Source organism: Apium graveolens, chromosome 1 (genome assembly GCF_009905375.1).
Source record: "Apium graveolens cultivar Ventura chromosome 1, ASM990537v1, whole genome shotgun sequence".
NCBI lineage: Eukaryota > Viridiplantae > Streptophyta > Magnoliopsida > Apiales > Apiaceae > Apium > Apium graveolens.
Genome location: NC_133647.1, coordinates 176,536,694 through 176,608,782, shown reverse-complemented (window position 1 = coordinate 176,608,782; position 72,089 = coordinate 176,536,694). Strand labels below are relative to the sequence as shown.

The window sequence follows — 72,089 nt, the reverse complement described above, 5'->3', positions numbered from 1 at the left end:
ATGAATACAGACTGAAGTTGTTATCAGAAGTTAAAGACTGGTAAAGCTTTAAGGACTGTAAGTTGTAGTTATCCAGTCTAATTCTCATGCATTTGTACTTAATGTTTTTGACATCATCAAATATCTGTTAAACTTGTATATTATGTTAATTTACAAGTTGGGGGAGATTGTTAGATATATTTGATAATGTCATGGCTAATATGATTTATGTTTAGTTTTCAGATCTTATTTAAACAGGATAAATCAGTACTTACTGGAAGTCAGGACTTAAGGATATCAGTACTTATATTATCAGGAGATAATCATCAGAAGATGGATATCAGAACTTTAAGTACTGAAGGACGTTCAGATAAGGACAGCAGCTGATTAAAGGAAAGAAGATCGAGACAAACATAAGAAGAGATATGCATGAAGAAGGAATTCTATGAAGAATAGAATACTTGGAAGAAAAGATATCTGATTGATATATTTTAGGAAGCAGAATTATATTCCATATCAATTAGCGATTATCTTGTAACTGTGTAGTATATAAACACAAACATAGGGTTTACACTAGAAGTGTTATCATATTCGAGAAGTTTATTCATTATAACCCTAGCAGCTCTCGTGATATTTGTTCATCACTGAGAGGTAACAGTTCTATACTGTAACAGAGTTTATTATTTCAATAAAGTTTATTTTCTGTTACTTGAGTTATTAAAGTTCGATTTGATTGTACTATACACTGTATTCACCCCCTTTACAGTGTGTGTGTGACCTAACATACTATCTTCTAAATATTTCCCATCCAGATTTGCTTATATTTTCTTTAAGGCATTATTTAGACCAGCTGAATTAGATAGTACTACTGCTGAAATATATATGATAATCACCAATACTGACATGAGAGGAAGAGTGAAAGAGATTATTACTCTGCTCTCTGACATGTACGGTAACATTGCTGGAAATGATGTTCTGCTACCAGCAAACAAATTATGTCCAAATGAAAGGAGTGCTAAACCGTTCCACCTGGAAGATGGACCTCCGTTTGAGATAGACTTGTGGAATTCACTTTGCACTAGAGCTGTCCAAGGAAACTATCAGGAAGAAGGCGACTTATGGCCAGAGGATTTGAAGATGGCGCATATTTGGAACTCAAAATGTCACAAATGCACTCTTCGACTGATGCTTTTCAAGATTTTACTTTATGCTATGAATTATTAAATTTAAGTAATGTATTTGTGTAAACTTCAATTGTTCTTATGTAACTCGAATTTAAATCCATGAATCTACATGCGCCATCTTCTATAACCTTATTTTGATTACAAGATTCTTGATGTGTTGTGCATTCATAGCTTATAGTTGAGTTTTGGAGTTAATACATCTTTCACAAATGTGTCAAATTATGACAATGCTATCAATGTCTGCATTGTTTAAAATTATAGGTTACAAAGGTTGATTTGGTTTTTCCTGAAAGGTGTCTTAAAAAGGCACTTAATTGACAGTTATCCTCAAAACTAACTTTAGAAGGTGCTTTCAATTAAGAAGCTCTCTTAATTTAGGTTGTAAAAGGTGAAGAAACAAATTCAGATTTGTAGTCATTTTCCATGGAATTCGACCTATGCCATACCCTATGTCTAACACATTTTCAGATGAACCGAATATAAGAGTTTTATTTGGTTTTAATTTTTCCCAATAATGTTTTTCAGTCGCATAACTGTTTTTATTCGTTTCTGTGTCTTGCAGGTGAATGTGTTTGACTCATGAAGAGGTTTACTAACTAATTCTAATTAACTAGCCTCAATTGACATAGTGAAGCAGTATGGTGTTGGTAAGAAATTTACTTTCGAGTACAAGGCGTGGTTAGAACTTAAACCGATGGTGCACATGGTAAACTAACAGCACTACAGTGTCGTTGTAACATGTTGCATAGATTTTGAAACCACATATCTGAACTATGAGCCGCGACATCAGTTATAATGTAAGTTTATTTTGAACATTGCCATTATTTTGCTTGAATTCATTACTTTGATATTTATATATAGTTTTCTGAATTTACATATTTTTTTATCACAATTTACAATCACATAAACAACTGCATGTTCCAAATTTTGATAAATAAAGTTTGTGCTAAACTAATTATTTACTTTGTATTGAAGAAAGTTATTTAATTCCTGAAAAAGAAATTTAATCATAATTACTAATTCATAAACTATTAAAACAGGTTTTGTTTTATTTCTAATAAAAACAACTAATTGATAAACTTTTAGTAGTACTAATAATAGATATTATTCTATTAAGCTTTTAATAGAAAAGTTTCAATGTAACTGTATATGTATCTGAATTTACCTTAGCTTTCATCATATATAGTTGAAATTTACATAATATAATCTTCTACAATATATAATTTTACATTGCCTATGAACAATGTATTTTAGAATTGTTTTTCTAATGGAATATTAAACGTTCAATTGATTAGATCATGTATGAAGAAAATATTGTTATTTCTATAATTTTTTCAACATAATAATTATCTTTAGGACACATAATTATGATGACTATTGCGATCTAAACTTTTCCAATAAATTTAGTTATTTTAAATCCCACAACTTTTTGGAATAGACAAATCTCCTCAACTCTTCTATCCTTTTTTTAGATAAGTAAAACTCTTCAACTATTTGGAGCAGACACATCTATTGAATTCTTTTCTTTATATACTTCCAACAATCATTTAATAATATCTCATTTAATCAAATTAAACCCATAAACAGTTAACTTTTGTTTTATACATTTAGGTAGAATGGAACATGTTGAGCGTGTATGGCAATTTCCTCCTAATGGTTGGGTGAATATCAATGTCCATAGTGAGTATATCCAGAATGCTCCTGAAGGCGATAATAGAAATGGTATTGGCGTTGTTGTAAGAGATGCAGGAGGTCATCTTCTCAGACTTATGGCACAATTCCAGGACTCACAAATTTGAATAGTGCATTATGGGCTATTTTATTAGGTATGCGTCGTGCATTCCAGGATTCTTACGAACGGGTTGTCATTGAAACCGACAATATACAAGCATACCGAGAATGCAAATATTACAAAGAAGAAGGGATTACACCACATTCCAGATAGACACACACTTACAGGTTATCCCGTACAACATCATATAGATACTCACACCTTTATGACCTCACACTTATACACACACACACACACTTACAGGTTATTGTCTTGGAAACGAACAATTCATATATAGAGTTATTATATCCACAGAGTGATAATTATTACAGACCAAAATTAATTAAGTCTTACCATGGGTGTAACCTTTATTTAAGGTTAGACCGACGGCCAAATATACGTTTCTTCATTATTACCTTACATAAGTCATACTTGTATATAAGCCGGACTAAGAACAACCGAAAACCAATCCAGCTTATACGGTCAACCTGGGGTACTATACCGAACATCCTACGGAACAGCTGGTCATTTCCTACCCATTTCCTGGCCGTGAGTTTCATGATAGGCATCTTCATTCACTGTTGTGTTGTGTCATTTTAAGAAAACAAGTGTGAGTTATAATGCCCGACACAATAAAGTACAGTATGAAAAGACTGTATAAGAAATTCATATATGATTTCGTATATGATATATATATGTGTTTATTTAATATAGTTTTTTTCAGTGATACAAACCACTTTTCAAAATAATTCTTTTATTGACTTATTAGCCTGCAAATACTTTAATGGTAAACCCAGCACCTAGGTTTGGGTTACGGTATTGCATCTCAATTCCAACGGGAAGAATAGCACATTCACCTGAGCTCCCGAAATACGATGATTAGTCGTATAACGGTAATTTTTTTATTCTCTACATGTAGAAGAATGACTTCTTACTTCCGGTTATCACCCTTTTTGAAGGGTTTCGAGCACATAAATGCAACGGAAACAGTAATTAAAAACGTGAAAAATCAGAATTTTCGAAACCCACCGCAGGATCCATGCGAAAAATAGATATTTAATTAATGAATCAGATTGTTTACCTTAAGAAGCTTTACAAATTGGTTGACTAATGGAGATCCAAAGCTTGTTCAATCACCACGCATCCCGCTCTCGCGATCTACGCTCAATCGGTATCCACACGAATGCTTGAACGTAAGGATTAAATGTGTACTAACACAAACTCGTTTTTTCTTGCTCTCTCCATCTTCTCCCTTGGTGGCTAGGATTTTAGTAAAAGTCTTTTGCATCCAAAATCAGCCACACAAGAGATATTATATAGAGAGTATAATAAGAATTATAACTCTTAACTAATTAGGAGTTATTATTAATTCGAAATTCCTATTTGTATAATAATTAAGTCACACTTAATTATTTAACAAATGAATTTCATAATTAATATTAGTAAATTCAAATATCAATATTTATCTAATTAATTAATTCATACTCAATTAATATTATAAATAATTTAAATTACTTTAATTTAATTTAAATCCAATTTAAATTAAATAATCCTTCAAGCATTCTTAGTGTGTGACCCTATAGGCTATTATTAACAAATTTTAAATCTAATTTAATATCGTAAACAATGAGCGGCATCTAGTAATACATCATTGCTACCCAAGTAATAATAATTGAATCGGTGATCGATTAAACCTTTCGTGAATAATGAACAATGTAATATAATCCCTTTAACAAAATATTATAGATTAAACTAAAGGCATGTAATATGTAATCCTCATCATATTTTAATCCAAGTTTTCTTGATCAATGAGTAGACTATCATATCAAATCAATATTTGAGCGTGGCCACACATTTCATAGTCTAGCTCACACAAGAGGCCAATAATATCACTCCTAAAATAGGAGGGTTAAATCCCATCTAGATCATTTATATTTCTCATACGATTCATAATATACCCAATGTCCACTTTTATCATTACCCGATCAAGGATAACTTTTAATGGAATCAATGTATATTAATTCTCTTATAGAAATATAATGACTTCAGGTCTAAGGACCATTACATCATTATCACTGTGAAAATTACTTATGACACAACTGACATGTAGAATCTCAAATTGGGTATGTCCAGCACCATGTACATATACATCTGCCTGTGTTTTTGACTTTAGTATCATCATAACTATGATCAATGAGCTGTGATCATCAGTTAACAAATACACCAGTCTTAATGCATTATTATTGTCCCTTAATAATAATACTCGACTATCGACCTTTAGGAATATTGATAACTTATTCTCATAATCTCATTTCTAAGTCACGTATTTAGAGATATAGAATTGCATATCATATTCCAAGGACATTTATTAATCTAACAGTTATATCGCAGTATATTAAGAATTAATAAATTATAAAGGGAATAATCGATAGAACATAAATATTAATAATCATAATGTCTTAAACTAAAATATCATAGTGATGACTCTAGGGCACAAACACTAACACTTTCCGTATTCGGGCATATTATGTGTGGCCCACAATCCAGGCTTTTCACATACTTCAAATGTTTACATGTGGCACACTAGTAGTCGCTCTAGTACATGAAATACTAGAGCCTACCCCTCCTTGTCCTTTGAATAAAAAAAAGAACTCGAATTATATTGAAGTTCCTCAAACGTTTTGTTTGTTGATAGAAATAACTCATCTCATATATGTATATATGTACTTTCGAGAATTTTCGGAGGAAGTACTAAGATAATGTGAGTTGACTGTTATCAAAAGAGAAATAAAATAGGGAGAGTTTCTTTTGACACTATGGTCAAAATATTTAAAATAAGTCGAGATAATATTTTCGACAATCCGAAAGGATTAGAACGATTTTATGAAACTCAGAAAATATTTAAAGTAGGTTTAATGAATTTTAAATTATATTAGATTATTTAATAAATAAATAATTATTAAATAATTAAACCTCGAATAATTGTGTTTTTAAAAGAATATTTGAAATAATATTCCTCAACTAATTTATGTTTAAGAAATTAACTTAATCTTTAATAATACTAAGTAATTAAATTTGAAATAAAATAATCGTCGGAGAATACTTCTCCTTTTCAGATGAATATCCGAAATAACATTCATTATTCGAGTAGTAAAATATAGTTGAGGGAATATGATCTTTGGAAATCGTTTTAAATAAATTCGAGGTATTTAATACGTCGCAAAAGGACATCGAGTCCCTTGAAATAAAATAAGTACGGACTTTTGATCATTCGAAACATCACCGAGATGGTTCCCAAGTTTTTACTTGTAAACTATGATCGACTCTCGATCTTATAATTTATGCATCACGCTTTATTGTAGCGTTAAAATACTCTACGATATACTCATCGTAAGTTCAATCGTTATTGATACGCAAAACTCGTATTTTACTATCATGGCAAACATGACATTTGTATGAAAGACAGTAAAACAATTTTCACAACACAACAGTATATGGAGTCGGGTTCGTAAACTTTTCTAGGTACTTTGAGGTGGAGGGTGCTCTAGGGTCCGCCCGAAAATCTATAATCATGAAAAATTATCGTTCCATTAGATTTCGTTCATATTTATCGTTACTTGTACATACGTGATACTTACTATTCATTTACGCGACTCACTTTACTCTCTGTTGTGCAAGACATGCCTGTACTTTAACAAGACTAAGTCAAATTGACAACCCTAAGTTAGTTGTATTGTAATCTTAGTCTGCATTTGTACTTGTAACATTTAAAGTCTGTAAAAATGTAAAAGAGCAGACTGGAGTCTTTTTGTTTAAACAGTATTAAGCCGAAGTATTCTATCTGGAAGAAGATCAAGAAGATCATGCCTCGGAAGAATTATGAAGAAGCTTGGAGTTGAATAAATCTGTTTGGATAAAAATATTCTAAGTCAAGATCTCTACAAGTCACAGATTTAGTGTTATAGAGAAGTCACTCGAGAACTCCAAATGACTTATCGAGAAGTCAGGAAAGCTACTAGAGAACTCACAGAGATATCGATAAGCCAAAATTCACTAGAGAACTCTGAGTTATCGACAAGTCAAATTCCACTAGAGAACTCAGAGATATCGATAAGCCAAAATTCACTATAGAACTCTGAGTTATCGACAAGTCAAATTTGACTAGAGAACTCTGAGTTATCGATAAGTCAATAAGCCACTAGAGAACCCAGAGATATCGATAAGTCAAAGTGAAGATATGAAGACTACAGATATCGACAAGCCAAATTCTCTTATAGAGAACTCAGAGACCTCTACAAGTCAAATTAACTATGGAGTATTAGAGATCTCGATAAGCCAATATACTTATCGAGATGTCAAGTTCTCTATAGACCAAAATGGAGATCTCGAGGTAAAATCTTAAAGTAAAAAATTGCAGACCAGTTCAATATCCAAGATTACAATCAACAAACAATCCAAACAGATGGATTGACAAGTCTACAAAAAGCAGCTTGAAGGATGTGCAAGATCAATGGTGAAGATTAACTGAAAAAGAAAGATCAAAGTAATCACAGGATGCTAAGCCAGAAGTGGAAGATACACTTTTCCTAAAATGGAAATGATAAGTGACAGTTTACTAAAGTTAATAGCATGTCTTATTGTACACTGTGTAAACCAACAGTTAACTAAATTATAAAGTTAACACTAGTCCTTTAGTCAGTTGTAACAATTTAGATAGAAAATCTTGTAATACTCTCAAGAAGAAGCTAAGCTCTTTATCAACAAAGAGCCTAGAAATTTTGTAGCAAAACATTCTTAATTTTAATACAAAATTAAGTGAGTTTTAAAAAGATCTATGTTCTTTATTATTGCATGTTTAATTTCTGCAGTAACACATTTCACTACAAGATTTAATTTACTTTGTTCAACCATAAAAAACTCAAGAAAAGCATAAAAACAGTAAAACACATTTACCCCTTCTATGTGTTATTCATTTCCTAACAAGTGGTATCAGAGCAAAATATGAAAGTAAACAGATTCAAGATCTTGGAAGAATGAATACACAGAAAACCAGTAGCATCAAAATTCCTACATTTGATAAAGCTAACTACACTCTTTGGAAAAAGAAAATGTTGTTGTTTATCAGGATGAATCCACTCTATATTTAAATTCTAAAAAATGGGTATTTCACTCCTATGGTTAGAGTTGAAGAATCAACAGATGGTGATATGGTCATTCCAACTAATTATGCTCCAAAAGACCCTTCTGAGTATACTGAGCCTGAGAAGGAGAAAGTTTCCCTGGATAGTGGCTTGCAATTGATATTGATAGAGTCACTTGACAATGTGATGTACAACAACATTGTCAACTGTGACACTGCCAAGCAAATCTGGGAAAAGATTGAAATACTATGTGAGGGAACTGAGGAATTTAGATTTAATCAAAGAAGGATACTGATTTCACAATATGAGGGTTTCATGGCCAAGCCAAAAGAAAGTATAACTGATATGTTTGAAAGGTTCAATAAGCTGATAAATGATTTGTAGCTCCATGACAAATACTATGAAGCTGAAGAAGTGAACTTGAAGTTCTTGCTTACTCTCCCTGATCATTTGGAACGGAAAATCTCAGCAATCAGGGAAGGGAGAGACTTGAGCAGAATAACTCTGGAAGTCCTATATGGAATCTTCAAAATATATGAACTAGAAATGATTCAAAGAAAATCATTAAGGTCTGGTCAAGGGCATGTTGTAGATGGTTTAAGTGCCCTAATTGTCGATGAAAGCCAGATCTCTAATGATGAGCAAAGATCCCAGACTCTAGCTACCTCAACAAGTGAGCAAAGACCAAATGATTCACAAGAACAAGTCATTCTGGAATTGAAAGAAGATGAATTCTACACCTTGGATGAACTTGATGAGCTTGATCAGTCAATGGCCTATCTGGTAAGAAAGTTCTCTAACATTAGAGTAAAGAAGCCAAGATTCTTCAAGGGTAAAGAACATTCTTTCAACAAATATAACAGCTGGAAAGGAAAAGGGAAGTACACATCTGATAGCAAAAATGGTTACAAAACTAGATCTGTATCTGTTAACAGATCAAAGATAAGGTGCTTTAACTATGATGAACTAGGCCATTTTGCTACAGAATGCAGGACACCCAAGAAAGCAAAGAAAGACAAATATTATCTTGAACTGGAAGCAAAGTATGAAGGTCTTCTAAACAAACAACAAAGCAAAGCTTATATTGCAGAGGGAAAAAGTTGGGATGATTCTGATAATGATAAATATGAGGAAGTTGGAAACTATGCTTTAATGGCCTTGGAGCAAGGAGAATCATCCTCATCAAAATCACAGGTACCAACTCTCACTACCATTGATTTAAATGTGGGTCAATATAAAGAAACTGTAGAAAAGATGAGCACGGAAATGTTTCACATTCATACAAGTATGGTTGCTGCTAATGAAGAAGTTAACAGATTGACAACGATAAATGAGAAGCTTGAAAGTGAGAAACAAGAAACTGAATTATTGTTGGTAGAGCTTGAAACTGTAAGACAAGAAAATGCATATCTGAAGAACAAGCTCAAGTGTGCAAGTGAAATTGAAGCAGTGCTAAGGGAGAAGCTGGAAAAGAATGAAGTTAAATTGAAATCCTTCAAGAATGCATCTGAGTTAATTGGACAGTACCATGAGAAAAACAAGCCATGTGCAAAAATTGCTATTGGTCTTGACTATGATGCCTTGAATAGCAAGAAGAAGAATATAGGTGACTAAGGGAAAACAACATAAACTGAAAAAGTTCCAACCATTCTGAAAAAGGTTGATTCACCTATGTTCAAGGCATGTGAGGTCAACTTCAGTGAAGAAGAGTTAATTATCAAGCAAAAATGATTAAGATAATGAGAAGAAAGATGAAGAAGCAGCTCAATCCTTCAAAACTGAAGAGAAGCTCATGGAAAATCAAAGCTCCAAAATACTTGTCAAAGAAATCAAGACTGAAGATGCAAGAAAGAAGAAGAAAAATAGAAATGGAAAAATTGGGATAAACAAAAGCAATAATTTTGCTTATGTTGCAGATGCTCCAAGAAAGAAGTGTGAAAAATATGGCTCTGTAAATCATCTAACTCACCTTTGTAAAAAGGTTGTTAGTAAGCCGATTGAAGGAGCCTGCAAATACAATGAAGCAGATGCAAATGATCCCTACTCATTCTGTGATAAGTTTGACTGTATCCCTTACAACTTGAAAGTGATGAATAGTTGCCACAAACTGAGAGTAGACCTTAAAGAAACAAAAATTGGGTCTACATTAGATAGGGAAAATGCACAACAGTCATTGAATTCTATTTTATCTAAAACAACTCATTCTACTTCTGCTAAATCAGTTAACAAGAAGAAAGTACCCAACACTGCTTGGGTTGCTAAACACACTTAAAACTCATTGTGTGCAGGGCAAAGTAAAGAAAAGTCATATGGATCATTGACAGTGGGTGTTCCAGACATATGATAGGTGATAAGGCCCTGCTATCACAGTTTGAGGAGAAGGCTGGCCCTTTGGTGACCTTTGGAGACAATAGCAAAGGATTCATAATGGGATATGGCAAGATTATTTCTGAAAATATTGTCATTGATGATGTAGCACTGGTAGCTGGTCTTGAAGTGAATCTTCTCAGTGTTAGCCAATTTGCAGACAAAGGTTTTGAAGTCTTATTCAACGAAGAAGAATGCACTTTTATTAGTAAGAAAACTGGTGAAGTTGCTCTGAAAGGAGCAAGAAAAGGAAGCTTGTTTGTTGCATACTTGGACTCAACAAATAAGGATGGAATTTGTTGCTTCTACACCAAGGCATCAGAAGAACAAAGCAAGCTATGGCATAAGAAGTTGTCCCACTTGAATTTCAAAGCAATTAACACCATGGTCAAAAAGGAGTTAGTGAAAGACATGCCTAAACTGGAGTTTGCTCAACTTAAAGTTTGTGAAGCTTGTCAGAAAGAAAAAATGAAAAGATCAAGTCACAAGTTAAAAACTGTGAATTCTATAAGTGCACCATTGCAACTTATTCACATGGACTTGTTTGGGCCAGTGAACGTCTTATCAATTTCAAGGAACAAATATGCACTTGTGATGATAGATGATTTCTCAAGATACACTTGTGTAGAGTTCATGCACTCTAAAGATGAAACTCCACACATCATAATTGAACACATTAAGAAGATAGAAAAACAGGTCGAAGATCACAATTGTGTAAAAAGATTGAGAAGTGATAATGGAACATAATTCAGAAATGCAACATTGAGTGAATTCTGTAAAAGCAAGGGCATTGTTCAAGAATTCTCAGTTGCTTGAACACCTCAACAAAATGGATTAGTTGAAAGAAAGAACAGAACATTAGTTGAAGCTGGTGGAACAATGCTGCAAGATGCTAAGTTGCCAACAAGTTTCTGGGAAGAGGCTGTTAACACTGCATGCTACACTCAGAACAGATTTCTCATAAACAAGGCACTTGGCAAATCACCATACTCAATCATGTCTAAAAGAAAGCCTACTGTAAAGCATCTTCATATGTTTGGAAGCAACTGTTACATTTTGAAAGAAAAATCTGAATATGTGGGAAAATTTGACTCAAAAGTCTTTGAAGCAATTTTTCTGGGATATTCATTGGAGAGAACTGCCTACAAGGTCTATGTGATAGATCAAAAGAAGATTATGGAAAGCACAGATATGACTTTTGATGATGACAAGTGTCCACGCTTGAAATGCCTTGATGAAACTAAAGCTGATGCCCTTGCATTTGAAAACCTCGACATTGATAGTGATTCTGATGGTGGAGATGAAGTCAATGCACAACAGATGTTGGATGAAGAGATTACTGAACAGGAAAATCATGGGAATGGAAGCTCATCTTGAATAAGTGAATTTGATAGCACAAACTCAGGGGGAGAAAGAGAAGAAGGATCCAGCAGTCATACCAATAATGAAGAGAATGATGAAGGCACGAGTCAACAAACTCATACGAGTAAGTGGGATAGAAGTCGCACTAGAGAAGCAATTATTGGTGATCCTACTTCTGGTGTGAGGACTAGAAGTGCAACTGCCAATGAGTGCCTACATGCATGCTTTCTGACTCAAATAGAACCCAAGAAAACTGAAGAAGCTCTAATGGACCCTGATTGGATATCTGCAATGCAAGTGGAGCTTAATCAGTTTGAAAGGAATAAAGTTTGGGAGTTAGTTCCTGCACAAAAGAATAGAAGCATAATTGGAACACAATGGGTGTTCAGGAACAAAATGGATGAAAATGTTATAGTTACCAGAAACAAAGCAAGGTTTGTTGCAAAAGGCTACTCACAAGAAGAAGGAATTGATTATGATGAAATTTTTGCTCCAGTTGCAAGCCTTGAAGTAATAAGGATTTTTCTATCATTTGCTGCACATTCAAATTTTAAAGTGTATCAAATGGATGTCAAGAGTGCCTTCCTAAATGGTGAGTTAGAAGAAGAATTTTATGTACAACAACCACCTGGCTTTGAAGATCCAGAATTTTCAAATTTTGTGTACAAATTACTCAAGGCTCTATATGGACTAAAACAGGCACCTAGAGCTTGGTATGATACATTGTCAGAATTGCTACTGAAGCATGGTTTTACTAGAGGTACTATAGACAAGACTCTCTTCTACAAGAAACATGGGGAAGATATGATCCTAGTTCAGATCTATGTGGATGATATCATCTTTGGTTCTACAAATGAAAAGCTTTGCCAAAGATTTTCTAAGCTTATGAAGAGTGAATATGAAATGAGTATGATGGGGGAATTAAGTTACTTTCTTGGACTACAAGTCAGTCAAAGAAGTGATGGGATCTTCATCAGCCAAACTAAGTATGACAAGGACTTATTAAAAAAGTTTGGTATGGTTGATTTTTCATCTGCTTCTACACATATGTCTACAGCAACAAAGTTAGATGAAAATAGAAAAGGCAAGAGTGTAGATATTTCAAGCTATAGAGGAATGATTGGATCATTGTTTTACTTAACTGCAAGTAGACTAGACATCATGTTTGCAACATGTCTATGTGCAAGATTTCAAGCCAATCCAAAAGAATCACATTTGATGGTTGTGAAGAGGATTTTCAGATATTTGAAGGGGACTCCAAACTTGGGATTATGGTATCCTAAGGTAAATGGTTTTGAAGCTGTTGGCTACACAGATGCAGATTTTGCTGGATGCAGGGTTGACAGAAAGAGTACTAGTGGAAGCTGTCAATTTCTTGGTCAAAGACTTGTATACTGGCATAACAAGAAACAACAATCTGTATCAACTTCTACAGCAGAGGCTGAATACATAGCTACAGGAAGTTGTTGTGCTCAAGTGCTTTGGATTAGAAATCAGCTAATGGATTATGGCCTAGTGTTACACAAAATTCCTATTATGTGTGAAAATACTAGTGCCATATCTATAGTGGCTAATCCAGTTAATCATTCTAGAACAAAACATATTGATGTAAGGTGCTATTTTATTAGAGAACATGCTACAAATGGTACCATTGAGCTCATTTTTGTGCCAACAGAAAAAAAATTAGCTGACATTTTTACTAAACCTTTGGATGAAGCAACTTTCACTAGACTTGTAGCTGAAATTGGAATGCTTAATTCTTCATCTTAAGGCAAGAACTCAGCTAATATTTTGCAGCAGATTAATTTCTAGTAAATCAAAATTAATTTGATTTAATTGGAAATTAACTGAAATATGAATTATAAATATTTCAGAAATCTCTGCATATTTATTTTTCAAATCAAAATCCTTAACTTGGAATTTTTCAAATTCTAAGAAAACTGCTCATTTGTTAATTTACATTCTTAATATGTGAAATTAACACAAGGAAGAATTAAAATATTCAAAAGTATATAGAGAACTGAGTTCTCGATAAGTCTAACTGACTTATCGACAAGTCATTTTAAGACTTCTTGAGCAGTGTTGTAAAAAGCGCAAATCGGACCTAAGCGGTGAGATCACCTTCTAGCGCTTAAGCGCTAAAGCGGACGCTTAAGCGCTAAAGCGGACGCTTAAGCGGTTTTAAAAGCGGGTCATTAATTGGATTATAAATAAATAAATATATGTATATTTATTAAAAATACTGGATATTTTTTTGAATAAAGAGATAACATCCACATATTATAATAAACCCGCAAAATGATCTTTCACAAAGTCATAAGTAACTAAAAAAATACAAGTAACATTTTAAAATATCAAATTACACCTCTTTAAAAAATAATATTTTTCCTTTTCTAAATATTTTTAATCCCCATTTAATTTGGTTAAACGGCTTGAACGGTCAAAATCCGCTTAATTCCGCTTAAACCCGCTTAAACCCGCTTAAACTTTACCAACGCTTAACTATCCGATTTTGCACTAATCCAAGCGCTTTTACCTTTGATTCCGCTTAAACGTTCGCTTAATACGCTTTTCACAACACTGTTCTCGAGTGAGTTCTCGATAAGTCAATTCACTGACTTCTCGAGTGACTTCTCGATAAGCTTTATTATGACTTATCGATAAGTCCTTATAGAGTTCTCTAGTAGTGTTGATTCACAGAGTTCTCTACAAGTATAATTTTAGACTTCTCAAAAACTCAGAACTGTAATAATTTAACTTAATAAATTATTTTGGTAAAATACTTTTGGCAAATTGTTATTCCTAGAGGACTAACAATGAGATTTACAGAAGGGGGGTTGAATGTAAATCTCAAAACTTTTTCAGTTTTTGAGAAGTTTATTTAAAGCAGTGTGTTCTAGATGAACAAGTGTATGAATTGCTTTGAGCTAATGCAGACAGATATATATTCAAACACAAAATGTAAAGAACACAACAAACTTTAAAAACTTTTCTGGTGGATTTGTTGTTCCACCAGAGATGGTATATTAGAAAATCTGTGTTCAACAATGTTGATCACAGCTGCATCCTAGTACAAACTAGATGAATTTTCTCTCAATGTTTTTCTAAACAGCTCTGGAAAATCCTCTCTAATTACTAGCTTCTACTTGGTTTATATACTACCAAGTGTACAAGTGAAGAACAATATAAAATACAATAAGATCTTCACTTGCTTCTTTTCCTGTTCACTCCAGTACTTTGTTGACTATTGCATCTTTGTACCAGAGAAGAACGGCTGCTTTTTCTGTTGTTCCTGAAATTCGGCTACCACATCTCAGTTGTCTCTATCAACCCATGTGCCTCTGTCTGTAGGTACAACTACCTCTTATCAACGGCTAATCATCAGAACATCCGTTGAAGCTTTCATCCGTTGATGCACTCATCCGTTGAAGGATGTTATCCGTTGAAGCTTTCATCCGTTGATGCACTCATCCGTTGAAGGATGTTATCCGTTGATGACTTTATCCGTTGAAGCTTTAGAGACATCCGTTGAAGCTTAGCTTCTCATCCGTTGAAGGCCTTTAAGTCATCCGTTGATACCACTTCACTTATACAAAATTACAAGGCATGAAGTATTTACAATTGGCCTTCCTATCTGCATATCATCTAGTAGTCAACATGACTCATAGTTTCTCTCAACTTCTAAGAATTACATTTTAAATACAGAGACTGAAATATGCTACAATACTAGACTTATTTCTAAGTAAAGCTACACCATCAACGGATAGCCAAAGTGGTCTTATCCGTTGAGGCTACAGACACTAAATTTCTACTTAAGTGTTTTGTTAAACATATCATCAAACTAATGCACATATATTCCTAACAATCTCCCCCTATTTATGTCTATAAGAATTGTAGGCATAAATTCAGGGTTAACTTGATGATAACAAAACACTTAACAAATATTTGAATTGAAACTAAGTAGAAATATAAAAGTGCTGCAAAAGTGTATGTACTAGGAGGTAATTGAAGATTTACAGTATTTCCAAGGGTGCTCCTCTAGCCTGAGCAAATCATCATTTTCTTCTTTGTTCCCTGGTTTTCTTTCCTAGCCCTTTGTCATTTTCCTCAAATTGGAGTTGGAGTTGTCTGAAGAATTCAGCTTCATCTTCATCACTGATATCCAACTTAGATTGCATTTCCTTGAGAGTTTCATTGCTGGCAATCTTGAGTTGGTCTTCAAGTCTGAAAAATCTTCTGACTCCTTTGTCATCTCTAAATTCCATCAACCAATGAGGTGATTTGTGAATTTTAGTTCCCCTTTCTTGTATGAGTAAGGTTCTGGGCAAAGCATTTGGTTCCCTCCAAGTCTTCCTTATGTTGGCAATCTTGTTGAGAATTTCAGTCTTGGCTGTTCTGGTAAAGCCAGAATCCTTTTTGATGGCTGAAAAGACTCTGATCAAGGTAGAGTAGCCTTCATTTAGAATCCTGTAGAGAGGCCATGTTCTTTCCCCAGCTCCCTTATATCTGAAAACCAATCTCTCTGGTAGCTGTCTGTAGGCAGCTATTCCCCTTACTTCCACCAGCTCATCCAGATAGAGATTAATGTCTGAAGCTTCTTTTATGTCACAGATGTGAACATAATCATCTTTAGAAATGGGTGGCTTAGGGTTAGGTTTTTGTTTTTGAGTGAATTTCTTAGAGGTTAGGGGAGGTGTAGATTTAGATTTTCTTTTCTGTTTCTTTGGTAGTGGTAGAGTGGTTAAAAAGGTAGGCAATGTGATGTTGTCCCAATCAATAGGTTCCTCTTTTGGAATGATTGGTTCACCATGGATATTTATAGAGGGATCAGCAACAAAAGGTTCAGGTATGGAAGGTAGTGGTTTAGATATAGATTTGGTATCTTCAGGGTTATCTTCACTCCTTCTGTGTGCCTTGGCTTTTCTTCTGTTTCCCTTCTGCCATTCCTCACTTTCCTCCATATTTTCACCAAATATGCTCCCAAGAACCTCATCTAAGTTAGCAATCTTTTCTTCACCCCTGACTTCAATTCCTTTCATTTCTTCAACTTGGCTTGACTTTAGCTGTTTTTCAAGCTTTGCTTGTGCTCTTTTGTCAGCCTTTAATTGCTTGTCTTCTTCCTTCTTGGCTATTGAGAATTTGGGATGTCCTTGCATCACACATATGCTCTTTCCCTCTCAAATGATAATAGCTCTATTTCTCCTTACAGCCTCATCCATGGACTTTTTGAGATAGGCAATACTCCTGCCTAAAATCTTGTTCTTATCATCTTTTGGAGGAGGAAAGTCCACTTCTTTTAAAGGATTCTTTGTTGAGTCCTTATTGGATCTTTCATTGGGCTTGAGGATTATAGCTTGTAGTTCTTTGGAAGAAGCTTCTCCATCCTTATGACTCCCTACTGGCATGAGCTCCATGTTGATTGGTTCAATTTTTGTGCTGTGTTTCACAGATGTTGATTTGTCTAGTGTAGAACCAAACAACAGTTGCAACCTTTCATCAATTCTCCTCCTTTGTTCTTTCACTTGAATTTCAGCTGCTGCTAGCTGAATCAAATCAATTCCATCAGATTTTCCCTTGATTTGAATGATTGGAGAGGTAGTGATGGAAGGAACTAGCACTTTAGATATCTGAATCTTTGTAGAGGGCTCTCCTTCCCCTTCCCTTTTATTCTCCCCCTTTTTGTTATCATCAAGGAGAGGGGTCAAGCCTTGTGCTTTTGCCAGCTGCATTAGGAGATTGGTTTGAGATTGTTGGTTGAGAAGAAGGGTGGCCACAGAATCTTCAATTCCTTGAACTCTGTCTTCCAACTTGGCCAGCCTTTGTTCAGTAACTGATTCCTTTTTCAATCTCGAAACCAAGTCCTGCAAAGTACCATAGGGCATGACTGAATCCAATTTTTCTGAAGTGAAGGATTTCAAGTCAGCAATATCTTTCCTGAGATCATCTAGACTCATATTTTGCTTTACTTTCTGCAACTTCATGAGATGCAGTGAGTCCAGGTGAGCTTGGAGGATAGCCTTGATATTTGCATTTGAAGTGTTCTGAATGGCCTGTTGAATAGTGATGATTTGTTTGACCAAGTGGACATTGAATTCACCTGTTCTATGCTCCTTAGTCAAGGCCCATTCAGGTAGATTTGGAATTGAACTAGGGCCTTCATCTCCCCCTAAGTTCATGCTTCCATCAAAAGAAATAGAGTCATCATCATCAGAATTTACTCCAAATTCCTCAGATGGCTCACCAGCTGTAGAAGGCATCCTGTTAATAGCAGCTTTATCCCTTTGAAGAGATTCTGTTGTGTGCACTAGATGTAGTGTCCTTTCTGCCTCCTCATTGCCCTGAGCAGCCAACATTTGATAGGCTGTCACAGGATGAGTAAAAGTGTCAGCATCCAAGGAAATGTTATCAATTACAGCTTTGTAATGTTGCTGTAACTGTCTTTCCTTTTCAGCATCATCCACAATCATTGACTCATGAGCAATGGCTGGTTTCACCCTTGTATCAACTGTACCTGCTTTTCTCTCTTTTTCTCTATGTTCTTGCATCAGGGGCTCCCCCTGGCTCACACATCTCACTCCCTCACCTTCACCTTCTAAGGTGGTACTCCACTCACTGACTTTTGCCATGCTGGAAGAAATAGCATGCATTTTTGTGCTCTCAATCTCTCCTTTTGCCTGGGAGCAACCCAGCCTCTCACTCAAATTTTCACTCCCTGCCCTCAATCCTAAAAGTGATTGCACAGTATTCATGTCTTCTACACTTGGAATCATCTCAGTTATATGTGTAGAGACTATCAACGGATGTGGAATATCCGTTGAAGTTGAAACTGTTGTTATCAACGGATAACTGCTGTTAAGCTTATCCGTTGAAGAGCAACCACTTGTCAACGGATGAGTGATATCCGTTGAAGAAGGAAAAGAAGTTGAAATTGAAAGTGATATAACTGTTGAATCTGTGTAGATTGATTTGATATGTGTTGATACAGATCCTTCAATTATATCTGAAAGAATTTGCGGGTGATCCAACAAATCATCTAAAAGATGATGATCACCTGTATTTGAGTGGGGCTCCTCCCTGAGTTGTAAAGAGGGAGAATCAGGAATTGATGGGAATAACATATCCACATCCAGAGATGGTGAAGAAGTATTTGGTGATTGATGTGTAGTTATTGTGAGAGAATGGGGCTGTGACTCCACATTTATTGGAGTCACATCAAACTGAGTTTGAGAAGGCACAGAGACAGATGGATGTATCTGTGCAGTGTGTGCACCCTGTGTAGAAGATTGGGTTCTAGCCTTCTTTCTTCTAATAAAAGCTTTTGTAGGTGAGTGTTTGGCTTTAGTGTCCCTCCCTCTTTTGTTCTGTGTTCCTGGTTGGGAACTCTTTTCAATAGTAACATCCTTTTGGGAGGATGCTACTAGGGATGTGCTAGAAACCTTTTCAACCACCACAGCTTTTTGAGAAACTGGGGCTTGGCTAGCTTGGGAAGCACTCAACTCTCCTTCCTTATCCTGGGGGTTTCTTTGATGTTCACCCCTCCCCTCACCACTCACACCCTGTTCACTCACCTCAGGGTTAATAGTTGGTGTTACAACTGTTGTCTTTTGAGAAACAACAGAGGCGGATTTCTTTGTCTTGGATTTTGAAAGTTTAGATTTGGTGACCTTGGTAGAAATCTGTTGGGGCATTGACACAGATTTCATGGCCACACTAGAAGATAAAGAAATAGAGGGGTTGGAAGAAGTAGGAGTTGTAGAAGCAATTACCTCACCTTCCTGGGGTGCATTCATGATTGGTAAATATACCAATTGCACACTGCTGTTGAGATCCATTCTCTTCAAGTCTGCAAGAACTCTTTTCTCTTGTGCCCAGCACTTGAGTTTATTATTCTCATTGATAATGACTAAACCTTCAGCAACATGGTTAGCCAATAACATAAAGAATCTAGCATAATAGATGTTATTAGGTCTATTAGCTTTGTTACCTAATCTAGTACCTAATTCTAGCATCACATAGTTGCTAAAGTTAAAGTACCTATCAGAAACAAGCATATAGAACATATTAACAAGAGATGAAGTTATGGCATCAAAATTACTAATTTTCCCAGAGAAAACCTTTATGAAGGCATCCCCAAGAAAACTCCATTCTTTCCTAAGGCCTTTTCTTCTAATACTCCCTAAATTAGCAGAGTTAAGAGAGTAACCTATGGAATCTAACATGCTGGATACATCACTGTCAGTGTGTGGTGTCATGGCATTGTTCTCAGGTAATTTAAAACATGCTTGTAAGTCATCACAGTTAATACAGTGATTTTTACCTTTGAGAGTGAAGGAGATAGTCATATCCATGGAGTTGAACTCAGCAGTTGTCCAAATCTCCTCAACTACTTCACAGAAAATCGTTGGGGCTTCCAGCATTGCATAGCTAAGTTTACAGTTTTTGATGAAGTCCATCATTTTGTGATAATCTGAGTGGGCTTCATTCTTTTCTACCAGAGCTATGAAATTGTTCTTCTCGTAGATGAACCCAGATTGAGACATAATCTTCATGACTGGTGCCATTTTTGTGAGTAGAAATTGCAGAGAATAACTTGAAGTTTTTGCAGAGAGAAAATGGTAAATGCTTGAAATTTTAAGAAAGCGTAAAGTAAAAATGAACAATCAGAAGGGCTTATATGCTTTCAAAGAAAAAGAAATAAATAAAGGATTAATCAATAAATAGGTGTTAGTGAATTTCAGCCGTTTAAGAATAAACTGTAAGTATTCTAATAACTACCTTTAAAACCAATACATACAGATGTATGTATGGTATCAACGGTTAAGAAAATAGAATCAACGGCTGTGAAACACCTCAAACGTCTGATGTGACATTTCAACGGATAATGTAAATTGTCATCCGTTGAAAGGTACTTCAGCTTTATCCGTTGACGGATAAAAGTTCCAGAGATATACTTGTCTTTCAACGGATACTGCATTGCCTCTATCAACGGATGCAGTATTTTGTGCATTATCCAGGGGCATGTTTTGAATCCCTTTTGAAGTGTCATCTCCATCAGTCTCCTCTTCACTATCATCACAATATATCTCAATGTTGTCAAATTTGAGTCTCTCATTATGTCCCTCATCTGTTAGTCCATCAATCTTTTTATCATCAAACACAACATGCACAGATTCCATAACAATGTTGGTTCTTAGATTGTAGACCCTATAAGATTTTCCAGCTGAGTAACCAACAAATATCCCTTCATCAGCCTTTGCATCAAACTTCCCTTTATGGTCAGATTGATTCCTCAGTATAAAGCATTTACATCCAAAGACATGAAGAAAGTTTAGAGTTGGTTTTCTTCTCTTGAACAACTGATAAGGAGTCATGCCTTTAGCTTGATTGATCAAAGAAATATTCTGAGTGAAGCAGGCACAATTAACAGCTTCAGCCCAGAAATATGTTGGTAACTTTGATTCTTCAAGCATTGTTCTGGCAGCTTCAATTAAAGATCTGTTCTTTCTTTCAACAACCCCATTTTGCTGAGGTGTTCTTGGAGCTGAGAACTCATGCATGATTCCATTTTCTTCACAGAACAGCCTTAATGTCAAATTCTTGAACTCAGTTCCATTGTCACTCCTGATATTTCTAACCTTCAAGTCAGGATGATTGTTGATTTGCCTGATGTGATTGATAATGATTTCACTTGCTTCATCCTTTGATCCAAGAAAATAGACCCATGAGAACTTTGAGAAATCATCTACAATCACTAAGCAATATCTTTTTCTTGCAATAGACAATACATTGACTGGTCCAAACAAATCCATATGTAGCAGCTGTAATGGTTCATCAATTGTTGTTTCAAGCTTCTTTTTGAATGATGCTTTCCTTTGTTTGCCTTTCTGACAAGCATCACACAAACCATCCCTTGAGAATTCAACTAGAGGGATTCCTCTAACTAAGTCCTTTTTGACTAGATCATTCATTGTCTTGAAATTCAAGTGAGATAGCTTCTTGTGCCATAGCCAACTTTCAACAGAGCTTGCTTTGCTGAAGAGACAAGTAATGGATTCTGCATCTGTAGAGTTGAAGTCAGCTATGTACACATTTCCTTTTCTAACTCCAGTTAGAACCACTTTGTTGTCTTTCTTACTAGTGACAACACAGGCTTCAGAATTGAAGGAAACTGTATTCCCTCTATCACATAGTTGACTGATGCTCAGTAAATTGTGCTTGAGACCATCAACTAATGCAACTTCATTAATGATGACATTCCTTGTTGAAATCAAGCCATATCCCATAGTAAACCCTTTGCTGTCATCTCCAAAGGTTATGCTAGGGCCAGCTCTCTCTTTAAACTCTGTGAGCAGGGAGAAATCTCCAGTCATGTGTCTTGAACAGCCACTGTCCAAGTACCATAGATTTCTTCTATTTTCCTGCACACCACAAAATCAATCAATTTGATTTTGGTACCCAAGTTTCCTTGGGTCCATTCTTGTTAGCCTTTCTCCTAGACTTCATTCCTCCTGCATCTTTAGACTTAGGTGAGTTTGAGTCAACCTTGGTCTTAGATGTAGTTGGTTGAGGTGTAGGGTTAGTCACAACATTATCCAGCACATTTATAGAATTATTAGGCATGGATTGTGCATACATGTTATTCCACATTGGCATATTGTATGGCAATTGAGGCATACTGAATGCAGTAAGATAAGGATTGTTAAAATATGGCATGTTTGCAAAATGTGCATAAGGATTTTGTTGAGACATAACAGGCATAGCAAGTAGAGGTGATACAGACATGTTAGGCATGGAAGAGGGTACAGTTATGGGAGATTTCTTAATAGATTTACAATTAGCAGATAGATGATTAACACTACTACAATGCACACAGCTTTTTCTAGGAGCATACTTATCAGGTGTGTAATTGTTATGTTTGTTAACTCCTACCTTCCCATTTCTGTTGGATTTCCTTTTGGATTCCTTTTTATCCTCAACCATCTTGAGCCTATTGTTTAACTGTTCTAAGGTCATGTGCCCTACATTCACCTTTCTGACATCTTTGGATGTGCTTGCTTCTTCTTTGACAAAGTTCTTTGAAGTTGAACCAAACTTTTTGTTGAGTTTCTTTAGATTTTCTCTTTTAGAAACATCTGCCTGTTTTAATTGAGGAACCTTCAACGGATGTTCCTTTTCTTCCTTCAACGGATAACTTTCATCATCCGTTGATTCCACATCCGTTGACAGTCCATCAATTAATTCCAGTTTCTTTTTAGTTTTATCCCAGGCAGTTTCACAGAATGATTCAATTCCTTGGACTTTGGCAATTTGAGCACTTACATCCCTAGATGTTTTCCAGGCTTTAATCACCTCTTGCTCTTTCTCTAATTGATTGGAAAGTATTTCTACTTTCTTAACAGATTCAGCTAGTTCATTCTCAACAGATATACAATGCAATTTGGTTTTCTCTAGGTCAATCAACTTATTTTCTAACACAGTATTTCTATTGCTTAAAAACAGATTGTTCTCTTTAATCCTACTATTTTCTTTAGCAAGAGATTTAAGAGACACACGCAAATGATACAATTCAGTAGACATGTCATTGAAAGCATCATTGCACTCTTCTTTAGTAAGCTGTGTTAAATCAGTAGTGATTACCTGATTGCTTGATGAACTAACTTCGTTTTCTTCAGAATCAGCCATGAGAGCAAGGTTGACATAATCCACATCTTCATCCTCTTCATCTCCATCAGCTGCCCAGTCCTTTTCTTGAGTAATGAAAGCCCTTTCCTTCTGTTTAAGCAGATCAAAATATTTCTTTTTGTAATCTACTTGTTCAAATTTCTTCTTTTCAGAGGTTGGCTTTCTGCACTCACCTGCAAAGTGTCCACTTATACCACAATTAAAACACTTGAACTTGGATTTGTCCACCATGTTCTTATAGGGTTTAGTGGCTCTAGTGTTTTTCCTGAACTTCATCTTTGCAAATCTCCTGGACAGAAATGCAAGATGCTCATCAATACCATCAGAGTCATCTTGACTGGAGTTGTCTTCATTTTCAGCAACTTGCCCTTTACCCTTGTCTGATTCTGGATTTCTTACACCATCTTTGGAGCTTGATGTAGATCTCACAGTTTCTTTTCTGCATTCTTTCTCATTTTCAGCTACCAATGCAACTGAACCTCCTTTCTTTCTCCCTCTCTCCAATACCTCATCCTGTTCCAACTCTAGTTCATAAGTCTTCAAGATTCCATATAATCTTTCAAGAGTGAAGTCCTTATAATCCTGAGAGTTTCTTAAGGAAACAGTCATGGGTTTCCATTCCTTTGGTAAGGATCTCAAAAATTTAAGATTTGAATCCTTCACCTGGTACACTCTACCATACAGCTTCAGTCCATTCAACAGCTTTTGGAACCTATTGAATGTTTCATTTAAAGATTCATTTTCTTCAAAATGAAAGTATTCATACTGTTGAATGAGAAGCTGCATTTTGTTTTCTTTCACTTGTTCTGTACCTTCACACAGTAGTTGAACTGTGTCCCAAACCTCTTTGGCAGTTGTGCAATTTATCACATTATCAAACATATCCATGTTAAGACCATTAAACAAAATGTTCATAGCCTTCTTATCCTTGTGGACTTCTTCTGTGTCTTCCATTGTCCATTCTGCTCTAGGTTTTGGAATGGATTGACCAACAGCAACTGTGGCTGTAGCAACTGTTGCTACTTTGTGGGGAATGTGAGGACCATTCTCAATGCAGTTTACATAACCTTCATCTTGGGAGAGTAGATGAAGGTGCATTTTCACCTTCCAATGGTGATAACTGTCTTTGTCAAGAACTGGGATCTTTACTCCAATATCCTTCTTACTCATCTTTGTTAGATTCCAAGATCTTTAAACTCTTTGTATGTCAAGAGCCTGCTCTGATACCAATTGTTATTCCTAGAGGACTAACAATGAGATTTACAGAAGGGGGGTTGAATGTAAATCTCAAAACTTTTTCAGTTTTTGAGAAGTTTATTTAAAGCAGTGTGTTCTAGATGAACAAGTGTATGAATTGCTTTGAGCTAATGCAGACAGATATATATTCAAACACAAAATGTAAAGAACACAACAAACTTTAAAAACTTTTCTGGTGGATTTGTTGTTCCACCAGAGATGGTATATTAGAAAATCTGTGTTCAACAATGTTGATCACAGCTGCATCCTAGTACAAACTAGATGAATTTTCTCTCAATGTTTTTCTAAACAGCTCTGGAAAATCCTCTCTAATTACTAGCTTCTACTTGGTTTATATACTACCAAGTGTACAAGTGAAGAACAATATAAAATACAGTAAGATCTTCACTTGCTTCTTTTCCTGTTCACTCCAGTACTTTGTTGACTATTGCATCTTTGTACCAGAGAAGAACGGCTGCTTTTTCTGTTGTTCCTGAAATTCGGCTACCACATCTCAGTTGTCTCTATCAACCCATGTGCCTCTGTCTGTAGGTACAACTACCTCTTATCAACGGCTAATCATCAGAACATCCGTTGAAGCTTTCATCCGTTGATGCACTCATCCGTTGAAGGATGTTATCCGTTGAAGCTTTCATCCGTTGATGCACTCATCCGTTGAAGGATGTTATCCGTTGATGACTTTATCCGTTGAAGCTTTAGAGACATCCGTTGAAGCTTAGCTTCTCATCCGTTGAAGGCCTTTAAGTCATCCGTTGATACCACTTCACTTATACAAAATTACAAGGCATGAAGTATTTACAATTGGCCTTCCTATCTGCATATCATCTAGTAGTCAACATGACTCATAGTTTCTCTCAACTTCTAAGAATTACATTTTAAATACAGAGACTGAAATATGCTACAATACTAGACTTATTTCTAAGTAAAGCTACACCATCAACGGATAGCCAAAGTGGTCTTATCCGTTGAGGCTACAGACACTAAATTTCTACTTAAGTGTTTTGTTAAACATATCATCAAACTAATGCACATATATTCCTAACACAAATTTATTCTAATTTTATTTTAAATTTATTCAAATAAAAGTGGAATTAATTCAGTCCATTTTTGGACAAACTAGGTATTTATTTGACATCTCGATAAGTCAATTTTTAGTTCTCTATAAGAGTAATTTTAAATGACTTCTCGATATGTAATTTCATTTCTTAAAATGACTTCTCGATAGACTAATTCCAAACGTCTATTTTTGAGTTCTCGACAAGTCATTTGCTTTTACTATAAATACCCAGACATCTCGATTCATATACATACTTACAACTTTCGGGATCTCAAGTGACCTAGCTTTCAATCCAAAATCGATTTTTCTCTCATTTTTCCTCCTTTCTCTCAAATTTCTTTTACCCACTAAACTTCATACTCATATCAATGGCAGCCAACAATCTTGTACCCTTCATCCCCAAGGAGACCAACTTTCTTGCATTTCTGGATGCAAACCAAGCACTTGAAGCTTTTCAGTGCTTTGTCAAGTTCCTTTCTGAGACCTACTTTGTAGGTGCTCTTACTGCTAATCCTGTGTTGTATTTGGATGTGTTAGGGGATTTCTGGAACACAGAAATAACAAGGACAATTGTGCATGAGAATCAAGCTGCAACCATAGTGATAAACTGCACAATTAAGGGACAACAGGTAGAGATTCTTGAGGATGATGTCAATAAGGCTTTGGGCATTCCTACTGACAAGCTGGTGGAGGCTCCAACTCAGGATGAGCTGTATGAATTCATGGACTTCATCAATTACTCTGAGAGGATCAATATGGCCAGCATGAACAAGAAGTATCTCAGGAGGGAATGGTCATTCCTGTTTGATTCTGTGATAAGGGCATTCACTTGCAGAAAGTCAGGATTTGACAATATTTCAAGTGTTGTCCAGAAGCTGGTCTACTCAATGGCCCTCACCAAACACATAAATGTAGGCCACTACATATTGGAGGAGCTGAGCACCAGACTCACAATGCCATTGGAGTCAAGAGGTAAGGAGATCTTTCTGCCTAAATTTATTATGTCAGCTTTAAATTATAAAGTTAATGACATACATATGCTAGAAGGTGTAAACAGGACACTAATTGGAAATTGTAAGCAAGTATCCAAAATTTTATTTGGATCACTTCTTACTAAGAATAAGGTTCCAGTAAGTCTTAAGTTAACACCTTTCATGATTGAAAGATTTAAGACTTACCCTTATTCTATGCCAGACATGAGAAGTAGTGCAAATCGACCTAGTGCAACAATGGTACCTGAGCCTATGGAAGCACAAACACAGGCCACCCATAGGAACCTACCCATGTTGAGCCTGTTCCTTCAAAACCTGTAGAAGCTAGGTTACCAACCACCTCATTCTCTCAAAAGGATGAGGTGAGTAGAAAGAAGAGAAAGGGGGTAAACATGGCAGTTTTGCAAGTGAGTGGTGAGGACCAAATTGAAATTAAGTCACCCCTAGTCAAAAGACCAAAGAAGAGTAAGAAATTTGAGCTGACCACTCAAGACACCTCTGTATCCTCCCTACAGGATGCAGTTGTAAAAATAGGGATTAAACAGACTCTAGATGCATTATCTCAACAGGGTGTATCTATTGAAAAGAGCATTCACCCCAATGCACCATGTAAAGAATCTGCACAGCCTGCACCTGAAGCAATTCAAGTATATGGTAGGAAAAATAAGGATGGCACACACAGTGAGAGCATATCTTTTGAAGCCCCCTCATCCATTCAGGGGGAGCTGCCAACACTCACAGCTGAACAACAATCTCTCATATCTCAAATTTCTTCTTTACCAACCACTTGAATTCAATTCTCAAGTGCAAGCTCACTCAAGTGACTTGGTTCAAGAAACCTTGCTCACCACCCAGACACTTCTTTCAGATGGTGAGAGGCTACTAGTTGGGGTAGACCTTGATAACACCATCAAAACCATAGGGGATTCATCAGTTTTTACTGAAGACCCTATGGAGATACTAAATGCACCTTCATGTGCAAATCAGTTTTCACAGAATGTAAGGTTTGAGGGTATTACAGAAGGGGGGTTGAATGTAAATCTCAAAACTTTTTCAAGTTTTGAGCAGTTTATAAAGACTGTGTGTTCAAGATGAACAAGTGTGTGAATTGCTTTAAGCTGATACAGACAGATATATATTCAAACACAAATGTAAAGAACACAATAAACCTTTAAAAACTTTTCTGGTGGATTTGTTGTTCCACCAGAGATGGTATTTCAGAAATTCTGTGATCTAAGAGTTTGATCACAGCTGCATCCTAGTACAAACTAGATAATTTTTCTCTCAAGATTTTTCTAAACAGCTCTGGAAAAATTCTTATCTAATTACTAGCTACTACTTGGTTTTTATATATTTTTCCAAGTTTACAAGTGAAGACAGGGATATATAAAATAATAAAGTAAGATCTCCACTTGTTTCTTCTCCAGTTCACTCCAGTACTTTGTTGACTTGATGTCTCTTTATACTAGAGTAGAACGGCTGCTTTTTCTGATGTTCCTGAAATTAGGCTGCCACATTTCAGTTATCTCTGTTCACCCACGTGCCTCTGTTTGTAGGTACAACTACCACTTATCAACGGTTAATCAACAGAACATCCGTTGAAGCTTTCATCCGTTGATGCACTCATCCGTTGAAGGATGTTATCCGTTGAAGCTTTAGAGACATCCGTTGAAGCTTAGTTTCTCATCCGTTGAAGGTCTTTAAGTCATCCGTTGATACCACTTCATTTATACAAAATTACAAGGCATGAAATATTTACAATTGGCCTTCCTATCTGCATATCTTCTAGTAGTCAACATGACTCATAGTTTCTCTCAACTTCTAAGAATTACATCTTAAATACAGAGACTGAAATATGCTACAACACTAGACTTATTTCTAAGTAAAGCTACACCATCAACGGATAGCCAAAGTGGTCTTATCCGTTGAGGCTACAGACACTGAATTTCTACTTAAGTGTTTTGTTAAACATATCATCAAACTAATGCACATATATTCCTAACAATCTCCCCCTATTTATGTCTATAAGAATTGTAGGCATAAATTCAGGGTTAACTTGATGATAACAAAACACTTAACAGATATATGAATTGAAACTAAGTAGAAATTTGAAAATGCTGCAAAAATGTATGTACTAGGAGGAAATCGAAGATTTACAGTATTTCCAAGGATACTCCTTTAGCCTGAGCAAATCATCTTTTTCTTCTTTGTTCCCTGGTTTTCTTTCCTAGCCATTTGTCATTTTCCTCAATTTGTAGTTGGAGTTGTCTGAAGAATTCAGCTTCATCTTCAACACTGATATCCAGCTTAGATTGCATTTCCTTGAGAGTTTCATTGCTGGCAATCTTGAGTTGGTCTTCAAGTCTAAAAAATTTTCTGACTCCTTTATCATCTCTAAATTCCATCAACCAATGAGGTGATTTGTGAATTGTACTTCCCCTTTCTTGAATGAGTAAAGTCCTGGGTAAAGCATTGGGCTCCCTCCAAGTTTTCCTTATATTGGCAATCTTGTTGAGAATTTCAGTCTTGGCAGTTCTGGTAAAGCCAGAATCCTTTTGTATAGCTGAAAAGACTCTAATCAAGGTAGAGTAGCCTTCATTCAGAATCCTGTGGAGAGGCCATGTTCTTTCCCCAGCTCCTTTGTATCTGAACACTAATCTCTCTGGTAGCTGTCTGTAAGCAGCTATTCCTCTTACATCTTCCAGCTCATCCAGATAGAGTTCAATGTCTGAAATTTCTTTTATGTCACAGATGTGAACATAATCATCTTTAGAAACAGATGGCTTAGGCTTAGGCTTTTGTTTTTGAGTGAATTTCTTAGAGGTTATGGGAGGTGTAGATTTGGGTTTTCTTTTCTGTTTCTTTGGTAGTGGAAGAGTGGTTAGAAAGGTAGGCAATTTGATGGTGTCCCAATCAATAGGTTCCTCTTTTGGAATGATTGGTTCACCATGGATGTTTATAGTGGGATTAGCAACAAGAGGTTCAGGTATGGAAGGTAGTGGTTTAGATATAGATTTGGTTACTTCAGTATTATCTTCACTCCTTCTATGTGCCTTGGCCTTTCTTCTGTTTCCCTTCTGCCATTCCTCTCTTTCTTCCATACTCTCACCAAATATACTCCCAAAAACCTCATCTAGGTTTGCAATCTTGTCTTCACCCCTGACTTCAATTCCTTTCTCTTCTTCAACTTGACTTGACTTTAGCTGTTGTTCAAGCTTTGCTTGTGCTCTTTTGTCAGCCTTTAGTTGCTTGACTTCTTCCTTCTTGGCTATTGAGAATTTGGGATGTCCTTGCATCACACATATGCTCTTTCCCTCTCTAGAGATAATAGCCCTATTTCTCCTTACAGCCTCATCCATGGTCTCTTTGAGATAAGCAATACTCCTACCTAAAAGCTTGTTCTCATCAGCTTTTGGAGGAGGAAAGTCCACTTCTTTTAAAGGATTCTTTGTAGAGTCCTTATTGGATCTTTTATTGGGCTTGAGAATTATAGCTTGTAGTTCTTTGGAAGAAGTTTCTCTATCCTTATGTCTCCCTACTGGCTTGAGCTTCATGTTGATTGGTTCAATCTTTGTGCTATATTTCACAGATGTTGATTTATCTTGTGTAGAGCCAAACAACAGTTGCAACCTTTCATCAATTCTCATCCTTTGCTCTTTCACTTGAATTTCAGCTGCTGCTAGCTGAATCAAATCAATTCCATCAGGCTTTCCTTTGATTTGAATGATTGGAGAAGTAGTGATGGCAGGAACTAGCACTTTAGATATTTTGATTTTTGTAGATGGCTCTCCTTCCCCTTCCCTTTTACTCTCCCCCTTTTTGTTATCATCAAGGAGAGGGGTCAAGCCTTGTGCTTTTGCCAGCTGCATTAGGAGACTGGTTTGAGATTGTTGGTTGTGAAGAATGGTGGCCACAGAATCTTCAATAACTTGAACTCTGTCTTCCAACTTGGCCAGCCTTTTCTCAGTAACTGATTCCTTTTTCAATCTCAAAACCAAGTCCTGCAATGTACCATAGGGCATGACTGAATCCAATTTTTCAGAACTGTAGGATTTCAAGTCAGCAATATCCTTCCTGAGATCATCCATACTCAGATTCTGCTTTACTTGCTGCAACTTCATGAGATGCAGTGAGTCCAGGTGAGCTTGAAGGATAGCCTTGATACTTGCATGTGAAGTGTTCTGAATGGCCTGTTGAATAGTGTTGATTTGTTTGACTAAGGAGACATTGAATTCCCCTGATCTATACTCCTTTGTCAAAGCCCATTCAGGTAGATTTGGAATTGAATTAGGGCCTTTATCTCCCCCTAAGTTCATGCTTCCATCAAAAGAAACAGAGTCATCATCATCAGAATTTACTCCAAATTCCTCAGATGGCTCACCAGCTGTAGAAGGCATCTTTTTAATAGCAGCTTTATCCCTTTGAAGAGATTCTGTTGTGTGTACTAGATGTAGTGTCTTTTCTGCCTCCTCATTGCCCTGAGCAGCCAACATTTGATAGGCTGACACAGGATGAGTAAAAGTGTCAGCATCCAAGGAAATGTTATCAATTACAGCTTTGTAATGTTGCTGAAATTGTCTTTCCTTTTCAGCATCATCCACCATCATTGACTCAATAGCAATGGCTGGTTCCACCCTTATATCTACTGTACCTGCCTTTCTCTCTTTTTCTCTATTTTCTTGCATCAGGGGCTCCCCCTGGCTCACACAACTCACTCCCTCACCTTCACCTACTAAGGTGGTACTCCTCTCACTTACTTTTGCCATGCTGGAAGAAATAGCATGCATTTTTGAGCTCTCAATCTCTCCTTTTGCCTGGGAGCAACCCATTTTGTGTCAATAGGACTCTTGTTCTTTGGTTTGGGTACCAGCTTCCAAACTTGGTTTCTCTCAAATTGGTTTAGCTCTTCCTGCATAGCTAATATCCAATCTGGATCCAATAAGGCTTCTTCCACTTTCTTAGGTTCCTCCTGAGATAGAAAACTACTATACAGACATTCATCTTGAGTAGCTCTTCTTGTTTGCACTTTAGATGATGCATTACCAATAATCAGTTCAAAGGGATGATTCTTGGTCCATTTCCTTTGAAGTGGAAGATGTGCTCTAGATGAGGTGGCCTCAGTATTGTCATGATGTGAGACAGAGTGTTGACTAGTTGAAACTCCCCCTGAGTTGTTGGTCCTTTGCAGGGAACTTGGAGTTCTATCAACTGATGATGTAAATCGATTATCCGTTGATAAACTATGATCAACGGATGCTTCATTTAGTACTTCAACGGATGATACACCATGTCTTTCAACGGATACTGCATTGCCTCTATCAACGGATGCAGAATTCTGACTTTCAACGGATGCAGTATTTTGTGCATTATCCAAGGGCATGTTTTGAATCCCTTTTGAAGTGTTATCTCCATCAGTCTCCTCTTCACTATCATCACAATATATCTCAATGTTGTCAAATTTGAGTCTCTCATATTGTCCCTCATCTGTTAGTCCATCAATCTTTTTATCATCAAACACAACATGCACAGATTCCATAACAATGTTGGTTCTTAGATTGTAGACCCTATAAGATTTTCCAGCTGAATAACCAACAAATATCCCTTCATCAGCCTTTGCATCAAACTTCCCTTTATGGTCAGATTGATTCCTTAGTATAAAGCATTTACATCCAAAGACATGAAGAAAGTTTAGAGTTGGTTTTCTTCTCTTGAACAACTGATAAGGAGTCATGCCTTTAGCTTGATTGATCAAAGAGATATTTTGAGTGAAACAGGCACAATTAACAGCTTCAGCCCAGAAATATGTTGGTAACTTTGATTCTTCAAGCATTGTTCTAGCAGCCTCAATTAAAGATCTGTTCTTTCTTTCAACTACCCCATTTTGCTGAGGTGTTCTTGAAGCTGAGAACTCATGCATGATTCCATTTTCTTCACAGAACAGCCTCATTGATAAATTCTTGAACTCAGTTTTATTGTCACTCCTGATATTCCTAACCTTCAGGTCAGGATGATTATTGACTTGCCTGATGTGATTGATAATGATTTCACTTGCTTCATTCTTTGATCCAAGAAAATAGACCCATGAAAACTTTGAGAAATCATCTACAATCACTAAGCAATATCTTTTTCTTGCAATTGACAATACATTGACTGGTCCAAACAAATCCATATGTAGCAGCTGTAATGGTTCATCAATTGTTGTTTCAAGCTTCTTTTTGAATGATGCTTTCCTTTGTTTGCCTTTCTGACAAGCATCACACAAACCATCCCTTGAGAATTCAACAAGAGGAATTCCTCTTACTAGGTCCTTTTTGACTAGATCATTCATTGTCTTGAAATTCAAATGGGATAGCTTCTTGTGCCATAGCCAACTCTCAACTGAACTTGCTTTGCTGAAGAGACAAGTAATAGATTCTGCATTTGCAGAGTTGAAGTCAGCTAAGTACACATTTCCTTTTCTAACTCCAGTTAGAACCACTTTGTTGTCTTTCTTACTAGTGACAACACAGGCTTCAGAATTGAAGGAAACTGTATTCCCTTTATCACATAGTTGACTGATGCTCAGTAAGTTATGTTTGAGACCATCAACTAATGCAACTTCATCAATGATGACATTCCTTGTTGAAATCAAGCCATATCCCATAGTAAACCCTTTGCTGTCATCTCCAAAGGTTATGCTAGGGCCAGCTCTTTCCTTAAACTCTGTGAGCAGGGAGAAATCTCCTGTCATGTGTCTTGAACAGCCACTGTCCAAGTACCATAGATTTCTTCTATTTCCCTGCACACCATAAAATCAATCAATTTGATTTTGGTACCCAAGTTTCCTTGGGTCCATTCTTGTTAGCCTTTCTCCTAGACTTCATTCCTCCTGCATCTCTAGACTTAGGTAACTTTGAGTCAACCTTGGTCTTGGATGTAGTTGGTTGAGGTGTAGGGTTAGTCACAGAATCATTTAGCACATTTGGAATATGATAAGGCATGGATTGTGCATACATGTTATTCCACATAGGCATATTGTATGGCATTTGAGGCATACTAAATGCAGCAAGATAAGGATTGTTAAAATATGGCATGTTTGCAAAATGTGCATAAGGATTCTGTTGAGACATAGTAGGCATAGCATGTAGAGATGATGCAGACATGTTAGGCATGGAAGAGGGTACAGTTATGGGGGTTTTCTTAATAGATTTGCAATTAGCAGATAGATGATTAACACTACTACAATGCACACAGCTTTTTCTAGGAGCATACCTATCAGGTGTGTAATTGTTATGTTTGTTAACACCTACCTTCCCATTTCTGTTAGATTTTCTTTTAGTTTCCTTTTTATCCTCAACCATCTTGAGCCTATTATTTAACTGTTCTAAGGTCATGTGCCCTATATTCACCTTACTGACATCTTTGGATGTGCTTGCTTCTTCTTTAACAAAGTTCTTGGAAGTTGAACCAAACTTTTTGTTGAGTTTCTTTAGATTTTCACTATTAGAAACATCTGCCTGTTTTACTTGAGGAACCTTCAACGGATGCTCATTTTCTTCCTTCAATGGATAACCTTCATCATCCGTTGATTCCACATCCGTTGACAGCCCATCAATTAATTCCAGTTTCTTTTTGTTTTTATCCCAGGCAGTTTCACAGAATGATTCAATTCCTTGGACCTTGGCAATTTGAGCACTAACATCCCTAGATGTTTTCCAGGCTTTAATCACCTCTTGCTCTCTCTTTAATTGATTAGAAAGTATTTCTACTTTCTTAATAGATTCAGCTAGTTCATTCTCAACAGATATACAATGCAGCTTGGTTTTCTCTAGGTCAATCAACTTATCTTCTAACATAGCATTTCTATTACTTAAAAACAGATTGTTCTCTTTAATCCTACTATTTTCTTTAGCAAGAGATTTAAGAGACACACGCAAATGATACAATTCAGTAGACATGTCATTAAAAGCATCATTGCACTCTTCTTTAGTAAGTTGTGTTACATCAGTAGTGATTACCTGAGTTGTTACCTGATTGCTTGATGAACTAACTTCATTTTCCTCAGAATCAGCCATGAGAGCTAAGTTGACATACTCCACATCTTCATTCTCTTCCTCTCCATCAGCTGCCCAATCTTTTTCTTGAGTAATGAAAGCCCTTTCCTTTTGCTTGAGCAGATCAAAATATTTCTTCTTGTAATCTACTTGGTCAAATTTCTTCTTTTCAGAAGTTGGCTTTCTGCACTCACTTGCAAAGTGTCCACTTATACCACAATTGAAACACTTGAACTTTGATTTGTCCACCATGTTCTTATGAGGTTTAGTGGCTCTAGTGTTTTTCTTAAACTTCATCTTTGCAAATCTCCTGGACAGAAATGCAAGATGCTCATCAACACTATCAGAGTCATCTTGACTGGAGTTGTCTTCATTCTCAGCAACTTGCTCTTTTCCTTTGCTTGATTCCTGATATCTTGTACCATCTTTGGAGTTTGATGTAGATCTCACAGTTTCTTGTCTGCATTCCCTCTCATTTTCAGCTACCAATGCAATTGAACTTCCTTTCTTTCTCCCCTTCTCCAATACCTCATCCTGTTCCAACTCTAGTTCATAAGTCTTCAAGATTCCATATAATCTTTCAAGAGTGAAGTCCTTATAATCCTGAGAGTTTCTTAAGGAGACAGTCATGGGTTTCCATTCCTTTGGCAAGGATCTTAAGAATTTAAGATTCGAATCCTTCACCTGGTACACTCTACCATACAGCTTCAATCCATTCAACAGCTTTTGGAATCTGTTAAATGTGTCATTTAAAGATTCATTTTCTTCAAAATGAAAATACTCATACTGTTGAATGAGAAGCTGCATCTTGTTCTCTTTTACTTGTTCTGTACCTTCACACAGCAGCTGAACTGTGTCCCAAACCTCTTTGGCAGTTGAGCAATTTATCACATTATCAAACATATCCTTGTCAAGACCATTAAACAAAATGTTCATAGCCTTCTTATCCTTGTGGACTTCTTCTGTGTCTTCCATTGTCCATTCTGCTCTAGGTTTTGGAATGGATTGACCAACAGCAATTGTGGCCGTAGCAACTGTGGCTACTTTGTGGGGAATGTGAGGACCATTCTCAATACAGTTTACATAACCTTCATCTTGGGAGAGTAGATGAAGGTGCATTTTCACCTTCCAGTGGTGATAACTGTCTCTGTCAAGAACTGGGATTTTTACTCCAATACCCTTCTTACTCATCTTTGTTAGATTCCAAGATCTTTAAACTCTTTGTTTGTCAAGAGCGTGCTCTGATACCAATTGTTATTTCTAGAGAACTAACAATGAGATTTACAGAAGGGGGGTTGAATGTAAATCTCAAAACTTTTTCAAGTTTTGAGCAGTTTATAAAGACTGTGTGTTCAAGATGAAAAAGTGTGTGAATTGCTTTAAGCTGATACAGACAGATATATATTCAAACACAAATGTAAAGAACACAATAAACCTTTAAAAACTTTTCTGGTGGATTTGTTGTTCCACCAGAGATGGTATTTCAGAAATTCTGTGATCTAAGAGTTTGATCACAGCTGCATCCTAGTACAAACTAGATAATTTTTCTCTCAAGATTTTTCTAAACAGCTCTGGAAAAATTCTTATCTAATTACTAGCTACTACTTGGTTTTTATATATTTTTCCAAGTTTACAAGTGAAGACAGGGATATATAAAATAATAAAGTAAGATCTCCACTTGTTTCTTCTCCAGTTCACTCCAGTACTTTGTTGACTTAATGTCTCTTTATACTAGAGTAGAACGGCTGCTTTTTCTGATGTTCCTGAAATTAGGCTGCCACATTTCAGTTATCTCTGTTCACCCACGTGCCTCTGTTTGTAGGTACAACTACCACTTATCAACGGTTAATCAACAGAACTTCCGTTGAAGCTTTCATCCGTTGATGCACTCATCCGTTAAAGGATGTTATCCGTTGAAGCTTTAGAGACATCCGTTGAAGCTTAGTTTCTCATCCGTTGAAGGTCTTTAAGTCATCCGTTGATACCACTTCATTTATACAAAATTACAAGGCATGAAATATTTACAATTGGCCTTCCTATCTGCATATCTTCTAGTAGTCAACATGACTCATAGTTTCTCTCAACTTCTAAGAATTACATCTTAAATACAGAGACTGAAATATGCTACAACACTAGACTTATTTCTAAGTAAAGCTACACCATCAACGGATAGCCAAAGTGGTCTTATCCGTTGAGGCTACAGACACTGAATTTCTACTTAAGTGTTTTGTTAAACATATCATCAAACTAATGCACATATATTCCTAACAGTACATTACAATCTTGGGAAGCAATACACGATCACTCACTCCACAAGAGGTGTATGATACCATCAATGAGGTCTACAAGGCTCAAATCAAGGCTTTTCACAACTTTGTAAAAGCTCTATAAATCACATTGAATGGTCATCAAGATAAAGTAATGAAGATGGTCAGAGAAAAGATGGACCAAATCATCCCTTCTCAAACTGAGATCAAAACTCAATTTAAGCACTTCTCAGAACAAATGTCTAGGTAAGATCTCAGTGGGATTTATAAGAGTGTAAATCAACTCAAGGAATCATTTGTAGCCTTGCATAAAGTTGTTAAAGATCATATCAGTAAAACCAATGACACAAGGTTGAAGTTGGATCAAATGCACACTGCAAGATACACTCATTCACCTTTGGTCATAGATGAAATTCAGAAATTTGTGCAAGCTACTTTTGGCCAATCTACTGCTATCTCTGCTACAATCTCTTCTTCTCCAGACATCCAAGCACTCAAGACTCAAGTAGCTTCTTTGGAAAACTCCAATGCTTCTCTCAACACTCAAGTTCAAACTTTGACTTCTCTAGTCAAAAGCCAATAGACAGACATAAAGACCCTGGTGGACTCTCACAGACACCTTCAAATGCAAAACTCTGTTGCTTTGGGGGCCATCATGGGCAAGCTTAACATTCCTCTACCATCTCTTCCAGAACAGATAAGGCCTGAAATTCCTATTCCCTCCTAATGCATGTCAACAAGACTAAGGGGGAAATAGAGGCTAGGCTAGCAAGATCCAGATCATCTACTCAACAAGTCCAGGGTGCTAAAAAGAATTTAAATCAAGAAGTAGATCTTGACATGGAGAGGCTTATTAAAGCAGCTGAGGGACCTAGTCTAAGCAAGAAATTTGATGAACAACTTAAGGAACTCAGGGCTTCCTTAAATGACAATTTCTTCACTTACAAGAAAGCCTTGGACAGGACAATAAACTCAATAAGGGTGATCTTGGTGACAAAAGACAACTTTCAGGAAAGAAGGATAGTGGTCAACATAAATGACTTAGGGGTAGACAGGTGTATGCAAGTGTTCCTCAATTATCTTATTTCTAGAAGGGCATCTGAGTTAGACATTCTAATAAACAAAGTCAGAATGGTAATTCATGAAGACACTCTCTTGCTAACAGAATTGAAGAATGCACAAGTGGCTACTTTTCCAGAAGCTTATCTACAGCCTAGCAAGGGAGTAGCATACATCTGTCCTACCACCAAACACTTCAAACACTTCCAAATTCCTAAGCAGTGTGTCATGGCCAACAAGAAGCCTATCATGACTCTGGAGACTGAGCTGAAAACAAAAAGGAACAAGACTTTTGAAGATGAGGTGATGATAAAATTGTTGGGGAGATACTTGAGTGATGCTGAAGCCAACTTGCCTAAAATTCAAATCAACAAGGATAATTTGGATGATGATGAATAGAAGAAAGATGATCAAAATCCTTCTGGCTCATATCCAAGTCAATCCACTAAGCCATCTGACAGCAAGGGTGGTGAGAAGAAGAAGGAGGATGATAAAAAAAATGATGAGAATAAGAGAGCTAATGAGAGAACAAGTAAAATGAGACATGATGGCTCAGAACCACAACAAACCCTAAAAATCCAAACAGCTCTAGCTCAACCTCTAGCCAAAACTTCTGTATCAACAACCTCAATCAACAAACCACTCTCAACCTCTAAGCCAAAATTTCTGTACAAACAAATAGCTAACTCTTTCCTAAAAATTCCAATCACCACAAACCAAAAAAGTCTCAAGAAAATCACAACCTTACCTTTAGCCAAGCCTTCACCAAAAGTCAATCTTAAATTTGTTGGGAGAAAGCCTAAGAAAGCCAAGCTTACAAAGAAAGGAGAAGTCACTGAAAGGGCCATCTGGAATTGTTTCAAGCAATCTAACTTTCTACCTTTAAATTGGTGCATCTCAGATGAAGATCATTTTCAACAACTTGCTGAGGAAATAGTCAGAGCCTGGGTTGTATCTCTTAAAGAAGTTAGAATTTTCTATGAAGATGGGTCCTTCACCTTTCTTGGCAGTGATTTAATGGATTCTCTTTCTCCCACAGAAATTAAGAGAATAATAAGTTTGCTAAAGGACACGGATACTGCTACAAGGGCATGGAGATCAGTTATAACTGAATGGTTGATTACAAGGGAGGAAACAAGAAAAAGAAATAAGGCTGAATCTGAAGAAAGAGTGAGGAAGTATGATGAGGAAATTGAGATATTCATAAAAAGATCAGAAGAGCTCAAGGCCAAAGGAATGAGTAGAATCTTTAAGGATGGGAAATTTCTAAACATCAAAGCTGGTGGATTCTCAAAATTTAGGATTGATTTACTAGACAGTGGTTATCCAAAGGTTGCAAGACAAAAACTTGTAGAAGCTCTAAGTGGAACACCTATTATAGAAGAACTGGAAATTCTTGATCACTTGAAGGATGTTCTTAGGGAAGAAGCAGATACAAAAACTGTTTTTACCTGATACTTGTAACCATTAAACTTTGTAAATCTCTTAATGTATAAAAGTTGTAGTTCTATCAAGCTTTATGTATTGATTTCATTTTCTATTTTTTTAACTTGGGGTTAGTCTTGTTAACAGGCATGAATTTATGTTAAGCAATCTTCTCACAAATTGGGGGAGATTGTTGTGCAAGACATGCCTGTACTTTAACAAGACTAAGTCAAATTGACAACCTTAAGTAAGTTGTATTGTAATCTTAGTCTGCATTTGTACTTGTAACATTTAAAGTCTGTAAAAATGTAAAAGAGCAGACTGGAGTCTTTTTATTTAAACAATATCAAGCCTAAGGATTCTATCTGGAAGAAGATCAAGAAGATCATGCCTCAGAAGAATTATGAAGAAGCTTGGAGTTGAATAAATCTGTTTGGATAAAAATATATTAAGTCAAGATCTCTACAAGTCACAGATTTAGTATTATAGAGAAGTCACTCGAGAACTCCAAATGACTTATCGAGAAGTCAGGAAAACTACTAGAGAACTCACAGAGATATCGACAAGTCATTTCTTCACTAGAGAACTCAGAGTTATCGACAAGTCAACATTCATTTGAGAACTCTGAGTTATCGATAAGTCAAATTCCACTAGAGAACTCAGAGATATCGATAAGCCAAAATTCACTAGAGAACTCTGAGCTATCGATAAGTAAAATTCCACTAGAGAACTCAGAGATATCGATAAGCCAAAATTCACTAGAGAACTCTGAGTTATTGACAAGTCAAATTTGACTAGAGAACTCTGAGTTATCGATAAGTCAATAAGCCACTAGAGAACCCAGAGATATCGATAAGTCAAAGTGAAGATATGAAACCTAAAGATCTCGACATGCCAAATTCTCTTATAAAGAACTCAGAGACCTCTACAAGTCAAATTAACTATGGAGTATTAGAGATCCCGATAAGCCAATATACTTATCGAGATGTCAAGTTCTCTATAGACCAAAATGGAGATCTAGAGGTAAAATCTCAAAGTAAAAAATTGCAGACCAGTTCAATATCCAAGATTTACAATCAACAAACAATCCAAACAGATGGATTAACAAGTCTATAAAAAGCAGCTTGAAGGATGTGAAAGATCAATGGTGAAGATTAACTGACAAAGGAAGATCAAAGTAATCACAGGATGCTAAGATATGCTAAGCCAGAAATGGAATATACACTTTTCCTAAACTGGAAATGACAAGTGACAGTTTACTAAAGTTAATAACATGTCTTATTATACACTGTGTAAACCAGCAGTTAACTAAATTATTAAGTTAACACTGGTCCTTTAGTCGGTTGTAACAATTTAGATAGAAAATCTTGTAACACTTTCAAGAAGAAGCTAAGCTCTTTATCAACAAAGAGCCTAGAAATTTTGTAGCAAAAAATTCTTAATTTTAATATAAAATTAAGTGAGTTTGAAAAGATCTGTATTCTTTATTATTGCATGTTTAATTTATGCAGTAACACATTTCACTACAAGATTTAATTTACTTTGTTCAACCATAAAAAGCTCAAAAAAGCATAAAATAGTAAAACACATTCACCCCCCTCTGTGTTATTCATTTCCTAACACTCTCATTATTCCAATAAGTACAAGTACTTGTAATATTCACTTTATTTTATATATGATACATTTAATAAAAAAATTAAGCTGTATATAGAAAATGAAATTTAAATTGTGTTATAATTCAAATTATTATCTATATTATATTAAAACAGAGTACAGCTGATGTCATGATATGTCATGCTATTATTTTATGATGATGTCATGTTTGGTTATATGTCAATTTCTCATTTAATCTCAATTTTATATTATTTTAAAATCTTCTCTTTCTATACTCTACTTCTCTCCCTTCATTAATTCTCATCCTCCAATTCTCACTCATTAATTTTCACTTATTCTCTCTTCTCCCCCCTTTTCATCCCCTCTGATTCTAATTACTCACTCATTTTTTATTTTTTAACTGATTTACAATATTGTAAAATTTTAAGTAAAATTTGTAAAAAACCTTTATATGCAGGGGCGGACCCAGGATTCTAAACCTACTGGGGCTTTTCGGGTAAAAAAAAAATTCGTGAATTTTATATAAAGGCAAGTGAACTAACTAGCATAAACATGTAAATTCAAAATCATGAATTTTAATCATGCTATTAACTTAAATAAGTAATAACGTAAAGTGAAAAATAAAATAAGATTTACTCACATCATTTGAGTTGTACTCGACGATTCTTTGGAGCGTAAAATTCATCGATCACTTCATCTGGATCAATATCTTCAGCATACTCCCTCTCAATGTTGATAAGCATAGAATCTCTCAAATATTCTTCCTCCATTTTATTTCGAAGATCGGTCTTTACTAATTTCATAACTGAAAAAACCCTTTCTGCAGTTGCTGTAGAAATCGGGAGTGTTAACACAAGACAAATCAACCTATAAATCAAACTGTATTATTCTGCCTTCCCTGTATCAACTAGTCGCATACATAACTCAGAAATAGTAGACAAATCCTGAAACTTAGCATGCTTAACCACATCAATTTTGTAAAGATCAAGTTGGAGTTTAAGATGAAGCATCTCTTGTTGTCCAAAATCAACGGGATAAAAACTAGTAGCAAGTGTACAAATGTGCTCAATATCAAACAGCCTGAAATTATTCTTCGGTTCCAAAGATGAGCTTAATCTCAAAAGCTGAACTGCAGTATCATTGTACCTATAATGTAACTCCTCCAACTGAAAATCAATTACAGAATTAAATACATCATAATGGTAATGATGCTCAACTGATATATCATCTTTTTGTCTCACAGAACGGATACCATCCATATAACGAGCATTCATATATGGCACATCAATTTTATACTTTGCGCACACCGACATGACATAATCCAAAAGAATATCAAAACCCTCATCTCTCAAAGATTGTAGCAATTATATTATTGTTGCAACTGAATCCATGGCATTCAAGATATCAATAGATTTACTTTGTAAGGCTCGACAAAGCAAATCTGTAATGCCCATTATCTTATGCATCAAATGTAGCACAAATAAAAAGTCAAATGATTTCAGTGCTTTTAAAGAACCTCTAGCTTCTCCACGCATAGAGTTAGAGGAAGTAGTGCAATTAGTAATATTTTCCAACACAACAATGATTGAACCAAACTTATCCATCAAGCTACAAACATATTTAAAGTGAGAACTCCACCTTGTAGTTCCAGATCGTTGTAAATTTCCAATCTGATTAAGTCCTCTACATGTCTCACGTTCTCCACTGGCCACTGAAGTTTCAACCTCTATGTCATGTGCAGCCTATAACTCACGTAGTCGTTTAGAAGAACCAGTAACAATATTCACAATATTAGACAACATAGAAAAGAATTCCTAAATAGAATCTTGTTTTTCAGCGACACCAACCAATGCTAATTGCAAACGATGAGAAAAACAATGTACATAATAAGCATATGGACAATCTTTCAGAAATAGAGCTTGTAAACCATTAAATGCACCTCGCATATTACTAACACCATCATATCCCTGACCTCTCATGTTATGAATGTTCAAGTTATTTCGTGTGAGGACATAAGATATTTCTTTCTTAAGAGTTGATGATATTGTATCAGCCACATTAACAATATCAAAAAAACGCTCACGAATAAAACCATGAACATCAACAAACTGAAGCACAATAGCCATTTGTTCTTTATATGATGCATCTATTACTTCATCAACTAAAATGCAATACTTAGAATCTCCAAACTCATCACGAATTTTATTTCTTACTTTAGTAGCCAGGATATGCAAAATATCTTTATGTACTTTTGGAGAAGTATACATGGCATTTTTTGGCGCTTTTTCCAAAACAACATTTGAAATATCAAGACTTAGTCTACCAAAAACTTTAATCATCTCAATAAGATTACCTCTGTTACGAGAAGTTGATAATTCGTCATGACCACGTAATGCACATGCTTGCAAACTTAAATATCGAACAGCCTCTATGGTAGCTCTCAAACGCAGTCTATTCTTCTTTATCTCTTCCAAAGATTGGCGATTTATGACCTTGTCAATATGTCTTGTAACATTGGTCAGCCCCTCAAGAAATTTTACTGCTTTTTATGTGGTGAATTATCCCCTCCAATATGAACAAAGAAAGGACATCTCTCGTTATCATTAACTCTTTTCCAATTCTTAAATCCATCAATAGTAATTGCATGTTGTGAAGATGAGTCCTTTTCAAATAGAAAACACGGAAAACAGAATGCTGCATCTTTCGAAATTGAATCTCTAGCCAACGCCATGAATTAACCCAAGATGCTTGAAATCGACGACGTTGATTTCCAAACTCTGTAGATGGATATTGATCTTTTTTTAATTTTGGTTGACATGCTCCTAGCCTAATGTATTCACGCCTAATATCATCACGAACATTAGGTAAATACATCCAAATTGGGCGACGGAGACCTGGATCGCGTTCAAGTGATGCAGGATCAATTGGACTAGTTGTAACTGTAGGAGGAGCACTAAGAGTAATTGTAGTTGCGGTAGGAGCACCAGGAGGATCATGAATATAAATAGGTGCAGCACTAGGAGTCGTTGTAGCACCATGATTAGCTGAAGGAGTAATGTTAGCACTAGGAGTAGCATTAGAAGTAGCAGTGACATTGGGAGTAATTGCAGGACTAACATCAGAAGTAGAAAAATAAGATAATAATGTCTTCCTTTTACGACCTTGACTCCTGCAACCAATATATATATTTTAAATAAGATAAAATCAACGTTCTTAGTTTTAAGGAACACTTGGAGATCACAAATATTTGTTTACTTTGTTATCAAATACATTATTATAGATTTTAAGGAACATGTGAAAATTTAAAATAAATTTTCGACCTAACACTCACTCCAAATAGTAACACTGTATCTATATTATTTAATATATACATTGATATTAAAGATACACATATTTAATCTAGTTGTATATCGGTACTCACAATTAATTATTTATATTAAATTCATACTTTATACAATTATGATATAAACAATAACCAAAATTGAAAAAGATGAATAAATTAACTAATCTAATTGAACAAATAAAAAATTAAATAGCTTACATTATTAAGTAATAGAAGTTGCATGGGATGAATGATTTGATCTAAGAATCCAGCATGGACTGGTGAATAGGGGCGACTTAATATAATAGGGTTCCCTACTTTTTTTCCTAATCAGAGCATATGCTCATTTCTTTTCTTTTCCGTGTTAATTAACGTTATGCTTGGTTACACACAAAACTTAAGGTAATTGCGCTTCCATTTTTTTAATCTCTTGGCCCATTATATTATCAAAGTTGCTATCTAATATGGGCTGGAGGTTTTTATTAAAAGGGTCTTTCTAAAATTTCACCTGGGCTGGACTTGTAGTAGGCTGAAATCATAATATATATCAATTGGGCTGTAAAAATTTGACCTGTGCTGGAGCCCACCCCAACCCATACTCAGGTCCGCCACTGTTTATATGACCTTTATTCAACATACACAAGAAATTACATTTTACATATTATAAAATATTAATATATAACATTTTCTTTAATTTTTACTTAAAATGTCTTTTTTCTAAACTCACACATTCATTTCAAATAAAGTAGATATTAACCGGGAACGAGACTAATCTATATATTATAAATTGCTGGATAACCCTTTCCTAAGGTTTTGTATCCATATTTTGGTTCAGATATGATTTTTAACTTTAATTTAACCCAGTGGACTAACTAATTTTAGGTTTGATATCCATATTAAATTTATAAAAGATCCATGTACTTATTATGACCCATTTTAATTATAGAAACTTTGCAATACAATTTTAAATATGAATTGTATTACTTATGGTAAGTTTTTAATACAAATTTGAAGTAATGTTTAAATTTTAATAGATTTATTTATAGAAATAATCTCATAAAATATATAACATAAAAATAACATATGTAACGAAAGTAGTTCTTAAATTAATTTATCATAATATGTAGATGCAATACACTTATTATATAGATAATTTAATCTTTCATAATCATATTATTCAATTTGAATTATAAATTTATTTATTTATTTTATTAAATAATTTTTGAGATCCCCGTTTGCGTAGCACGGGCTATAAACTAGTCTAGTTTAATAAACATAGCAAGCTCTTGACTCGGTTGAATTTATCGGATCATATGTTGAATTTATCGGATCGTATAATTTAGTGGATCATTATAGTGAAAATTTGAGATACTTGCAATTTCAAAATTTATAGGCGCGCCGTCATAGGCCACGACACATCCATATTACATTGTACATGTGTTATGGTGACCAGAGTAAATAATTTATTTAATTTCGAATTTTAAATTTCTGATTTGATTCCGTTATTTATGTCTTCTCACTAGGGCTGTTAAACAGATAATTCGGATACGGATATGCCTATATCCGTATCCGCATCCGCAATCATCGGATTCGAATACGGATAATATCCGCTTTATTTCGAATACGGATAATATCCGTTTTTTCTCGGATAGGAATGCGGATATTTCGGACGAATATCGGATTTTTTGAAATTTTTTGTTGCCCCTACCGTTTTTGACGATGATTATAGGACATTTTCTACAATTAAATACAAATAATATATTTATATATGTATAAAGCATGTGTACAATTATATAAAATTTGTATAAACATATTATTTAATAGATCTACATACACTATAAACTAAAAAAATAAATTTTAAATTATATATAATTATATATTTATATAATTTAAATATCATATATGTATTTAGTTTCGGATTCGAATATCCCGAATTCGGATATGGATAATATCCGTTTTTTTCGGATACAGATAATATCCGCTTTTTCTCGAATACGAATACGGATTATTCGGATGAATATCAAATTTTTCGAATTTTTTTGACAGCCCTACTTCTCACCAGTCCCTCCTACCATGAAAAGAAAAGAATGTTGTTTAAAAATGAAAAGAAAGGAATAAATAATGGTACCTTATAAAGTTGTGTTAACTCATTATTCAGGTAAGAAAAGAATCAAAATGAACAATATTATGTTACAAACATCAATATTTGTAATGTTAAAGATGTTGTGGTTTTTGATGTCAATGGTTACAACATTTCTGCAATGCGTTGTAGGGTCATTCCTCAGATTTAGTGTTCAACATCTCAAATTTGGGTTTTACAAAGGTTAGATCTTCTCGTAAACCCGTATAATTTGTAGAGTCCGTTCACGTAATACACACACATGTGAGTTTTATATAGATTGTTTTACTGAAACTTATTCGTATTAATAAGAAAATGATAGTAATTGACTTTTGTCTAATGCTGGATTAATATAAATCACATATGGCATGAGGTTATGCCTCTCTGAGTGCATCATGTCGGTCCATCCAGCAACTTTATTATAAAAATAAAAATGCTTAATTATTTGACCTCCAAGCACACACATTTGCATTTTATAGTTAAAGAGTAATTAATTAAGAAATTATTGCAATGGACAATAATAAAATTGCTAAATACATGATGTCAATTGTCATGCCCTTTGTAGCCAGACTTTTGATGTGTTGCATGCACCATTAACCATTACATCATCACCATCTAAAACTTGTTATTCATATTCGGCGTTTTTTTTATTTGTTTCTGTAATTTTTACTTGATATAGTGACACATTACACATTACACATTAAAATTGAAGAAAAATGTTCATGCCATCAATTTATCCGCATAACAAATATTTATATATTGATGTTGGTACTTTTTATGATCCATGTTAAGCTTTATTTTCTTTTAATGTACCTAAACGGGAATATGACGAACTAGGTTATATATTTCGATAATTGAAATTATATAACTTAGATATTGATTTTTAATTTATCAGATAATTTTGATAAATCAGGTTATTCGTCAATGATTATCAATAATTCAGCGAATTTATTAAAAAATTTAATTAAATTAATCATCGACTTATCGATCAATTTTTTTTAAAAAATCGGACGAATCCTATTTGTATAAGGATACGAAATGTACGTTGAATTTGTTTTTTGGGGGGGTTAAAAGTGACCATCTAGAAAACGTAAAAATGGGGAACATTCAGAAAAACAAGGCCTGGTTTAAAAGTTGGACTATGTTAAATAAGGAAGACCAAATTGTCAAAGTTTGTGAGCCTTTTTGAATCTAGATCCATAAAAAACAAGCCAGGCCCAGGCCCCCACTGCATTGCATTGTTCTCCGAATATCCTCTTCATTCCCTTAAAAAAAATTCAAATTGTGCACATTAATATATTATAACCATCTCGAATCTCGGACTAATCGAAAGTAACAACAATACCTGTTGTTTTTTAATTCAACTGGCATAGCCTAACATTGCCTTTTCGTACACAGTTTTGTAATGAACAGGTACACACAATTCATTGTTTTACTTTTACACACCTTCTCGAACCTTCTTTCTTTTTCTCCAATCCACCCCTTCACATTACCAAATCCTAATTCTCTTGCCCACTAGAAACAAATCTAGTCTTTTTTTCTTTTTTTTTGCAAAATTTAATTCAGTTTAACATAAATACTACAAGTCAATTCAATCTAGATATACAAAAAAAATCCTATATGTAGCAACTATTGTTTATAATAAAAAAATCAATTTCTAGAAATTTCTCTTAGCTAATAAAGCAAGTCTTACCAAAATAAAATAAACATGTCAATGGTCTAGGTTATTTTACTTGGGGTAATTTAAAATTACCTTACAATTTTAGCTTAAGAAAGAAAAATAAAAATACAGAATTATAGGTTTCTTTTTGTCCAAGACACTACAAACATAATAAAAGGAAACTTTGAATTCTCCGCCGCTGCTGTTTTAGTATAAATACCCACCTCTACCCCCATTGTCTCTTCACAACACTCACTCATTTTCTTATCAATCTCTACACACACATTACATACATCACATTCACTCTCTTTCAATTTAATGGGTAAATAAATAAATCTCTCTGTGTTGTTCTTTTTTATTTTCTTACATTATATGTATCTAATAATCTTATTACATCAATATGCCTGGTCATTAGTTTTAACTAATAACTAACTGTGTTTGGTTTTTCTGTTTTTGTTCTGTTTTTTTTCAGCATCTGACAAGAAGATTAAGATCGGAATCAACGGTAACTACTACTTTTATTTTTTCTCGTATTCTTTTTACTTGCATTATTATTTTTATGTATATTAATTGTGGATTTGGTTGTTGTAAATATAGGATTCGGAAGGATCGGTCGATTGGTGGCTAGAGTTGCTCTCCAGAGAGACGATGTTGAGCTCGTTGCTGTTAACGATCCTTTCATCACTACTGACTACATGGTATGTGTGCTGTTTTATTAAAATCGTGACGTTAAAAGTTTGGTAGTCTGTCGGTTTTTAATACTAATTTGAATGTGTGGTTGCAGACGTATATGTTTAAGTACGACAGTGTTCACGGACAGTGGAAGCATAATGAGCTTAAGGTGAAGGATGAGAAGACTCTTCTCTTCGGTGAGAAGCCAGTCAAGGTGTTTGGCATCAGGTATTCATATTCTACTGCATTCTATAGTTTTTCTTGTTTTGTTATGTTATTTGTTTATATGTAGTTTTAGATCTAATAATGTTTATTGTTTATTCGGAGTTTTGCAAATCTACAGTTTATATATAATATTTGATATAATTTGACCATTGAGATTTGATTATATTGGCAAGTTGTAGTGTTAAATTGTTTGTGTTGTGTGTTGTTGTTTAGGAACCCAGAGGATATCCCATGGGGTGAAGCTGGAGCTGACTTTGTTGTCGAGTCTACTGGAGTCTTTACTGACAAGGACAAGGCTGCTGCTCACTTGAAGGTCTGTTACAATCTCTGTTTTGTATGTTTTGTTATTGCGAATGCTAACTTCTTATGCATCGTTTTTTTATTTGTTTTTTTTTTTTGTTAAGTTTTGATTTGGTTTCTTTATTTGATGATCGATAATTTTTTCTATAAAAATATAATTTAAGCCCCTTTTGCTATGTAGAAGCTTACAATTTGAATTAATACACATTGAGTTTTAATTGTGGACCTGTTCATGTAGATTCGATATTTGAATATGAAAACTAGCAGTCTTTTATGTCAATTTAATATTGCAAAAAGGGACATATTTACTTCTAGTTGCTGGTCATGATAGACATGGATTTTTGCTATTCTCAGGGTGGTGCAAAGAAGGTTGTGATCTCTGCTCCTAGCAAAGATGCACCAATGTTTGTTGTTGGTGTTAATGAGAAGGAATACAAGCACGACCTTGACATTGTCTCCAATGCTAGTTGCACTACCAATTGCCTTGCTCCTTTGGCCAAGGTATGTCTGATCACCCTGGATCTGACTGTACGTAATTTGTTTCCTGTTTGTACACACATTCCTTTAACTTAATCGTTCCTAAATTTGCAGGTTATTAATGATAGGTTTGGTATTGTTGAGGGTCTTATGACCACTGTCCACTCAATCACTGGTGAGTGGCTCTGTTGCATCTTTTTATAACATTAATGCTAATTATACAGTTCAGATGGAATTACATTAATTCCTTTTTTTGAATGCATCAGCCACACAGAAGACAGTTGATGGCCCATCAAGCAAGGACTGGAGAGGTGGAAGAGCTGCTTCTTTCAATATCATTCCCAGCAGCACTGGAGCTGCCAAGGTAATTTTGATCAAATGTCACATGTACATTGAAATTTAAGCTTGATTTAAAACTAGTTTCCGATTCAATAGTCAAAATGATTTTACATGTATATTTCATTATTGTTTTTCTTTTGTAGGCTGTTGGAAAGGTGCTTCCTGCACTCAATGGTAAATTGACTGGTATGTCCTTCCGAGTCCCCACCGTGGATGTTTCTGTTGTGGACCTCACTGTAAGGCTTGAGAAAGCGGCTACCTATGACCAAATCAAAGCTGCCATTAAGTAAGTGTTGATTCATTCTCACAATTGAAGTTGCCAAAACTACTATGCTATTGTTTAAATTTGTCGACTTCTAGGTAATTGGTTAAAAACGGTTGGTTCTAATCTTTTGATCTATCCTCTGTTACTATCAGGGAGGAATCTGAGGGAAAGCTCAAGGGTATCTTGGGATTCACTGAAGATGATGTTGTTTCAACAGACTTTGTTGGTGATAGCAGGTGCGGATCATAAGTTTTTTCGCCTTTTTCATTTCTTTCATTTTATAGAAACTTAAATAAAATTGTGGTTAGATTACTCAAGTTAGCTCAATGTTTGCTTGAACCTTTGCAGATCAAGCATCTTTGATGCCAAAGCAGGGATTGCTTTGAACGATAACTTTGTGAAACTTGTCTCGTGGTATGACAACGAATGGGGTTACAGGTAATGCTTGGACATCTTAAATGCAATATTGTAATCAAGTGATTTAATTCATGTTAGGGTGAAATCTATTCTGTCAAGTGTTCCATTGACACTGTTTATTCTGTTTTTGCAGTTCTCGTGTGATTGACTTGATCGTCCACATGGCATCTGTCCAAGCTTAATGCTGATCCATTGATGATATCACAAGCCCCTTTTGGTCTATTGGAGACTTATGAAGTTTTTAGTATTTCATGTTATTAGCAGTATTTGAGTTTGAAATAACAAAGACTTTGTTTATCATATTATGTGATGTAGCAGAGGTCATTCTATTTGGTTTATTCTGAAGTATTATTATTCCGGCAAAAATATGTTTACATTTAAACAGTCTGGTTATATATATTAATGAAAAGCTGAGTTTCTGATAAATATTGTACTGATCTACAAAATTTGCTTTTGTAATTTTAGCTTCAAATGTCTTTCTTGTGTGGCTCAACTGACTAAATGTCTGAATCCATATTTTGCTCTGTTATACTACCTTAGAAATCTGATTCTAAAATCAGTAGCTAGTTCTGGCTGACATACTTCAAGCTGTTTGCTGGTTTCTTAAGACATCTGTAAATTTACTGTCCACCCCTGTTAATAACTTGAGTTGTTCTATTCAATTTGTATTCGCCTATATATTCGGTGAGATACATTATTGTATTTGTTTACTCATCAAATATAGATCATAAGTTAGCTCATAAAAATGTGGATATGCCATTCACCTTCACAAATTATGAACCTAAAGCCAAAGAATGTTCCTAAATTGCATACGAGATGCATTTAGAAAAAAATATCTGAATTTCATGCAGGAACAACATTCAAATAGTGGCAAATGCTTACTTAATAACAACAAAGTTTCAAGTATCATACTAATATAAGATTTTAAGTGGGTGAAACTGTGCATCTGTACTCAATTTGAGTTAATTTTCTTGCCTCCAGTTTTGTGCAAAAAAATTCTTAATTTTTGTTATTTCTCACGTTATATAAGAAAAACTAGTTTTAGTTAGAAGAGATTTTAAGTTGGTGAAACAATGCACATGCAATAAGTTTTGTCACAATTTAAGTGGGTGAAATTATGCATCTGTAATAAGATAAGTTTTTTTTATTATTTTATGTTAGCTTCTTTTTTTGTTTTATGTGGATAATATTTTGGCTTATTTTGTGTTGTATGATTTGATTTTTGATGATTAGAATGTACAAAGGAATGTTAATATATTTGTTGAAGTTTTTAATTTATAGAAAAATGCCCCCTTCTCCTAAGTAAATACTTGGGGTTTATGTAGTATAAAGTATATTTTAACAGTAAAGATAATTTTTTGTAAGTTTTGCAATTACAAAAGTATGCCGTGTGTATTTACATTAAAAATTATTTATATGTCAGCTAAGTTATTGTGTTATTTAGGAACATTAAACCCTCTTATTTATTACTCACTCAATCTCTTCTAATTGTTTACATTTCTGAGAAAGTGTCCGGCACGCATTTTAAGGTACATAAAAATTATAATTATGTAACTTATTTTTACAATTTTCTTTTTCTGAATAAAAGTTGAATGTTTTAATTTTTATTCAGAAAAACAAAATTGTAAAATTTTTTTACAGAACTATACTTTATATGCACCTTAAAATGCGTGTCGGACACTCTCTAAAAAATGTAAACAATTGAAAGGGACGGAGGGAGTATCAAGTTTAAGTTTCATTTTTTTAAATGAAACATATAATTCTAAGTGAATCCCAATAGAAAATCATACTGACTAGATTTATTTTGCACGGTATACTTTATTAATATTATTTATAAATTTTTAGGTAAAATTAATTTTGGGAAAATAGGTTAATGTTAGTGAGACTGGGTAGCTGTAAAAACAGTATACATGATAACTCTAACACTAGATCAACACTAGAACATGACATGTAAATAAACAAAGGCAAATATAAAAAATTAAAAGATTTGAAAAAAGTTTGAGGTATGTTATCAGTAAAATAAGTCCATTAATGTGTTCATGTCTTAGTGAAGAATAAAAGTTAAAGGCTTTCAGGGTTCAGATATGTTGAAGATTTAGTGTATAAGTGCTACCAGAAGATTTCAGTGTATCAACTTTGATTGAAGATAGACAGTGTTCGATACATAGGAATCTGAATAATTGAAGACATGGTATAGATAGAGGTTAAAGAAGACAGTTGCAGTCTTGAAATTATACTCACTGACAGAAGTTCACTTATATGTTCAAACGTCAGTGAAGAACAGTGAATGAAGTATTCAAGATTGTAGTAGTAATGAAAACGTTGTCTAAAGTACCAGAAAAGATTCCGATGAAAGTACATATGTTTATTGCCAATCAGTGTTCGAAGCGATAAAGTTGTTGATAGCTTAATAATGTAATCAAGGCCATAATACGAAGACTTGAATCAGAATTAGTCGTCTGTGAATCAGACCAATTACACTAGACGTCAACAGCTTGTGAAAGGAATCTGAGTATTATTTATAGAAGAATTGTTAAGTCAGAGAACGTACTTGAATTGAAAGCTTATATTTTAAAAGTACAAGAAGAGGTGTGCATGGGATACAACTAAAACAGCTCGAGGATTTGGCCAAGTCAAAGTTTAACTGTTAACTTTAATAAAAAAATTTAGTGGACTTTAATATAATTTATATAATAAACTTAAAATGATTTATTTCATAAACTTTAAATAAGTTTATTTTATAAATCTAAATTAGTTTATTATTATAAGTTATATTTAAGTTTATTTTATAAATTAATTTAGTTACAGTTTAAACTTAAAAAAAAAGCACAAGAAGAAGAAAAAAAAAGAAAAAAAAAAGAAAAAGGAAAAGGAGGAAAAGGAAATCAGGGTGCCATTTTTGGTTAAGTACATGTACTAGTACTCACCTGGTCGCAAGTCATTGACTTGATAAAAGAAATCAAGTGATAATACCCTCCTAGGTGCACCATGTCGCATCTAAAGTTGTGAAGAAAAAAACTAAGTCAACTCACTCTCATAAACTGCTAGTAATCGCCAGTTACAAAGTGGAGAATTAATGTAAGTGTCAAACCTCTCCTTCTGGTTGCAAGTAAAAGATAAAAGTCTCAATCGCAAGTCACTCCTCATCCACAATTTTATTGTATCAATTAATTTATGTGGTTGATTTTTAGCCACAAATTGTAATTGATATAAGACTACACTCAAACAACAGATCAGCTTAACAATAGGTTTTGTTTTGTTCATCTTCTCTCCCAAGAAAGCTGGTGAAAAATAGAAGCAAAGAGAGACAGGGGAGATACACACTCAAATCGATATATGTTAATCTTCTCACCGGAGTAACATTATAATACCCGATTTAACTCTTGTATGTTCATAGGGGCTATCATAAACGTTACCCGATAATTAAATACTTAGACAAACAAAAGCTCGTTCCTTGTATAGGATTTAATTTGTTGATCTTTGCAGTAGTCAGGAACTTTGTTGTTCTTAGGTTGTAATAGGTTAATTTATTTACTGGAGTGTAGCAACACCCTCGTGGATTTATATATGAATATATATTTCCCCGAATATCTTGTGTTCCTCGTTTTATTGTTCCAAACACTATTCACCTCAAGAACACGGAACCACGAATCGAAAACTAGATTATATATCCGTAAAAGATTTGAAAGATTTTTTTTTTAATTTAGTGAGTATCGTATTCAACCCCCCTTCTACTATATTTCGGGACCTAACAGTTAATCTTCACAGAATCTATATAATTGTATATGTAATCCATTAATTATTTTTTATTTTATTAAGATTAACCTTATTTTTATTTGAATTTTTAGTATGATATTCATATTTAATCTTATAATTCTAGTATTTTTAAACTTTGATCTATTACATTATATGTAATTAATTTAAGAGATTTTACGAAACTTCCAAAATAAAATCTTCAAATTTTATCATAATATTTGCAATAAGATGATTCAAAAGTTTTTTTAATTTGTAGCCCATAATATTTTAAAAAATACAAAATATTAATTATATATTTGAAATGACAAGATACCCTGACTATCAAAATAACAACTCACCTATAACAATTATATAGGATATACAATCATGAAAAAATAGAATTGTGAAACAGTACTTAATTATATATTGTCCGACCAGGCATGGATTAACAAAATATTGGCAAATTTTTATTAAAAGTTCATAGATTGCTGAAATAAAACCCTAACCCCTGTATATTGGATCTTTCCATTTTCAAGATTTTCTCTTAATTTCTAACAATGATATTATTTACTATATCTAGCAATGTTAACTCAGATCTTAGGAAATTTCATATCAGAATTATTTATTTACATTGTTAAAACAATTAAAGAAAACGCAGAGGTATACACAATCTTTATATCTTCTGTTCACTTGTTTTGGGTGTTTATTGACCTTTTTATCTTCTTCTCGTAGAATATGGGTTGTTGATTCACCACTCTACAAAAACTAACGAGAGTGAACCGGATCGGACAAATCACATACTTTAAGGAGCTCAGTGCTGAGATCGAACTTAAGTTACGTAGAGCCGAAATTGCATTTTCAAGTCTTTTGAACAAATGCCTCGATGTTAAAAAACATGACTTCGTGATAACATTTTTGAGTTATGAAGTATAATCCATCTGCCTTAATATTTATACTTTTACAAAATCATTTATCTATTATTTTATGTTTTAGGAACATTTTTGTAGTCATTTTAAATGTCTAAATTTATGGTATTATGTCACAACTAATTTTAATATTTATAGAATCGAATACTGGTGGATTGGACACGCAATGATTTATTGTTTCCATGCCGGTTAATCAGTAACGACAGACAAATACATGTTGGGCTTTTACTGCTTCAGATGTTATAAGTCGCAATTACAACAGTGATCATTTAGTAAGTTCTCTCAAAAAAATCTATATCCTCGACAGGGGCGGCACTGAGGTAGCGCGGAGTGAGCCACCGTACAGGGCCTCCGAAATTATAGGGCCCCGAATTTTTATTTTAAAAATTAACTATTTATGAAAATTTAGTTCTTAAGAAAAAAATTAGTTAAGTTTTTCTTAAAAATATAAGAAATTTGGATGAAATAGGAGAATTAGATCATTAAAGTTCTTCAAAAAAATTTTGTGCTTTCATAATGTAAATATTATATATAAAATTTTAATACAATTTATGTTACCGTTGTATTTATAGAATAAAGTTTTTCCAAACTTAAGTTGTAGAAATTTTATTTACGAACAATTATGTTGTAAAAAAAGCTAAATATTAAGGAGTATTTTGTTACAAAATAATATCTTTAAATTAATATATCGAAATGTATTTGTGGTTTATAATATATTTTTAATAGTTAATTTTGTTTATAAACCGTTATTTAAATTTCTTATTGAAGTAAAGATTAAGGGCCCAATTTTGAAATTTCGCACAAGGCTCTCAATTATTTTGACTCGGTACTGATCCTAGGGCCAAGAATTTATAGATTGGGTGTATTCCGTCAAAAAACTATGTAACTTGTTGATGAATATGACACTTACTCAACTCATGCTGGTAATCCTTTGTCTTATGCACGTGGTTTGGTATTTAATTATTGAAAAACTACGCAGTCAATTTAAGAAAAAGAAGTTAGAAACTAAAGTAAATGATATAAAATTTAGAGAGATGCGGACTGCTAAAGGACCTCGCATTTCTGTGAAAAACTATAAAGCTACTAGCCCAGATTCTAATGTTTTTAGTTTAGAATTGGTTACAAAGCTCCTTAGTCAGAGAGTATTATATAATGGTATGCAGTATTGTGAAGGATGCTCAATCCAGGGTTGTAATGGTTTTGAAAAGTTTGACGAAAATGATATATATATATATATATAGAGAGCTACCGCATCCCGCAGATCATAAATTTAGGCACCATGATGTAACAATTCTGCGAGTTGGTAATAGAGAAGGAAAAGTTTATGTGCACATACGAAATTCATTTGGTCTTAAGTGGGGGAAAGACGGATATGGAGACTTGCATAGCAAATTTTCAGGAGGATTTTTCACGTGTTGGGGACGGAAAAAAGGAGTTAAGTGGAGAAGGCTGAACTTATATTTATCTTTTGAAATATGATTTTAGTCTTCCTGGTAGCTTTGTTAATAGATTAATTTGTCCATCAACTGAAACTCAACTTACAATCAGGTCACTGAACTGAAAAAGCTTATAAACGGGTCACTCAACCAAATAAAACTTTCAAGTTAATCATTAAACTCATAAAAAATATTACATATGTTAAGTGTTGACGGCTTACCGTCTAATTGGTACAATGTGGCTGCCACGTTGGATATCCAACCCGATTACACACAAACCTGATTGTGGATCCAAACACAATTTATAATCCAAACCCAAGTTAATAACACAATAACCAAAGAACAGTGTAGATCAACTGATTGATCCAAGAACACTGATGATGAAACGGAAAGAAAAGACTTTCAAGGGACTAGACACAACGGAAAGTGCTCAAAAATTATTGTAAGTTTTCTTCTACTTTGCTCTTGTATATGTTATTCATTCGAAATTAGGGTTTTAATATCATAATTACATCTCTCGAATTAGGGATTTTTTAATGAATTTAGCCTAAAGGATGTTACTTTACTATCTGCATTAGGTATTGAACATATCAATTTATCATGTATTATTTTTATTGAACAAGCCAGTAAGACTATATACTTTGAATGTATATTATGGAGGGGTATTATTGCATTTTCCAAAATTTCCTTATTCCAGCATCGTAAAAAAGGTTGTTGAAGTTGTGGACTTAGAAAATATGAATGTTGATGAACTAAAAATTTGTGCGGGTCACATTGTGGGTGAAGGTGAATCTGATTCCCTATATTACAAAATAGTAGATGGTGTAAATTTATTTTTGGATGATAAAAAAGAGGAAGTCATAGAATTAAGTCGAGGTTGTGGGAATGTTTTACTTTGTTTGTTAATCATTTTAATCTAAGTGAAGATTCATATGGAGTGTGTATTGATGAAGAGTTTGGGGAGATCAGGAGATCAAATAGGACTAAACAATTTGAAAAACAATTTAACAGTGAAGAATATACTGATACAGAGGATGCGAGTGATGGGTCTGAGATGTATGGTTATACTAGTGAAGAGTCTGATGAGGAGGCTTGTTATGATCAGCCACCTCCTGGTAAAGATCTCTGAGTTCTCTATAAGTGCCTTTGACTTATCGAGATCATCTGAGTTCTCTATAAGTGAACTTGGCTTGTCGAGGTCTCCAAATCTCTGCATGTAGAAATGACTTGTCGATATCTCTGAGATCTCTATATGCATTTTGATTTGTCGATATCTATGAGATCTCTAATGAGAAATTGACTTGTCGATATCTTCAATCTTCATATCTTTATTTTGACTTTTCGATATCTCTGAGTTCTCTATATGCAAAGATGACTTGTCGATATCTCATAGATCTCTATATACATTTTGACTTGTAGATATCTCTGAGATCTCTAATGATAATTTGACTTATCGATATCTCCAATCTTCATATCTTCATTTGACTTGTCGATATCTCTGAGACTTCTCTATAAGCCATTTTGGACTTCTCGATAAGTCATTCTAGAGTTCTCGAATGACTTCTCTATATGACTTGATCTGTGACTTATAAATATCTTGACTTAGAACATTTTTCCTAAAATAGATTTATTCAACTCCAAATTTCTTCACCTTTTCTCTGAGGCATGATCATGTTGATCTTTTTCCAGAGTTTATTCTTAGACTTGAGACTGTTCACAGAAAAATACTCCAGTCTGATCTTTAACATTTTTACAGACTCAAGTAATACAATACAAAATACAGATTTAGATTATCATACAACTAAATCTTAGGGTTGTCGGTATGACTTAGTCTTGTTATAATACATACATGTCTTTCACAACAAATTTTGATATTAGAAAAGGATGAACTTGAGACTGTTCACGGAAAAATACTCCAGTCTGATCTTTAACATTTTTACAGACTCAAGTAATACAATACAAAATACAGATTTAGATTATCATACAACTAAATCTTAGGGTTGTCGGTGTGACTTAGTCTTGTTATAATACAGACATGTCTTTCACAACAAATTTTGATATTAGAAAAGATCATCCTTTTTTCATTTTGCAAAAAAGAAAGAGATTTAGAGGTTTAAGAGAAAAGAAAGAGAAAAAATAAGTAGGTGTCCAATGAATAAAGAAATAGATAATATAAAATTCGTAATTTTCTTTTCACTTCAGTTTCCGAGACCATCCTTTAATTAAAAATTATTTTGTGAGGTTTGTGGGGACTGTGAATTCGACAAAATAGTTTATACAACTCATCATATAGAAAATTTGAACAAAGCCTAAATAATAAAAGTGTGAGAGGCAAATTTTCTATACTTGTACTTATTTTTTTGTTTATCTATCTCAAAGAACTATTATATCTTGAAATAAATAGTTGATAGTTAATTGCTCTAAAATAAATAAATAATTTTATTTTTATGATTTATAAAAAATAAGTAGGTTTCTTAAAATAAATAGTTAATGCAAAGTTTGTAACTTTCTTTTCACTTTAGTTTCTGGATAATTTTAGCTATATAAATTTTTTTAAATCGTCCCTTAATTAAATATTATTTTGTGAGTTTCGTGTGAGTTGTAAATTCGTCAAAATCTGATTTATATAACTCACTAAAGCCAAAATAAAATCAAACAAAACGTGAGTAATCAAAGTATGAGAGAAACCATTTGTATACTCTTAATTATTTTAATTAAAAGATATTTGTAATTTTGACACATAAAATGTGTAATATATGAATATGTTAAATCAAGTAATTTAGTATAGAGCAAAAATAAAATTTAAACGAAATTGGTTTTTTTCTACTTAACAGATTTACTAGTTACATTTTTAAACTATTTTTAAAGGACTGTCTGGTCTTTAGTTAAATAGATGAATATATTTTTGATCTAAAATAAATAAATATCTATATTTTCATGATTTAAACCAAAAATAGTAAGCATCTTAAATATAATTCTCAGCTTAGTGCAAAAATTTTAACTATATTTTTGCCTCGATTTTAGTATAATTATAGTTGGATAATACTTTTAAAATTTTCCATTAACTAAAGATTATTTTTTGAGTTTCTCTTTGATGTAAATTCATTAAATATGATTCTTATAACTGAAGATAAAACCGAAATAAAATCAAACAAACTAGACTAATCAAAGTTCGAGGAGAAATATTTGTATAATCATAATTGATTTTTTTAAAGAAACATATATTTAAATTTTAACATATAAAATATATAATATATGAATATGTTAAATCAAGTAATAACTTTAATTAAATTAAAAGTACTAACTAATTATGGTTAATGTTGAAGGATGAGAATAATAAATAGAGAAACCTTTTAATAAAATGTGATTAATATAAATTTTAGGATTACTAGTTATTCGTCCAAAATTATTGAATAATTTATACAAAATTTGTGATTGTCTTTTTTTCTTTAGAATGTGAATGATTTTAGTTGTATACTACTTTTTACATCATCACTTATTATATATTATTTCATGAATATTTTATGTACTGTAAAATCGTCAAAATCTGATTTTTATAATTTACATTGAAACCAAAATAAAATCAAAGGGATTTAGATTAAAAAAATTTGCCAAACAAATTTATTCTTTTTAATTGTTTTAATCCCAATTTAATTTTTTTTCCGCAACTCCTTCAGATGAGCGTTAGATTTTGAAATTTATAGACGATCTAAAACGAAACTCTAGATTTTTATGATTTAAAGTAAAAATAAGTAGGTGTTCTGAGTAATAACGGAATATTTAATGCATAATTAGTACATGTCATTTCTCTTTAATTTTGGGATAACTTTAGTTGGTTGGAATGATGAGTTGTTAACGTATTATTGGATGGCCCCGTCGTGTATTAATATGTATTTCACGAATTAAAAGATTACACGTGTCATTTTGGGAACATTTTTAAGAATTTTTTTGGATATATATCATTGCTCGATTAATAATTTTAAACCATCGCTAAATTTAAGACAATTTTGTGAGTTTCGCGTATGTTGTAAATTCGTCAAAATCTGATTTTAAAACTCAATATAGAGATGAAATAAAATTATACATAATGTTAGGAGCAATTGATGATATCAAACATAAACTATCAGAAGCATCGACGAATGATAATGACATCGACAGATGATGACTACAAGCATCGACAGATGATGACTGCATCGACGGATGTTGATAATCGACTGATAATGATATCAACGGATGATGATGTCAACGGATGATGAAATCAGTATTTGTCATATCAGTTGATCTTTGAGGAGGAAAAGGAAACAGGAACAGGAACTCAAGTCGGTGAAGGACTTTATCTCAGAAATAATTGTATAGGTTTTCTTGTTGTTAATAGAATAGGATTCCTTATATATTGGTAGCTATGCTCTATATAAAGTACAGATTAGGTGTATGCTATAAGCATTGCAACATTGTTATATCTTTCGCATAACCTAGCAGCTCTCAAGGATATTTGTTCTTCCTTTTGAGAGAGTATGATTGTAATAAGTTTTTATTAGTTAATATAAAAACTGTTGATTCTGTTGAAGCTTTGTCAAAATTGATTATATTAACTGGATTCACCCCCCTCTACAGTTGATTAAGGGCCTAACATTTGGTATCAGAGCTTGCTGTTAACGTACAAGCAGTAAGATCTGAAGATCAATCAACCATGTCAGACAAATAAGAAGAAGAAACACATAATCCGAATCCGAAGCCACCAACCTCAGCCACATCACAGATAAGCAGCAACATGAGTATGTATGAAGCAATCAAGGTTCCCATCCTGAAAGCGCATGAATATCCAATCTGGAAAGTCAAAATGGCTATGTGCTTGGAAGCCACAGATCCTGAATATATGAACAGGATATATGATGGTCCTCATAGACCAATGAAGGTAGCTATTTCGCTTGCAGGAGAACCAAAAAAGATGATAGACAAAGACATAAAGGACTACTATCCTGAAGATATCTCATCTATCATGAAGGATGCTAAGGTCAGACACATTCACATCCTGCACATCAGTTTTGATAGTGTTATGTCCAATAGAGTCATTGGATGTAAGACAGTAATAGAGATATGGGATGCTTTAGAAGTAAAGTGTCAATGTACAACTGCTATCAAGAAGAATAGGAGGATAGTACTTACTCAAGAATATGAGCACTTTGACTCAAAGGACAATGAATCCTTAACTGAGATCTATGACAGATTTCAGAAGTTGTTGAATGACTTATCCCTTGTCGACAAAGAATGTCATTTGGAAGACTCAATCCTAAAGTTCCTACTTGCTCTCCCTGAAAAGTGGGACTATAAAGTCGTATCAATAAAGGATAACTATGAACTTAATGACACACCTCTAGATGAGATCTATGGAATTTTGAAAACTCATGAACTAGAGATGGAGCAAAGAAGCAAGAGGAAAGGATCAAAATCTAGACCAGTTGCACTCAAGCTTGAAGAGAAGCCAAATGAGAAAGCTAGGAGAAAAGCTACTCCAAAGGGAAAACCATGATTGTAAAGTCAGTTACTGAATCATCAAATTCTGATGATGACTCAAATACTGATACTGAATCAGATACTGACAGCGATCATAACAACAATGAAGATATGGAACAAATGGCTGCCCTACTGGTTAAAAGCTTCAAGAAGATGGTCTAAAAGAAGTTCAGGAAAGGGAGAAGATTTTCCAGAAAAGGTTCCAGTTCCTCAAACTCTGATAAGAGGAACAACAGGAGAAATAATGATGGGAATGAATCTAGATCTGGAAAACTTGACAAGTCAAAAGAGAGATGTTACAACTGTGATGGAATTGAACAATTTACAGCTGACTGTAGAAAACCCAGAGCTGAGAAGAAACAAGCCTTGATCTCAAGGAAAAGAAACTGGGATAATTCATTAGATTCAGATGATGGAGTTAATTATCTCTCATGGAAAAAGTTGATGCTGAGGATGACAATGCTGAATTAAAGGTACCTCAGTCTACTCTTACTTTTGATACTAATGATATCTATGAGTTAAGATTATTTATTAAGTCTCTACATGTTAGTTTTGGGGATCAAACCTTAGAGAATAATAGAATTACGAGTGAAAACTCTGTGTTAAAGAAAATAAATGATTACCTAGAAATTGAGTTGCTTTCCGTGCTAGAAATTCAAAAAGAAAGAGATAATGTTGTTTATGTTAAAGAAAAATAGTTAGAAAAACATGCTTATCAAGAGAAGGAGCTAGCAAAAGAAAGAGAAGTCATTAAACTTTGAACTAACTCAGGAAAATCAACTCAGGAAATTCTAGAGAATGGTTGTTGGGGATCAGGATTAGGATATTCAGCAAGATCTAATTCTGATAAGGAAAGTGGAAAAGAAAATGAGATAACAGAACCAATAAAAACTAATAGCAATGTCAAACTGAACAAGGTTCAAATAAAGACCATTAAGTTTAATGCTAGTGCTAATATTGTTAAGTTAATTCATGAGGAAGGTACTACCTCAGCACCTAGATTAAACTTAATCATTGAAAAGAGTGAACAAGTTCACACAAATTCAGTAAATATTGGTTCAATGACTAAGAAACAACTTAAGCAAAAGCTGAAGGATCTACACATGAAAGACAAGAGGAAAAGGTCTAGGAAAAATAGGAATGACAAGGTAGGTGTTAATATGAATGGAAATTATGTGACTGCTCCTAATGCATCTAGAAAGATCTCTTCAAACTGTGGTAGCACTAATCATCTTGCTAACTCTTGCAAGAAGGATAAAGAGTTAAATACCGTTCCTTTCAAATCAGAGTTTAGAAATAGAACAGTTAGATATAAACCACAGAGTCCTTGTTTTCATTGTGGAAGCGTTTGGCATTATATCTATACATGTAAAGAGTATCACAGTTTGTATTCTGATTATTATAAACTGAAACCCTCTTTAATTTAAGCAAAATCTGTTTCTGCATGTATAAATACTGATAGTAAGGATGTTAACATAATTTCTGATAAAAAGTTTTATGCTGCATCTGTTAACAAACTTAAAAAGGCCAAAGGATCCAAGCAAATCTGGGTCCTTAAAAACACTAACTGATTCAAATTACTGATTGTAGGGTGATTAGAGGAATGCTCTAGTCTTGGACAGTGGATGCTCAGGACATATGACTGGTTATAAATCCCTGCTATCAGAATTTGATGAGAAAGTTGGCCCAAACATTTCTTATGGAGATGGCAACTTAGAAAAAATCTTGGTATATGGAAAAATCAAAGTTGGAAATGTCATCATTGAAAATGTAGTTCTAGTTGCAAGACTTAAGAATAATCTGATCAGTGTGAGTCAAATCTGTGCCAGAGGTTACCATGTCAACTTTTACAAGGAGCATTGTGAAACTGTCAGTAAGTCTGATGGCAAGATCATATTGACTGGTGTGAGACATGGTAGTTTATATGCAGCCAAGGTCTCCACAAGTTTTGATAATTCAAAATTTTGTCTACTGTGTAGAGCATCTGTGGAAGATAATTGGAACTGGTATAAAAGACTTTCTCACCTCAACTTCAACAATATCAATGAACTTGTAAGGAAAGATCATGTGAGAGGATTGCCCAATACAGTGTTTACTCCTGATGGCTTATGTGATTCATTCCAGAAATCCAAGAAAAGGAAAATATCTTTCAAGATTAAAACTGAATCCTTCATTCGTGAACCATATCATCTACTTCATATTGATCTATTTGGTCCAGTGAATGTTATGTCAATTGCCAAGAAGAGGTATGCACTTGTAATTGTTGATGAATTTACATGATACACATGGGTGTATTTTATGCACACCAATGATGAATCTCCATCCATTCTTCTTGATCATGTGAGGGAGCTAGAAAAAGGATCAACATATAAAGTGAAGATCATCAGAAGTGATAATGAAACTGAATCCAAGAATAGCTCTATGGAAGAGTTCTGCAAACTCAGGGGGATAAAACAAGAGTTTTCTGCTCCTACAACTCCACAACAAAATGGAGTTGTTGAAAGAAAGAATAGAACTCTTATATAAGCTCAGAGAACCATGCTAGAAGAAGCAAGATTGCATATCTACTTCTGGGATGAGGCTGTGCAAACTGCTTGCTTTACACAAAATGCAATCTTGATAAACAGGCATGAAAAAACACCATTTGATATAGTGAAGGGAAATAAGCCAAATTTGAAGTACTTTCATATTTTTGGTTGTAAGTGTTTTGTTTTCAAAACTCATCCGGAGCAGCTGACCAAGTTTGATCTAAAAGCTGATGAAGGAATTTTTGTGGGATATCCATAGTCCACAAAATCCTTCAGAGTTTACAATCTGAGAACAAGAACAATCATGGAATCTATACATGTATTAAATCCTGACCCTGATACTGTAAGTCCCGATATCACTCAAAGCTCTGAGATTCCACAGAACAGTGGAAATTCTTATGACACTGAAGCATATGTTAAGGGGGAGCAACATATATAACTCAAATCCAAAGACTACAACAAGTGATTCATCTCAAGAGACATCAGTAGAAAGATCATCAGACTCATCTTCCTCAAACTCTGATGAGTCAAATACTGATAACAATGGGAACACTGATTTAGGGGGAACATCAGGAAATAATAGTGGAACTAATCAAAGAAATAACCAAGAGTTCATGGATCAAGGGGGAGGTTCGTCTTCAAGGATTCAATTTCCATCTGCAAGAAAATGGTCAAAGTGACACACATCTGACTTAATCATTGGAAACCCTGACAATGGTGTAAGAACAAGAAAAGCCACTCAGAATGAATGTCTCTACCATTCTTTTCTATCTCAAACTGAACCTAAAAAGGTTGAAGAAGCTTTGCAAGATGCTGACTGGGTCACAACAATGCAAGAAGAGCTCAATGAATTTGAAAGGAATAAAGTCTGGACTCTTGTGCCAAGACCAAAGAACAGATCTGTAGTTGACATAAAGTGGGTGTTCAGAAACAAAACTAACAGTGAGGGCATTGTTACAAGGAATGAAGCAAGACTGGTTACAAAGGGTTAGTCTCAACAAGAAGGGATTGATTATGATGAGACATTTGCTCCAGTTGCAAGGCTAGAGGCAATAAGAATCTTTTTTGCCTATGCTGCTCACAAGAAGTTTAAGGTGTTCCAAATGGATGTGAAGAGTGCATTCTTAAATGGAGAACTAGAAGAGGAAGTTTTTATTGAACAGCCTCCAGGGTTCATTGATCCAAGGTATCCAGATCATTTCTACTTACTGGATAAAGCACTTTATGGAATGAAGCAAGCTCCAAGGGCCTAGTATGAAATACTTGCTCTATTTTTGCTAAAGAGTGGTTTCACAAGAGGTACAATTGATAAAACTCACTTTTATAAATACCATGGTAAGGACTTGTTATTAGTACAGATATATGTTGATGATATCATTTTTGGATCTAATAATGATAAACTCTATGAGAGATTTGCAAAGCTGATGTAATATCCGGGACATAGCGTATAATTATCTTTATCAATAAATGATTATTATGCGATTATAATGTGAATTTTTGGTGAATTATCTGATGATTGATAATAATATTTGGATGTTTATATATAATAAAATGTGAGTATGTTAATGTTAATTTTAATATGTTCAGAATAAAATATAGATAATTAAGGTATTTTTCTGGTAATTTTTGGAGTGTTATATGATTTTATAATGATTTATGAATTTATTAATTATTTTCTGAATAATTACAAAACTATTTTATAAAGCCGGGAATCGTCCAACTTCAACCGTTTTTACGTTTTTACAACCCGAAACTCTTCCGAAAACTCCTTTCTAACCTAATCTGATAATTCTGGACATTTTCCGTGTTTTGACTTTTTCAATCCGGATTACGGTTTGACCCGTGCGGGTCCCGGCGCAAAATTTTTGATACGATAATCATTTCGATAAAGTAACAAAACCAGTATTCTTGAAAGACCGGATAATATTACATTATTTTCATATAAAGTGTTTTATTAGAAGCCCGGTTTGGATAACTATCCAATACGGGTATTAAATCGGATCGTTTTTACAAGTAACTAATTTATCGATCTGATACGATCCAACAAGAACCAATATTCCATAAATATAGATAGCCTATTTGTTATCTTATTTTATTTGTATAATCTTAATCAGTCAGTTAAAATCGATAAAATACAGAGAAAACCCTAATTATTCGTTACGTTCTTGAAAATCAAATGCAGAAACGAAGGCGTTATCGAACTCCGATTCGGGCGTGCCATATATCAAATCGAAGCTCTCGAAAAGTTCTTTCTGAATCAATCAACTATTTTGGTGCAGAAATCGAGGTTAATTTCATTTTATTTTATTTCTAATTATTTATTGATTCAAATATGAATTTTTGTTCTTGATGTTGTTGATGTGATTTGATGGCTTAATCTTGTAGATAATTTCTTCCTGGTCATTTTGATATATTATATGACTAATTGGGAGTTCAATAATATATAGAACATTGAGTTTGATTCTCGAATTCAAAAATTAGGGTTTATAGAGTTTGAATGTTTTAATTGAAATTTGGGCATTTTTAATTCAAGGGTTATTACTTGAAATTGATTGCACCAAGTTGTAGATCATTGAACAACGATTCGATTGGTATATAGCTTGTTAATGACGATTCTTGGTTGGTGTTGGCCGGAAAATGCCGCTCGTCGGCATCGGGATTTTTGATCGAATTTTCTGGGAAACTCAATGATTGTTTGCTCTAATTGTTTACAGATATATGTTTCTGGAAGTGTGGGGATTATTCCCTGGTATTTTTATGCGAATCTGGGCTGTTTTGAGGCCGCCGGAAAAGCTCCATGGCGGCGGCCATGGAGTTCCGGTCGGCGAGATGAAAGAGACGGGGGGAAGGTCAAATTACGTTTTGAGCCCCCCTGTTTTGCAGAAACTTCTATTTCAGTCCCCGGGCTTTTCAAAAATCCCAAAAATCAGATTATGTTTTATCTAATTTCAAAAATGATATTATCTATTTCTATTATTTTCAGAAAAATAGATTTTTAATTATTTTAAATTCCCAAAATTCATTATTTTTTTATTCTAAAACTTATTTTAATTCGAAATTAAATCTAAATTATTTAGTTAAATAATTTTAGTTAATAATTAATTATTTAATTAGTCAATTAATTTAAATATTAATTGATTAATTAAATTAATTAGTTATTAAATAATTTTAAATGATTATTTAATTAGATTTAATTATTTTTTTTGATTTAAAAACTCCGATATTTAGTTTCGAGCTTTAAAATATTATTTAAATAGTTTTCAAGGCTCGATAATTATTATTAAATAATTTTTATAGTCATATTCAGGTGTTCAAACCTTATTATTTAATTATAAATGATTTGTCGATCCGTTGTAATTCCAAAAAATATTCAAAAATTCGTAATAAATAGACCGTGCGTCCGTTTAATACGAAACGAACGCGTCTAAACTCAGAAAAATATTCTGCTTCCATTAAAAATACTTTCGAGACATAAAATCTTTCGTTTCGAAAGGTCGCTTAATTTTGTAAACGTTTCTGAGTCGCGTAATCATCGCAAAATTGTATTTCGACTCGATTTCAATTTTTACCGAGTCGAATGTTTTAATGAACTGATTTATATGTTATATGAAATATGTGATACATGCCTTGTGTGTTTATGTGTTATGTGAATTATGAGTCCACGTGTCGATTAAACTTTATATGATTAACGATGATCCTTATCTGTTATTATCGGGCGAGTAGATGATAAGAATAAACGTATAGACTAGACAATTATATATATTGTCAATTAATTGAATGGTATCTTTTATGATAGATACACATAGTATGAGGCATTCAAAGCCAGATAGAGATTGTAAAAGTAAAGCCTGATTACGTATAGTAATGAAATGAGTGGATTCAGAATATATATAAACCTGAAATGGTGAGTGATAAGAAAGGTCAAGTAGCCTGTCAATGGAAACAAAGATACATCGGGAATGAGTGTTATGGCAGATAGTTAAAGATCATAGGTTTATCAATTGAGGCAAGTATTCCTGAACTTTCTTCTGATATACTGCAAATACTTCATTCCTATTCTAAGTTCAGAATAGTTAAATGTTTTTATATTTCACTTTAATTACTCTTATTTATGCAAGTACCTTTTTGATCTTGTTCCTTGATTATCGATTGATCTCTTGAGCAAATACCCATTCTTTCGGGTTATTTGCGAACCCTGAATCAGGATATTTTGAAATCAAAGTGATTTGACATCAAAATACTCTACGGACTGAATGGTTACGATGAGGGCCAGAAATGAGCTGGACCCTAAGGGCCAGGGATGGCTGAACCCTTGATTATTAGGCCATAGTGCCTGGTCACCCTATATGTTGGTGGGTCTATATAGTTGGGTATAGATCTGCGCTATATCCTGACTGATCAGCAGGTTATAGTGCATATGTTGGTTCTAGTGTCCAGTCTAATTTATTGTTGATCGCCATTAATGGAATTCCTTCTTAGAAAGTTTATGATTACAAAAAAACAAAGATTTGATTCAAGAACTAAATCAGTGAAATGTTCATTGTTCTTTTATAGAGAAATGTGATTTATGATTAAAGGCCAATGAGGGTCGATGCTTTTATTCGCTCAACTATTTTAAATAGATAAAAGTGTTTTGAAATCATTTAAAGATTGTTTCCAGAAGTTTTTGATTTGATACCTGGAAACCAATTATGATACTTGCTGGGCATTTTTGGCTCACTCTTGCTTTGTGAATTCTTATTTTTTTCAGTATCAAATGAGGACAAAAGTGAATAGCTCTTAATAGACAGCAAAAGTGGAGATATCCCAACTGAAGGAGTTTGGAGGTGTTAGAGTAAATAATACAAGGAAGTTAGCAAAAAGGTAATAAAATTGTATTTAGTTATTGTAACTTTAGAATGATAGATTCTTATTTCATACCATAACCTGTAAGCGATCCGAAATAATAAGGGGTTGTCTGTATATTTGTTTTAATATACAGGTTTATATTGTTTATAGTCATTTAGTGACACCCAATCCTAACCCCGGATTTGGGATGTTACAACTAATGCAGTCCAGATATCAAATTAGTATGATGGGAGAATTGAGTTACTTTCTGGGGTTACAAGTTAAATAGACTGATAAAGGGATCTTCATAAATCAATCCAAATATATCTGGAATTTACTCAAAAGATTTGGAATGCAAGACTGCTCAACTGCATCAACTCCCATGGCCACTGCAACCAAGTTAGATTTAAATACTGGTTCTTCAGTAGATATAACTAACTACAGAGGTATGATTGGCTCACTCCTATATCTGACTGCTAGTAGACATGATATCATGTATGCTAACTGTATCTGTGCAAGGTTCCAAGCTGATCCTAGAGAACCTCATCTATTAGCTATGAAAAGAATTTTTAAGTATCTCAAAGGCACCATGAATCTGGGATTATGATATCCTGGAGATTCGGACTTTAAGCTAATTGGATATTCAGATGCTGATTTTGCAGGATGCAAAATAGACAGGAAAAGCAATTCTGGAAGCTGCCAATTTCTTGGTGGCAAGTTGGTTTCTTGGTATATTAAGAAACAAAAGTCAATTTCCACATCAACTACAGAAGTAGAATACATTGCTGCAGGAAGCTGTTGTGCTCAAATTCTATGGATGAAGAATTAATTACCGGATCATGGGTTATGTTAAGTCACACAACACTGTAGAAGGGGGCTGAATACAGTGTTTAGTACAATCAAATCGATTTCGAACACAAGTAAAAGTAAACAGATTTATTCAATATAATAAACTCTATTACAATGGAACTGTTCTCTCTCAGTGATGAACAAATATCACGAGAGCTGTTAGGTTACAATGTATGATCTTCTCGATAATGATAACACATATAGTATAAATCTATGTCTGTGTTTATATAGTACACAGTTACAAGATAACTTCTAATTGATATGGAATATAATTCTGTCTCCTAAAATATATCAATTAGATATCTTATACTAGACTTCTTATCTTCTAACTCTTTTCATGCATATCTTCTTTTGTTTTAGTCTCGATCTTCTATCTCCTAAATCAGCTTCCTTCCTTAACTGTAAGTCCTCCCATACTTAAGTTCTGATATCTATCTTCTGATAACCTAAGTTCTGATATCCTTAAGTTCTGACTTCCAGTAAGTACTGATTCCAGTAAGTACCGATATTTCCTATTTGTTAAGATCTGAAAACTAAACATGAAATATATTAGACATGACATCTCAAATATATCTAACAATCTCCCCCTGTTGGATATATTTGAGATGTCATGTATAATATATTTTATATTTAGTTTTCAGATCTTAACAAACAGGAAATATCAGTACTTACAGGAAGTCAGGCTTAGTGTCATATCAGGACTTAAGGTCATATCAGAACTTAAGTACGAGAGGACTTATAGTTAAGGAAGGAAGTTGATTAACGGTAGAAGATCGAGACTAATACAGAAGAAGATATGCAATGAAAGTGTTAAAGGACTAGAAGAATTATATAAGATATCTGATTGATATATTTTAGGAGACAGAATTATATTCCATATCAATTAGAAGTTATCTTGTAACTGTGTACTATATAAACACAGACATAGGTTTATACTATATGTGTTATCATTATTGAGAAGATCATACATTGTAACCTAGCAGTTCTCGTGATATTTGTTCATCATTGAGAGAGGATAGTTCCATTGTAACAGAGTTTATTATATCAAATACATATGTTTTTTGTTACTTGTGTTCTAAATCAATTTGATTGTATTCTACACTGTATTCAACCCCCTTCTACAGTATTGTGTGACCTTACAAGTGGTATCAGAGCTTATCTGTTAACACACATACAGTAAAGATCCAAAACAATCATGTCTGAAGAAGCAGAAAATCCAACCAAGCCCGCCAAAACTGAAGAAACTCCTAAGACTCAAACTCATAGTCGATATGAGACTATTAGGGTT

At 34.1% G+C, this 72,089-nt stretch overlaps 3 protein-coding genes across 4 annotated transcripts; 1 reads left to right on the top strand and 2 right to left on the bottom strand.

Annotated features, from left to right (window-relative positions):
* Window positions 1-41,831: 41,831 nt before the first annotated feature.
* On the bottom strand, window positions 41,832-42,503 carry LOC141711846 (uncharacterized). The gene is made up of 2 exons (XM_074514534.1): window positions 42,110-42,503; window positions 41,832-42,019 (listed from the first exon to the last, which is right to left on the bottom strand). Exons 1-2 carry the CDS (start codon window positions 42,501-42,503, stop codon window positions 41,832-41,834), a joined length of 582 nt encoding a protein of 193 aa, XP_074370635.1.
* Window positions 42,504-42,554: 51 nt separating this feature from the next.
* On the bottom strand, window positions 42,555-44,462 carry LOC141711835 (uncharacterized). The gene is made up of 4 exons (XM_074514524.1): window positions 44,446-44,462; window positions 43,780-44,359; window positions 43,038-43,682; window positions 42,555-42,932 (listed from the first exon to the last, which is right to left on the bottom strand). Exons 1-4 carry the CDS (start codon window positions 44,460-44,462, stop codon window positions 42,555-42,557), a joined length of 1,620 nt encoding a protein of 539 aa, XP_074370625.1.
* A 2,271-nt stretch (window positions 44,463-46,733) lies between these two features.
* On the top strand, window positions 46,734-51,412 carry LOC141671760 (glyceraldehyde-3-phosphate dehydrogenase GAPC1, cytosolic). 2 transcript variants are annotated; one of them, XM_074478099.1, is made up of 12 exons: window positions 46,734-46,835; window positions 48,764-48,796; window positions 48,889-48,989; window positions 49,076-49,191; window positions 49,402-49,501; window positions 49,843-49,989; window positions 50,080-50,140; window positions 50,232-50,329; window positions 50,448-50,590; window positions 50,722-50,805; window positions 50,918-51,007; window positions 51,120-51,412. In XM_074478099.1, the coding sequence occupies exons 1-12, from the start codon at window positions 46,748-46,750 to the stop codon at window positions 51,166-51,168; spliced, it is 1,110 nt and encodes a 369-aa protein (XP_074334200.1). In that variant the 5' UTR covers window positions 46,734-46,747; the 3' UTR covers window positions 51,169-51,412. The 2 variants fall into 2 exon arrangements, with proteins under 2 accessions (XP_074334200.1, XP_074334208.1); XM_074478107.1 differs by lacking the exon at window positions 46,734-46,835 and adding an exon at window positions 48,486-48,613.
* Window positions 51,413-72,089: the final 20,677 nt, after the last annotated feature.

What these genes read in the sequence shown, in the direction of transcription:
- LOC141671760 (XM_074478099.1), top strand. Translation starts at nt 46,748, where the DNA reads ATGTCAATGGTTACAACATTTCTGCAATGCGTTGTAGGGTCATTCCTC. An exon ending in GTCAAGGTGTTTGGCATCAG is followed by an intron (nt 49,192 to 49,401) that starts GTATTCATATTC and finishes GTTGTTGTTTAG; the next exon opens with GAACCCAGAGGATATCCCAT. An exon ending in CACTGTCCACTCAATCACTG is followed by an intron (nt 50,141 to 50,231) that starts GTGAGTGGCTCT and finishes TGAATGCATCAG; the next exon opens with CCACACAGAAGACAGTTGAT.
- LOC141711846 (XM_074514534.1), bottom strand. Translation starts at nt 42,503, where the DNA reads ATGTCGGTGTGCGCAAAGTATAAAATTGATGTGCCATATATGAATGCT. An exon ending in GTCTACTATTTCTGAGTTAT is followed by an intron (nt 42,020 to 42,109) that starts GTATGCGACTAG and finishes CGATTTCTACAG; the next exon opens with CAACTGCAGAAAGGGTTTTT.
- LOC141711835 (XM_074514524.1), bottom strand. An exon ending in AGTTAATGATAACGAGAGAT is followed by an intron (nt 43,683 to 43,779) that starts GTCCTTTCTTTG and finishes CATATTGACAAG; the next exon opens with GTCATAAATCGCCAATCTTT. An exon ending in ATCGTTTGCAATTAGCATTG is followed by an intron (nt 42,933 to 43,037) that starts GTTGGTGTCGCT and finishes CGTGAGTTATAG; the next exon opens with GCTGCACATGACATAGAGGT.